Source organism: Mesoplodon mirus (assembly GCF_964341445.2).
Source record: "Mesoplodon mirus genome assembly, contig: HAP1_SCAFFOLD_1342, whole genome shotgun sequence".
Lineage (NCBI taxonomy): Eukaryota > Metazoa > Chordata > Mammalia > Artiodactyla > Ziphiidae > Mesoplodon > Mesoplodon mirus.
This window is the reverse complement of record NW_028294765.1, coordinates 989-73,077: the sequence shown is the minus strand read 5'-3', so window position 1 is coordinate 73,077 and position 72,089 is coordinate 989. Positions and strand designations below refer to the sequence as shown.

The following is a 72,089-nucleotide window of genomic DNA, read 5'->3' as shown; positions in this document are numbered from 1 at the left end:
GGCCTGACAGAAGAGGCGTCCAGGCCAGCTACTTACTCAGGCACTACGTTCAACTGACAATTACAAAAAACACAGAAAAGCAAGAAAAAGACATTAAAACCATGAGGTATCATTTTGACTATCAAGTCACTGGAAAAAAGGAGAATTTACAGAAATATTTACAGAATTTACAGAAATAGGCTAATGGAGTATAAATTATTGTGAGTGTGTATTTCACCGGGGAGGGGAGAAGATGGGAGTGGCAACACACAGCAAATTTTAAACTGGGTACAGCTTTTGAACAAATAAGTTTTCCTTTCCAAATTTATCCTAAGGAAATGCCTAGGCAACTATGCCATCAACTACGCATATGGATGCTCTTGGCATTATTGTATATAATAACAGAAAACAACAAATCAGTATGCCCATTAAAAGGAAACTGGGTTAATTATATACCCATACAATGTAACACTATGCAACCATTAAAAAGGATGCTATACACACCTTAAAGATTACTTATAATTACACAGAAAAGGTATTTTTACAATGTAAAGATTTAGCAGACCTACCTTGACCAAGTGATTACATTTAGTATCACCAAAAATGGGACAAACTGACACCCTGGGCCTCTTGAGGAGATGCAGGGGGAAGTACACAATAGCCTCTATGTAGAATTCTTACTAAAATAATGTTTAAATCTTTGGTCCCCGAACTCTAATGCTCACTGAATCACCTATTTGTTTTTTAAAAATACCTGTAATTGGTCCCCATCCCCAAACACCATGATTTAATTGATACTGGGGTATGACCAGGGCATTCAGATTTTTAAAAGCTCCCCAAGGGGATTCTAATATGTAGCAAAGTTTGGGAACACTGATCTAAATAATAAGAAAACAGCCAAATCCAGATGTGAGACATTCTACAGGAAACTGGACTGGACTCTTCAAAACATATCAGTATCACAGCAAGAAACAAAGGCAGAGAATTATTCTAGATCAGGGTTTCTTAACCCTGGCACTACTGCCATTTTAAGCCAGGTAATTCTTTGGTGTAAGGGCTGTCCTGTGCACTGTAGGACGTCTAGCAGCACCCAGGCCTTGACCCGCTTGAACCACTAGACCACTAGAGTAACCCTCCAACTGTACCAACCAAAAATGTCTCCAGATATTTCCAAATGTCCCTTGGGGAGCAAAACTGCTCCTGCTTGAGAACTGCTAAAATAGACTAAAGAAACATGTCACGCAAATGCAACGTAGGATTCTTAACTAAATCCTGGATTGGAGCGGGGAGTGGGTGGTGAGAAGCAGCTGTAATAGTCATTTTGGGAACAACTAGGAAAATTTGCATACAGACTAAATATTAGATGGTATTACTGCAGTAATGTCAAGTGGTATGTTAATGGTGTTGTGGTTAGATAAAAGAATGTTGTTTTTAAGCTCTACAGGCTGAAAGATTTAGGAGTTAAGTGTCACGAAGCCTCCCATAATTTACTCTCAAATGGTTCAGGAAGAAAAAATAAGAGATGTGAGTGGAAAGAGAGAAGGAGAGACAGAGAATGTGGGTGCATGAGAATGTGGCAAAATGCTAACAGCTGGTGAAGCCTAAGTGGAAGGAGTTAGAGATGTTCACTGGGATAGTCTTACAATGTCTTTTGAAATGAAATCTTCCCAAATAAAAAGTTGGAGCGGGGGCAGGATATAGTAGAACTATATATATATTAACTTAAAAATACATCCATAACATACAAGTATATACCAAAATGCTAACTTATTTAAGCTTTTTTTCAATAAGCACATAAAACATTCAAGATAAAGAAAAATCCAAATGTGTACACTGTGATCCCAATGTTGGTGTCCTTTTTAAAATGCCTGTGTCTGTGTGTGTGTGCACGTGCACATGTTTTTTACATCAAAGAGACAGGAAAGAAATACACCAAAATGGGTATTTATATCAGTAAGATGATAGGTGATCCCATTTTTTTAACCTAGATTTTCTAGGTTCTCTACAATAATTGTGTAATACTCTTATAATGAGAGTATTTTTAAAGCAAAATAAAACAACAAAACCAATTCCAATAGGTATTATATTTAAAACCCAAGAAAATCTCTCTTAGGACCAATTCGTGCACAGTAGAGACTAGGCATCTCCTGGAAATAAGAGCACGTGACCAGAACCTCTTCAGAGGGGCAGTTAGTAACAATTCCCATGGTCTTCTGCACCTCTTCCCCTGCCTTCCTCCTCTCCTGTATGTGCTTTGGGTCTTCGGTGACCCCTACAAATATGGCGTAACACTGTGACAGGACCCAAAACTAAGGACATTCCCGATGTCTATGTTACCTGACAACTGTTAAAGATAAATGAGGCAACCACAACTGACTTGCAAGGCTGGCTCCTGCATACAGTCTATAAAGACGAGGTCTGTTACTTCTATAACTGGGGTTCTCCCTGGGGCAGGGAGCACTCAGAAACACCCCACTAGCGTTTCCCACCTCCAGAAATCCTACCTCCAGAGTTTCTGATTGCCCCCTGCTTAAGAATCCTTCCTGTGCTAACCCACTGATAATGCTCAGAGAAAGAACTGTGAACTGTCCTCCCCTCAGGAGGGCCATCATGACCAAATGCCCATCCCATCCTAAGATTCTACTGGTTTCATCTCCCCAAAGAAAACAAATCCTCAGGATGAAAGTTTTTTGCTAGCTCACAAATGAACTGCAATATGTCTAACACGGCCTACTTCCATAGAGAATATAAATACAGAATTTTAAAGCTGGATACTAAAGTGTAAAATACATGTACTTTTCCCAAGGTCAAATGAAAAAATCAAATCACAAAGACACTGCAGATCAAAATACCCATCATCACCTTGGTGACCTCTCAAGCAAAAAAATCTATAGCTGGGAACCTTGAGATAATTGGCAGTTGCAGGTTATCTCCATTCAACTTAAACACCCACTAACCTGGTCCAGGGTACAAAGCTAATGGCACGTGTTCGGTTTGTCTTTATAGTGACTTTGGGGACAAAACAGTTTGGTCAATAAATGAACAGTGTAAGACAGAAGACTGTCCTGCCTACTTAAGAGAAAGGGCTCCTTTGACATCATGCCCTCTCCTTGAAAAGCTGCTACTTGAGAGCAGTCCTCATCCCAGCTTAGCTCACTCTTGCTACAGACAATCACGCTGGGAAGTTTTCCAATCCATCCACTTCATTTAAAGGACTTGCTTTGATGTATCAAGCTTTTGGAAAACTAAGGGCTCTTTAGACCTGCTGAGTGCAAACTCCCCCAAAATACCATTTCCAACATGAATGAAAACAACAACTCACTGGAACAAAGCAAATAATGATGCCAGCAAGAAGCAAACCCTGAAGCCCTTAAATAGTCACCTCTAAGCCCCTCACCTTTTGCTTCTCCTAAGCTTCAAGGAGCCCCTTAGTCCTGGTTCTCCTTGGTGCAGAAGTGTGTGTGCACTGCCTCAGGACAAATGAGAGCTTTCTGAACACTGACCCTGTACTCAACTTCCATCTCCACAGACCACACAGTCCCCAGGTGTTTCATCTGTGCTTCTACGACAGGTTCCTCCCTTTCCTGTATTCAGTTGAGAGCTGCTCAACTCTATAATATCCTTCTTGAGGGGTATACCCACAGCTACAGGAGGTACCCTAAGTATGGACCCACTCCAGATCTGTATACAGGTTATGCTGTAGTCACTCATTCGTTTCTACCACCTTTTCCAACAATGCCCATTTTGAAAGAAAACCAACCAACCAATCAAGAAAAGTCTGTCCAGCCCCCCAGACTCTGGCTTGTCTGCAGGAGGTGAAGCAAGGGAGGACCTTATAACACAGCAAAGCCCACCATGCACTTGGAAGCAGACCCTCCAGAGAGGACACTTGAAACCTGGCCCTACTTTACCTTTTGTAGAAATGGAAGTGCTCTGTGAGGAGCAGGAACTGCTTCTCTCCTTGAAGGAAGAAGTGTCTGGCCCTGGAGACACCAGACTTCTGGGTGTACTCGCAGATATGAGTGAAGTTCAGTTCCTCCTCCTTGAAGTAATTTCGGAGACGCACAAAGTCAAAGTAGGAGGGGACATAGATAAGCGTGTGAGACGTGACTGCATCACGATACTGAGGCAAAATCTTGTTGACGAAAAAGTTAAACCTGATTTGGAAAGGCAAAGGGCAGAGAGTCAGTGGTCTAGAGGTGAGCCATAGTGTCACTGCCAACTGCATGACCCTGGGCAAGTCACAATCTCCTTCTACCTCCCCTAAGAGGCCAATTTGGCCTACCTCATTGCAAAGAGATTATATAGGGATAAAACTTGTTAAGCGCATCAAAAAGTAAGTGCCAACACTATTCATCATAAAGGATAGATGTGATGCTGGTATATCCCAGAGAATTATTCTAGGAAGTACGTAACTGTATCATTCATTCATTCATTCAGTTGTCAATCAGTCAGTCAACAAATAATTACTGAACACCTACCATGTGTTAAGCACCATTCTGCTACCATGGGTCCCCTGACTAAACACAATGAGAAGACGGGGAAATTACATAGAGAATTAGAAAAACAGTTCTTGCCCTGAAGGGCTTAGAATTAAGTTGTTGACATGAGGCATTAAAAAATTAATGTAATTTAAAAATGCCACAGTCTAGGGGAAAGTACCCTTGATTTACTAACCCTGACACTATTGGAACTAGGACAACACACCATTTCTCTGGCCTTCAGTGTCCTCCTCTGTCAATGGCATGATTGGATTCAATTATCTCATTTCATTTCGTAAATGGTAACTAAGAAAGCCAACGTGGAATACAATTCTAAATTTGAATGCCCAAGTAAAATCCCTCTCTGTGACCCCCAGGGATCCAATGGGACAGGGGAGGGTACCTGGCATCAATCACTGAAGCTAGGTTTTCAGGTTCCATCCTCTGGAAGACATGTGGGAGCTGCACCAGGACATGACTGATGCAGCCTGTCATCGGGACGTTCCTCACAGCCACCTGCCAGGAGTCAGTGAGAACATTAGGAAGTGAGCTATCCCCATTGTTGACCAAATGCTGTCCTCTCCTTCTGCCTCATGACCCAAACAATACACAATACTTCATGAAAATTCAGAGAAAGAAGGAGAGAACCCACCTGGCCTTGCACATTGACGCAGTACTTGTTGAACACAGAGTTGATCTGGGCATCCTGCAGGGCCCCAAACAGCAGCGTCTGACGATAGTACTTGGACCAATTATTGAGGTTCCACATGCGCACTCGAGAAAAGTCCACCCCATGTGAGTCCAAGGGCAGTAGGTTCATGTGGTTCATCAAATGCTTTGAGCAGAAGTAATACTCCATTAATACTTATTGAACACTTACCTGTTGGGCGTTGCTAACCTTTCTATAAGCCCATCATCTTATTTAACCCCATGAAGTAGATATTATCATCTCCCAAATTACAACAAGAAAACAGGCTCAGATGGGTGAGTGACTTGCCCATAGTCAAGCGAACAAGAAGAAAAGCTCAAACTGGCCACCTTGTGGATCTCTCAAAAAGGATCAAGATGCTACCTATACAGAATATTTCTTTTAAAGGAAATTCTGAAATGCCACTCTGGTCACTCTATAAGCAACTCAGTTCCAGACTTGGACAAGAAGGGAAATGACACGGAAAACAGAGCTGCTGTCCTTCCATGACTTGGCTCCCAAAACGTTAGAAAATTCCCGGAGTGACTACATGTGCCTTTTGCTCAAAATAAAGATGACTCAACCATCGACATGCCTGTTCTATTTTAATCATATTTTTACCTTGTAATGTATATTGAAGGGTCACAAGTACTATAAGTTTATTCCCTACTTTATAAATAAGTACTCCCCTTTATCTGTCCCAAACTTACTCCAAGTCCTGGGGTTGTAGAAAAGGTAAATTCTCACATGCCTTATAAAAATAAACCTATAGTTCTGTGATGAGGATTGTTCCAAAGCACAATCCTAAACCCCAAAACATTGCAGAGTATGTTGAGAGGGAGAAAAAAAATTATAGTACAAATTACAGTAGGGGGACAAAAACATCTTACGTTTCTCTGTAAAACATCACAAATTAAGAAATCATGAGCAATGTTTTCCCATCTCCACTGAAGACCAAACAAAAGAGAACGAGCATAAATAGGAGGAACTATTTTAGATAAAAACATTCCTGGTGAGGAGGGATTTCAATCAATCAACCAACCAACCAACCAACCAACCAACCAACCAACCACACTAAACTGGTCTATTACTAGAAGCAACTTTTAAGGGGAAAAAATCTTTTCTGGAGATTTGAAAATGTTGACAAGAATTTTTATCTTTCTGGATACTTTACTGACCAACTTGTGGGTAGAAGAGGGGACAACATTTCCCGTTTTCAAATTGGAAAATGTGGAATATTTCCATTTCCAAGCTGAGTTTTAATCTGGACTTTAATAACCATTTCAGACTCAAACCACTGAGCTTCTTGTCTCTAAATGTTAATGACCAGCATTACCAAGACATGCTCCCAGTTCTGCATCAGGTAAATGTCAGCTTGATCAATGATGAGAAGCTTAATACAAGACAGAAAGTCAAAATCTCTCTTCTTCTCTCCTTCTCCACCAATGATGGTCCTCAAGCCCAGAGGGGAGGCAATGAGGATGTCTGACGAATAGAAGGGGGCATAAAGTCGGATGCTTCTCTGCAGTATTGCCACCCCTATACACAAAACAGCCAAGCACACATCAGTTCATGAGTCACCACCAAGCCATTAGCTTCCACCCTCTCCAACTGCAGCCTCCCCTTGTACCTTCCACATCTTCCCCTTTGCATGTAATTGTGCTCCAACTGCTTTAATTATTAAAATCATCATCGTCATCCCTCCTTTGCATCTACGGTCCCTTCTAGCTCCCACCCTCTTCTTTTCCTTCACTGGCAAACCTTCCAAAAAATTATCTCTACTTTAAAATCTCCCACTCACTTCTTAATGTACTGCAATCTGCCTCTGAGTCTCAGGACACCACTGAAATGACTCTTGCCAAGGTCACCAACAGCTCTCAGTTACCAATTCAATGGCACTTTAGTGTTTCTTGTCACGAATGCATAAGCACACCCTCCTTGAAATGTTCTTTTCCTTACTGGTGGTTTCTGTCACTTTAACACTTACTTCTATTACTGACCTGGTCCTTATCTATTTTTCCATATTCAAAGAGCTCTTCAACAAATCCCTGGATTCACCCACAAGTTCTCTTTCACTCTACATAAAGCTTTGGATAAATATATTCACTAATTATGGCTTTAACATTATCATCACAAAAATTTATATTTCCTGCCCACATCTCTTTCCTAAGCAACAAGTAGCAGTCTTTAAAGAGCCCAGATCATATGTGAAGGAGATTCACTTGCTAATCTTAAAGCATCTACCAGAGGGGCAGAAGTTGGCTGGGACTCTCTCTGGGGACAGAATGCTGGCAGATGCCATTTTTACAAATTCCCTCTACCTTGATGGCACTGGTGGGTGCCACTTTTTTGCACTCTCACTCTTAAGTTGCTAACAGTGGTGGTGGGTGAGTACCCCCTACCCCACGGCCCTGCACTGCCTGTGTGCAGCACTGACAAACATGGACAACGAGCAGCCACGCCTACCCCATCTCATGCCACTCGCGGGACACGACCTGAGGCAACAATCACATGTAGCCCACACAGGGGACACTCCTTGAGCACCAGGCTCAGGCAGATGGGGGTGGGACTGCATTTCTAGACTCCATGGGAGTGAAACAAACAGAGAGAGTTTATAAGATGACCAAGAACTAGGAAAAAGTTAAAAATACAGTTCATCTCCCACACAGGGCCACTCCTTCAAGACGGGGCAGTAACTGTTTTGCATAATACACAGAAACAAAGACGGAGAGTCAAGCAAAATGAGGAAGCAGAGGAACATGTTCCAAATGAAGGAACAAGATAAAACCCCAGAAAAAATATTTAATGAAACAGATGCAAGTGATTTATCCAATAAAGAATTCAAAGTCATAGTCCTAAAGATGCTCACCAAACTTGGGAGATGAATGAACGAACACAGTGAGAAACTCAAGAAAGAGACAGAATATAAGAAAGTTCTAAACAGAGCTCACACAGCTGAAGATTATAATAATTGAACTGAAAAATACACTAGAGGGAATCAACAGCAGACTAGATGGTAGAAAAGAACAGATCAGTGACCTGGCAGACAAGGTAGCAGAAATCACCCCAACAGAACAGCAAAGAGAAAAAATATTTTTAAAATATGAGGACAGTTTAAGGGAACTGTGGGACAACATCAAGTGTACTATCATCGGTGTTAAGGGGTCGCAGAAGAAGAGAGAGAAAGGGGCACTAACACCCACATTATAGGGGTCCCAGAAGGAGGACAGAGAAAGAAAGGGGCAGAAAACTTATCTGAAGAAATAATGGCTAAAAATGTCCCTAACCTGGTGAAGGAAACAGACATTCAGGTCCAGCAAGAACCAAGAGTCCCAAACAAAATGAGCCCAAGGAGATTCATACCAAGACACATTATAATTAATATGTTAAAAGTCAAAGGTAAAGAGGGAATCTTAAGCAGCAAGAGAAAAACAACTAATTACAGACAAGGGAATCCCCATAAGAATATCAGCTGATTTTTCATCAGAAACTTTGTGGTCCAGAAGGAGATGGCATGATATGTTCAAATATGCTGAAAGGAAAAAACTTCCAACAAAGAAGGAAGGAAATAATAGAAGTCAGATGAGAAATACTGAATAAATGAAATGGAGACAAAAAAAAAAGATCAATGAAACTAAGAGCTGGTTCTGTGAAAAGATAAACAAAATTAACAAACCTTTAGTCAGACTCAATAAGAAAAAAAGAGAAGGGGCCCAAATCAGAAATGAAAGAGAAGCTATAACTGACACTACAGAAATACAAAGTATCGTAAGAGACTACTACGAACAATTATACACCAACAAGTCAGATAACCTAGAAGAAATACATAAATTCCTAGAAACACACAATCTTCTAAAACTGAATCATGAAGAAAAAATGTGAATAGATCAATTACTAGTAATGTGATTGAATCAGTAATCAAAAAGCTCCCCAAAAACAAAAGACCAGGACCAGAGAGCTTCATGGTAAATTCTATGAAATACTTAAAGAAGATTTAATACCTATCCTTCTCAAACATATTTCAAAAAACTGAAGAGGCGGAAACACTTCCAAACTCATTTTATGAGGCCAGCATAACCCTGATACTGAAACACCACAAAAAAAGAAATGTACAGGCTACTATGCCTGATAAACACAGATGCAAAAATCCTTGACAAATTATTAGCAAACTGAATCCAACAATACATTAAAAGGACCATACACTATAATCAAGTAGAATTTATTCCAGGGATGCAAGGATGGGTTGACAAAGTGGGTATAGAGGGAACGTATCTCAACATAACAAAGGCATATACGATAAACCCACAGCTAACATCATATTCAGTGGTGAAAAGCTGAAAGCATTTCCTCTAAAATCAGGAACAAGACAAGGATGCACACTTCTGCCACTTTTATTCAACATAGTATTGGAAATCCTAGCCACAGCAACTAGGCAAGAAAAAGAAATAAAAGATACCCAAATTGGAAAGGAGGAAGTAAAACTGACTATTTGCAGATGACATGATACTTTATGGAGAAAACCCTAAAGACTCCACCAAAAAACTGTCAGAACTAATAAATAAATTTAGTAATGTTGCAGGATACAAAATTAACAAAAATCTGTTGTGTTTATATACATTAATAATGAACTATTAGAAAGAGAAATTAAGAAAACAATCCATTTACAATAGCATCAAAAAGAATAAACTACCTAGAAAAAAATCTAACCAAGAAGGTAAAAAACTTGTACTTGGAAAACTACAAGGTATTGATGAAAGAAATTAAAGATGACAGAAACATGAAAAACTACACCATGCTCATAGATGGGAAGACTTAGTACTGTTAAAATGTCCATACTGGACACCAAGGGGGGAAAGTGGGGGTGGGGGTGGGGGTGTGATGAATTGGGAGATTGGGACTGACATGTATATACTAATATGTATTAAATGGATAACTAATAAGAACCTGCTGTATAAAGAAATAAATAAAATTCAAAAACAAAGTCCATACTACCCAAAGAAATCTACAGATTTAATGCAATCCTTATCAAAGTACCCATGACATTTTTCATAAAACTAGAGTAATCCTAAAATTTGTACAGAGTTGCAAAGGATCCTGAATAGCCAAACTGATTATGAGAAAGAAGAACAAAGCTGAAGGTATAACACTCCCTGATTTTAAACTACACTACAAGTCTACAGTAATCAAAATTGTACGGTAATAGCACAAAAACAGACACAGATCAACAGAACAGAGAGCCCAGAAATAAATCCATATTTATATGGTCACAATCTATGACAAAGGAGACAAGAATATACAATGCAGAAAAGACAGTCTCATCAACAAATGGTGATGGGAAAACTAGACAGCTACATGCAAAAGAATGAAACTGGACCACTAGCTTACACCATCTACAAAAATCAACTCAAAATGGATTAAAGACTTGAACATAAGACCTGAAAACCACAGAACTCCCAGAAGAAAACATAGGCAGTAACTTCCCTGACAACAGTCTTAGCAATATTTTTTTGGATCTGACTCCACAGGCAAGGGCAATGAAACCAAAAATAAACAAATGGGACTACATCAAACTAAAAAGCTTGTGCACAGCGATGGAAACCATCAATGAAACAAAAAGGCAATCTACTGAATGGGAGAGGATATTTGCAAATCTAGTAAGGGGTTAAGATCCAAGATATATAAAGAACTCATGTAACTCATTATCAAAAAACCCCAAACGGGGCTTCCCTGGTGGCACAGTGGTTGAGAGTCCGCCTGCCGATGCAGGGGATATGGGTTCGTGCCCTGGTCCGGAAAGATCCCACGTGCCACGGAGCGGCTAGGCCCGTGAGCCATGGCCGCTGAGCCTGCGCGTCCGGAGCCTGCGCTCCGCAATGGGAGAGGCCAAAACAGTGAGAGGCCCGCGTACTGCAAAAAAAAAAAAAAAAAACGCAAAAAAAAACCCCCAAACAATCCAATTAAAAAATAGCAGAGGGGGCTTCCCTGGTGGCGCAGTGGTTGAGAATCCACCTGCCGATGCAGGAGACACGGGGTCGTGCCCCGGTCCGGGGGGATCCCACATGCCGTGGAGTGGCTGGGCACATGAGCCATGGCCGCTGAGCCTGCGCGTCCGGAGCCTGTGCTCCGCAACGGGAGAGGCCACAACAGTGAGAGGCCCACGTACAGCAAAAAAAAAAAAAAAAAAAAAAAAAAAAAAGCAGAGGACCTGAATAAACATTTTTCCAAAGAAGTCGTACTGATAGCCAACAGTCAAATGTAGAGATGCTCAACATCACTCATCAGGAAAATGCAAATCAAAATCACAATGAGAAATCAAAACTACAATGAGGTACCATCTCACACTGGTCAGAATGGCCATCATTAAAATGTCTACAAATAACAAATGCTGGAGAGGGTGTGGAGAGAAGGGAACCCTCCTACGCTGTTGGTGGGAATGTAAGTTGGTGCAGTCACTATGGAAAACAGTATGGAGTTTCCTTGGAAAACTAAAAATATAATTACCATATGATCCAGCAATCCCACTCCTGGGCATATATCTGGACAAAACTATAATTCAAAAAGATACATGCACCCCTATGTTCACAGCAGCACTATTCACAATAGCCAAGACATGGAAACAACCTAAATGTCCATTGACAGATGAATGGATAAAGATGTGATACATATATACAATGGAATACTACTCAGTCATAAACATGAACAAAATAATGCCATTTGGCAGCAACATGGATGCAACTACAGATTATCATACTAAGAGGAGTCTGTCAAAGAGAAAGACAAATACCATATGATATCACGTATATATGAAATCTAAAATATGGCACAAATGAACCTATCTACAAAACAGAAACAGACTCACAGACCTGTGGTTGCCAAGGTCAGGGGTGGGGAAAGGGATGGACTGAGAGTCTGGGGTTAGTTGATGCAAACTATTACCTTTAGAATGGGTAAACAACAAGGTCCTACTGTATAGCACAGGGAACTATATCCAATCTCCTGGGATATGCCATAATGCAAAAGAATATAAAAAAGGATGTATATATGTGTATAACTGAGTCACTGCCGTACAGCAGAAATGAGCACAACATTGTAAATCAACTATACCTACTCCAATTAAAAAAAAAAAAAGAAGAATGTATCAGGTGGCTAGTAAGTGCTGTGATCAAAATGAAATAATATAAAATGATAGGCTGTGATTTTGGAGTTATAAATTCTTACAGCCACCATGTATTATAAGTTGCTATTAACCAAAGCACAGAGAGAAAAAAAACCACAATGAGATATCACCTCAAACCTGTCAGAATAGGTCTTATCCAAAAGACAAGAAATAACAAATGCTGGCAAAGATGTGGAGAAAAGGGAACCCTTGTGCATTGTTAGTGGAAATGTAAATTGGTGTGGCCACTATGGAAAACAGTATGGATGTTCTTCAAAAATTAAAAATAGAATCACCATACAATTGAGCAACTCAACTTCTGGGTGTTTATCCAAAGAAAAAAACCCACTAATTCAAAAAGATATATGCACTCCTACGTTCAATGCAACATTTATAATAGCCAAAATATGGAATATGGAAGCAGCCTAAGTGTCCACAGATGACAAATGGATAAAGATGCGGTGTGTACACACACACACACACACACACACACACACACACACACACACAATGGAATATTACTCAGCCATAGATGAATGAAATCTTGCCATCTGCGACAACAAGGATAGACCTTGAGGGTATCACAGTAAGTGAAATAAGTCAGACAAAGACAAATATCAACAGCATGTGACTTCACTTATATGTGGAATCTCAAAAACAAAAAACCAGACAGATAGATACAGAGAACAGACTGGTGGTTGCCAGCAGGGAGGGCGGGGTTGGAGGGTGGGCAAAATGGATGGGGGAGATCAGGAGGTATAAAACTTCCAGTTATAAAGTGAACAGGTCACAGGGATCCAATGTATGCCATGGGGAATATAGTCAATAATATTGCATTAACTTTGTATGGTGACAAACGGTAACTTTACTTATTGTTGTGATAAGTTTGTAAGGTATATAGACATTGAATCACTATGTTGTACACCTGAAACTAATATGTCAATTATATATCAATTAAACAAAAGACTGATTTATCAGCTCCTTGTTGGCCGCCTGCATATGTTTAAAACTAACTGTAAGCTCTAATCCCCTTGCACTGCACACTCCGGCCATGCTAAAGCCTCTGAATCCTAAGTCTTGCCGGTTTATTCACCCTGATGCCTCCACACTTGCCATTTCCTGTCTGAAACTTTTTCTTCCACTCTCATCGCTCTACTTTGTACCTGGCTAAATCTGACTCAGGTTTCAACATAGTATGGATGGTACCTCCAACAGAAGGCCTTCCCTAACAGTCCTGAGCCCATTTTGAGTAAGGATATTTGCTTTAAATACTTTAACTAGAACACCCACTATCCTCTAACCGTAACACATCTCATCCCATACTGTCTGATTTGTCTTAAGGCTGGACTTGCTTAACAGTAACTTTTAATTCCATATCTCCAGCTTAACAGTGCCTGGCACATAGTAGATGCTTAATAAGTGGTAAATGGGCATACGTGACTAATAAATATTTTCCAGGAACTTTTTCAATGAACAAGCAACCAAGTACATGGGAGCTGAATGACAAACAAGCAAAAATGTGCAAAGCTGGGTGGGAGTCAGTAAGTCCAGAGTGGAGATAATTCAGGTGTGGGCACTCCACATGGCAGGCAGGAGGGAAGTCCATTACGTACAGATGCTCTAGTTTATTCATCTTCCCCAGACTGACCCACCCAGCCCCATCAGCTCCAACTCCCCCAAGAAGCCCTGTAGCATTGACTGTGAGCTACCAGCTATAGGCATGCTGAGACATTTGTTATAAACATGCAGGTGCCTTTCATACATGCCTTCACAGACACTCCATCCCATTAGCCAAGTATGTACCCCATTAGCCAAGGCAAGACTCTCCCCTGGCAGACGAGTGGTCTCAAATGTGTCCTGGTTCTGCTAGGAGGCTGAGACAGTGACCCTCTGAAAGAATGCCTAATTCCAGGCTTCTAGCTTCCAGCTATGTGCACCTCACACCTCAGGTCCCTCAGGGTCTCAGTTTTGACAAGGAGGAATTACCAGTCCTGAAGTGGTCATCGATGTTGCCGACAAATACAGCTTCATAATCCTCAGGCCTCTTCAGGTTGGGTGGTCTCTCCTTGGGATCTGAGCCATACTCTCCATTAAACCTCTTTTTGTTGCTTACAATTATTTTCTTCTTGCTGTCGCCCTCAAGAAGACAGATGAAGAGCTGTACCACCCGCAAAGCAGCTTCCCGGAATGGCACCACTATCGGCACCTGTGGAGGGAGTGATGGGCAGCCTTGGAGGGGCAAGGGGAAGGAAGGACAGCTCGAGGTGAGCCTGCTGGGGACCTAAGGAGCCCTCCGTTCCACAGCCCCTGGCCAAGGACCACATCCGTGTCACCCCCTTTACATAGGACCTGGCTCAGTACTGAAGGCTGAGCATCTTTCCGAACCACAGCACCATGTCCTATGGACTTCAATCTCATGGCTCCTTGGGGTGGGGGTGGGGTTAATTCTTAAGCAGAATGTAGAAATTTTATTTATTTATTTTTTTTTTTGCGGTACGCGGGCCTCTCACTGTTGTGGCCTCTCCCGCTGCGGAGCACAGGCTCCGGACGCGCAGGCTCAGCGGCCATGGCTCACGGGCCCAGCCGCTCCGCGGCATGTGGGATCTTCCTGGACTGGGGCACGAACCCGTGTCCCCTGCATCGGCAGGCGGACTCTCAACCACTGCGCCACCAGGGAAGCCCAGAAATACTCTTTGAGGTAAGTCAATGCCGTTAACAGAGGTGTCCATTAGCAAAAACCCAAGGGCATAAACACACAAAGCTCTTTGAGGACAAGAAATGTTACTCATTTCTGTCTCCCACAGAACTTAGTTCAGTATTTTGATCCGTAAGACCCAAGGAATATGCTGAACAAATGAATTAGATGTATTAAGTAGAGAATAAAGTTAGTAAGGAAAGGACTAAAGCATCATTACTTTTCTAGTACATTTCCTAGTACATTTTTCAGAAATGATGATAAAGGATTTCTGAAATAAGATGATATTTCAATGGGAAATATAGGATTCAGTTTTCCAAACATTTCCAAAAGTGCTCAATTTTAACTGTTGAGGAAAAAAAAACAGAAGATGCTTAACAAATGATTACCTTCTAACTACCCTTGTGTAAACAATACAATCAATGGATATAACCCCAGTCAGATCAGACAATTCACCAAATTCTGAATGTGACTCATGGGTAATCTACCTCATATTCTATTTTGCAATTCTAAATGGAAACAGATAATCTTATTATCCTGATGTTCAAGATTCTGAGATAGTTTCTCAGAAAGGCAACCAGCACAGCCAGAGGGGTGTAGTGATTCAGTTTGGTACAGTGCAGGGATGATGGATCAGTTTTGAAGAGGGCCAAGTTACTGTCCCGGCTGTCACACTAAGTAAGTGTCTAGGCTTTGGTTTCCCCAACTATCAAACAAGAGGGTTGGACTAAGAAATCTCTAAGAGCCATATCAGTATCAAAATCCTAAAATCCTATTAAGCCCAATGAGAAGAATCTAAGAAGATGAGGCTTCTTCAATATAGACACAGAGGCTAAAGGGTAAGGGGGTATGGGTGGCACAGTATCTAGCTCCAGCACATCATGAAAAACGTAGACAGAATTCAACGACGTAAGCTCCCAATCCACTGGAGCTTAGGCTTATGAGCCACATAAATGTAATCATCACTTTAAGCAGTAATAAGGATACAATGCAAAAACAGGGATTTTGTTTTCCAAGGTCTACATATTTATGTGGCTTAGTGAAGGGAATCCTTGGTTCTAGTCCTGTCTCTGCTACTTTTTCTCTGGTTCTCTTTAGCAAGGTCCTCTACGAATCTGGGTCTCTGTCCACAGGTGTAATATGTAGGGATTGAATAAAAGGCTCCTTAAGGTCCCATCCAGCTCTGACAATCACAAAGAAGAGATTTATAGTGGAGTGTTACTTATGTAGGATCAGGGTTTATCTTTAAGGAGAGAATTATCATGGAGGTACCTCCTACTCCACTTTCCAGTTAGATCTGCTGTTAGAGACAGTCCACTGAGCTGTCTGCAGCACTGCCGTGACATTACCTGGCCCATCTAATATGCTCATTCTTGGACTCATTCATTATTCCAATCATTAAACCATCTGAGAACCTGCTAAGTGCCAGGACCCATATGTTAGAGCCTTACAGCCTCCTTGAGGGCAAAGTTCTGCTGCTGCCACTCACCTTGGGCCTCGTTAGCCCTTGGTCCCTGAAGTCATCATCATCACCCAACCCAAGTTTCTGGCTTCGGCATCTGCTGTTGTTGGCAAGCACCTGGGCATTGGCTTTGAGAACGTGATTTATCACATGCAGGCAGTGCACGTGGCGGATCTCTTCCCCTTTCTTCAGGGCAGTCCTTTCTGGGTAGAACAGGTCCCGGTAAGAATTCATAATTAAGAAGAGCTCTTTCTGGAGGGGTGTGAAGGGGCTACTTGAATTTGGGGGACAAGAGGGGAACTGGCTGTTGGTCTTGATCCAGGTGGATTCCAGAGGCTTCTGGAGATGAAGTGACTTTAAGTCAATGTCCTTTGGGGGTTTAAAGGTTTCCAACTGTTGAAACCTGGATGAAAAGACAAGCTGGCCCAGGATGGGCCACTGTGGGAGAAATGATCAAGAACTAAGTTAGAAATGAATTATAGTACCTTACATTCATATAATGCTTTATAATTTACCAAGGCCTTTCACAACTTACAGATCCTCTCACTTTATCCTCACAACAACCTTACAAGCTAAACACTATAATGCTCTTCTTGCAGTTTAGGAAATGCTGAGGTTCAGAGGTTATAGGATTCAGACAAACAGAGGAGAACAGAGCTAAGGGTTAGAGCCCAAGGTTTCTGACTTTAGAAACCTTGTGAGCTCTTCACTAGATCAGTGGGTCACAAACTGTCCTGTGGACCACACTGTAGGAAGTCAAAATTTACTCTAGACAAAAGAAAAGGGGGCCCAACGGTCAAATAACTTCGGTAACCACCACAAAACCTAATCCCCCTCAGGGAGAGTCACAAGCAGATCGGACACTAAAGGTTCTGCTGAGTCCTGTAACAAGGACTCCGTTCCACTTCGTTTGACCCAGAGTTTTCCAAATTTATTTGGACGTGGAACAAGGTTTTTGTTGTTGTTTTGGATTTTTTTTTTTTTTTGGAGACATATATTAGAATTGAAAAGAATAGTATTTTGTGGAATACCAGTTTGGGAATTTTTGCACTGTAACAAAACTGCTGATCTTAGCAATAAAGAAAGGATGACCTCTGCAATAAAAAAGAATTAACTATTGATATATGCCAACAACTGGGATGAACCTCCAAGGAATTATGCTGCGTGAGAAAAAGCCAACCTGTATGATTTTATTTATATAACGCTTTTGAAATAACAAAATTATAGAAATGGAGAACAGATTAGCGGTTACCAAGGGTTAGGAATGGGGGAAGGGAGGTGGGTGTGGTTATAAAATGGCACCAGGGAAGAGGAGGGATCTTGATGGTGCTGGAAATGCTCTGTATGTTGACTGTGGTGGTGGCCAGGGCAACCTACACGTGATAAAACAGTATAGAACTAAATAACACAAAGGAGCAGGAGCAAAAGTGAGGAAATCTGAATAAGACAGGTAGGTTGTATCAGTGGAAATTTCCTACTTGTGATATTGTACTACAGTTTTGTAAGATGCTACCATTGGGGGAAACCGGGCAAAGGGCACATGGGATACCCTTGTATGATTTCTTACAACTGCATCTATAATTATTACCTCAATAAAAATTTCAATGAAACAAGGATGACCAATTCTTATGAATAGCATCAGTGGTGAAAAAAAAAATCACCGAAAAAAGAAGCAAAAACTGCTCCATACTGAATAATTTAGGTGTGAACTTATCTCAGATATTTCAAACAAATGAACAGCAGTAGCTACTGTCTGACTGAACACTTTGTACATGTCTTCCAGTAAACTAAATTACTTTATTTTGATGCAGGCATTACTGTCCCCCTCTAACAGATGAGAACAGTGAAGATTAAAAAGGTAGATTAACTTGCCTTAGGTCATGAGATAGCCCCTTGCAGACGTTGGTCTAAACCCTGGTGTACCTGTCTCCAAAGCATTCTTATCTTATTGGTCCCCACCTTCCAGCTTCCCAGTGCCTTTTCTAGCTATGCCTGTGCCTTACTGGGCTCTTCCAGTCTTCCTCTATCTTGCTCCCTCTCAAGCCATCTGCCACGGGTGTGTATCATACATTCAGGGAGACCACTAAAACCCAAGACCACTGCTTGCTTTTAGCTGGTGGGTAGTTTTGGGATTTGTGGCAACAGCCTGGATTTCTTTTTCTTTCAGTTCTTTGTTTACATGTTGTGCAAATGGATCTAATTCAGAAATAAAGAATATTAGAACACTTAGGGCAAATGACAGGGATTTTCCAGTCTTCCCCTGTGAATGACATCCTGTTTTCATGATGTTAACTCATCTTTTTCCCCATCAACTTTCCCCATCATTTATCCCAGTCCAGAGCTTAAAAGTTTCTGACAGGTTCATCTCCCTAAAGCATTTCTTTAATCACATTATTCCCCACCTCAAAAACCTTTGAAGAAACTTCTTGGACTGAAATTCAACATACACCTCTAACCTACCTCTCTAATGTAATTTTTGAATTACATGGCTCTCAAATTCTTCTGCCACTGTGGCTTTCCTTCCTTTAACTGAAAATTCTATCCTCTTGTTCACCGCATTTCTATATATCCAAATAGTATCCGTTGAATGTTACCCCCTGACTCACAATAAATAACTATTTCCCAAGAGCCTACTGTGTCAGGCACAGTTCTGGCTCCAAAGAAGCCATCTCTGGTCCCCTATAGACAGTCATCACTTTCTCTCAAGCGCCCCACCCTGCCCTCAGTTATCCACACCAACACATATATGTGCATGTCCTACCTCACCTAACTAGACTGCAAGATCCCTGAGGGCAGGTACCACGTCTGATTTAACCTGCACTGGAAGACAAATGTAAATGCTCAACACTCAACTGAGGTGAACAAATGATCAAAATGGCAGGGTCAGTGCTCTGCACTGGCCACCCAACCTTCTCTTCCAGCCCCACTCACGTAAGAAGCAAAGTTAAATGACCCATTCAGGGACCCAGGTAGTAAAACTTCAAATGCAGTGCACCTTATATTAAGACCTAAGATAAAGGTGAACAATAGGAAATAAGAATTCTAGGTGATAATATATCAGTACAGACCAAACAACCAGAGAAACTTTAGGATAGTCAAGCCTCCTAATGTTTCCTCCAGGGTTTTTTTTGTTTTTTTTTTAACTTTTTTTGAGTTCAGAACGCGGTTTTTGCCCAAATTCTACCTGCTACTTCTTCCTCTTGTCTAGAATAGCTAACAGAACCAAATGAGGATTAAAATTTCAACTTCAGTGGCACCGCTGGTTGAAGAATGGCACTGGGACCAAAAAAGGCAGTCAGGACGCAGAATGAGACCAACCTGACGTGCCCACCCAGGCACAGGCTAAGACACAGGACCTGAGAGACAGCAGAGCCCTGCCTCAGCCTACCACAGGCTTGTCTAAGTAACAGTCATGGGGACAGAGGCATGGCCCATTGTTCTGTATCTTGACTTTGGCGATGACAATATAAATATACACATTTGTCAAAACTTATCGAATTGTATACTTAAAATGGGTACACCTTGTTGAATGTAATTCATACCTCAATAAAGTTGATTTTAAAGTTAAATTAAACAGTCGCCTATGGGGACTTCCCCAGTGGCACAGTGGTTCAGAATCCGCCTGCCGGGCTTCCCTGGTGGCGCAGTGGTTACGAGTCCACCTGCCAGTGCAGGGGACATGGGTTCGAGCCCTAGTACGGGAAGATCCCACATGCCACGGAACAATTAAGCCCGTGCGCCACAACTGCTAAGCCTGCACTCTAGAGCCCACACACCACAACTACTGAAGTCCATGCACCTAGAGCCCGTGCTCCGCAACAAGAGAAGCCCCCACAATGAGAAGCCCATGCACTGCAATGAAGAGTAGCCACTGCTGGACGCAAATGGAGGATGCCCGCATACAGCAACGAACACTCAACGCAGCTATAAATAAATGAGTGAATGAATTAAATAAATAAATAAATAAATAAAAGGAAAGCAGTGCACTGAGCCGTGACTGTGCCTTCAAATACAAGATTCTGGAAAGAGTCCAGAAATTGGTAAATTACTCTTAGAACTGTAGAGAGGAACAACAGCTTTCCCCTGTGAATTGTAATAGTTGGCAAAACATGCTAGTGTTTCCTTCTTTCCTTATCCTTTCTGAATAAATTGAAAGTGTATGAATATATGAATAAAATGTGACACAGTTCATGGGCATCATTCAAATCATTCCCTGCCAATTATGGGAGTCTGTTGAACACTGAACAACAAATGTTTCTTGACTGACTAAACTATTGTCTGATTTGATGAAGGAAGAGAGGAAGAAAGAAGGAAAGGAAGGAAGGATTGATTTTATGGCAACTGAGTAGATCTTAGCAGAAATCCTGACTCTGATTTTAGAAGCCTCAAACACTGATATTCTATTTCCCCAAATCCCCCTTCACTGGCTCTATTGTTTTCCCACCTCCTTTCCTTTCTTTCTTGTTTTTAAATTAATTTTTATTGGAGTAGAGTTGCTTCACAATGTTGTGTTAGTTTCTGCTGTACAGCCCCCCTCCTTTCATTTCTATGTATGCAGCAGCCATGAGCAGCTCTGCTAATAATGTTTGTAAAAGAGTGAACTAGATCAGAAAAAGCCTGGTAGCTACCTGGTACCCCTAGGGATTTAGTCATCCAGGATCCTGGACAGCAAGATCTGGTGGGTCTTTGTTTGATTTTGAAAGACCCAGAAGAAACTGCTACTGCTAGCAACTCAACGTTTTACAGATGTCACTGTGCTGGGGAGGGACAGGTGGTGAGTGGGCTGCCTCATCTCTGATTCCTAGGTCTGAATGAGATAAGAGAGGGAAAACAGTCCCAGAGAACGGCATCAGAAGTTTCCCAGGGGGGTTAAAATCAAGTGGAGCCACACACAGGCCATCTGAGCCGTCCCCACATCCTGGATAGGGGATGGGGGTGGTGTAAGGGGCTGACGAAGAGCTGTTTCTACTCTTCTACTCTTAGTCTACCTTAATCCATCTTTCTTGCAAGACATTTTGTCTATTTCCAAGTTCAGAGATTTGAACTTGAACCTGAGTGTGGCCACTTCCCGCGTCATCTATTGTCCTCCATGAGCCTCAAGCGTACAATACGAATACTAATAACTAACACATACATATACATTTAGCAAACATGTATGAACACCTACTGTGTGCCAGGCTCTGTGGCAAGCACTGAGAACACAGTGGAAATAAGACAAAGTCCCTGTCCTCCTGGAGCTTACTTATACTCCAGGCAGAAGCCCCCAGAGGGCAGCTCCTATGGGGGGTTTTATATACAATTAAAATTTTATACGTAATCAAAAATTTTTAAAAACTTGTTGCAAACATATAAAAATTGGAAGATTTTATATAAAAATCCAGATTTCCCAGTGGCAAAACTGGGCTTGTCTTTCTGTACAGCAACCATCAGCCAGAACTCTGGCTGCTTCCTTTACAAGGAATGCATGCTTTCCAAGTAGACACAGTCCTCAGCATTCCCGGACACTCTTACCTTGTTAAAGCTTAAACAATATTTTTGTTTACTTGTTTGTTTACCTAAAACCCTTCAATGTTCCCTCACTGTAAATAGGAGAAAGTCTAGCTCTTTGATATGACATTCCATTCAAGGCCTTCCAGATCTGTTTCCTGCCTAATGCATCCCTATAAATGCTACACACCAGTAAACTGCAGTTTCTTGACCCTCCCATGTGGTACCTCTGAACCTGTGCAGTGCTATTTTCTTTGCCTAAAATGTCCTTTGTTTCTGTTTTTCTATCCAGATAATTAATATTGACATTTAAGGGTCATCCTAAACACCTCCCTCTCCCTTTGTGCAGGCTTCCTGTGAGGAAATGCCCAGAGGGTCACGTGGTCTGGAGACCCATAAAGATGCAAATGGTCCACTTGAGACCAAAAGGGAATCAAGTGTTCTTTATCTTATGGTTGGGCCCAGGGACCTTCCAATTGGTGGCAACTTGTAAAAAGCCTCAGCTTTCCCAATAAGTGGGGACAAAATATAAACATTAAATGAAATAATGTCTGTAAGTGAAATTAGACAATACTTTTTAAAAAATTGAATGGAATTATTGATGCTGGATAAGTAGCAGCTATTATTCCAGTTGTTATTATTATTCGAAGTGGAGGCCACTTCATCAAGGATGATAGGTCAGCCGCTGCCAAGTGTGTTCGGGGAAGAAGAGTCTGTTAGGGCTACAGGGTAGCAGAATAGTAAGAGATGTGATTGGACAAACAGAAGAGGGCCAGCAAGGGGCCTTCCAACTCATCTCCCTGCTTGGCCATTTTCTCCTTTCTCTTTATTTTAAACACAGCAGCCAGAGTGATCCTGCAAGACAAGTCACCCCACATCACTTTTCTGCTCAAAACCCCTAGTGGCCCCCTATCTCTATCAGAGTAAAAGCTGCAGCTATTAGATCTCAGATCTCACATCCCAACCGTCTCCCCTCTCTCCTCACTCTGCCAGACACTGGGCCTCATTCTGACCTCCCTGCTCATCCTTTAAAGTGTGCTCTTACCTCAGGGCCTTTGCACTTGCCAGCCTCTCCTTCTGGACCCATATTCCCTCTGCTATCCCCAGGGTTCCCTCCTTCATTTTCTTAGATCTTTACTTGGATGTCTTCTTCTTGCTGGTTAGTCTATCTAAAATTTTACTTCTCCCTCGCCCCCTCCACTTCCTGACCTGTTGCCTTATTGCTCTTAGAACTTATCACCAACTAACATGCTTTACTTATCATACTTGTTTATCTTGGTTATTGTCTATCTCCCCCACTAGAATATAAGCACTATAAGAGCAGAAGTTTTTATCTGTTGCTCACCGCTGTATCCCCAGCACCTACAACAGAGCCTGACCCATCGTAGACATGCAATAAACATTTGTTGGATGAGTGAATCAAGTTTCTTGATTCAATAAACATTGGGAAACCACAGAATGTTTTTGACCAGAAGAGTAAACCGATCAGAGCTCACAAAGGGGCTTAGGATAGATTAGGGTAGGGGATAGGATGGGGCCACAATAGTAGAAGGATACACATGGGAAGGTTTAAACAGAGGGCTTCAGTAGGAATGAAAGAAAACAGTAGGAGGCAGTAAGTTTCATGAGGGCAGGGATTTTGTCTGGCATATAAGAGGCGCTGAATAAATATTTACTGAAGGATGAATGAAGGAATGATGCTTGTGTCTCATGTGGGATGGGCCCAGGGCTCTGGTTTGGGTCTGTCTGAGAAAAGATATAAATCCTTTCTGATCTTGACCCGGATGCGCTCGTGGTCAGGGGTTACACGAGATCAACACTGAACTCTTATATCTGTATGTACATCTTCCCTTTCTTCCTGGATTGGGCTAACCCTCCACGGCATTTAGTCACCTTGTAGGCCTCAGTTCAACTCAGACAAATTGGGATTCAGACTTTGGGAATTGAGGAGGGGGGTCGAGCTGTAGGTGTCTAGGAGCAGCATCCAGATCGAATGACCTGTTTGAATGCTATGCAACCAAAGTTTTAAGTGATGTGGAGAAATTAGTGTGGAAGGCAGCCCATAGTGTGGAAAATCAGTGTGCCAGTCCAGAGCCACTCAAGAGAGAGGAAATCCCTGTGGACACCATCTTTACCTTTTCTGCAGAACGACAGGTAATGGAATAGGAGGCTAATCTAGGTTGAGGTTGTGTATGTCGACACTGTTAAGAGAAAGTCCCCACAGTGGAGGGGTGGAGGGATGGAAGGTAGTTGGTCAAAGAACCTCTCATTCATGCCCTCCCTTGTCTACCCTTTAGTTAGCTACCTCTCCTCAAAGGAATTACTCACTAGGCTCTGATATCCACACTTGGACCTTGCCCCTAATACAATCAACAGAAATGAGGTGCTTCACATTCTCCCTACCCCAAGAATAAATAATACAGTAACTCATTTCTGAACTCTTCAGGTTTTAATTAAACCAATGCCTGGTGACCAGAACTGTGCCAGATCCTTGCCTAAATATGGGAGGTGCAGCAGTTGAGAAAACATACATTTGCTGCTTTACTTATTTGTTGCTTTACTTATTTCATTTAATCCTTCTGTCAGTCCTGAGAAATAGGCAGTATCCTCATGCATGAGTTGAGTAAACTGAGGCCCAGCCAGCTCACACAGCTAGGAATTGAAAGGGGAAATCTGAGACAACTTTTGACTAATTCCAAAGCACAGGTGGTTTTTCTGAGGACGTCAGTGCTGCCTCTATAAGTTACTTGTAGAACTAGGAATTGTTAGAACTAGAAGGTGATTGTGGGATTTGTTCAGCTCCTTCAGATAAAGGGGCTCAGGCTCAGACAGAGACGGTGACAAGCTCTGCTGTCACCAAGTACCAAAGAAAGATCTGACACCCAGGTCTCTCCTGAGTCCCAGGTGCTCTTGCTTCTTTCTTTAAAAAAAATACTTATAATAATATTTTTCTTAAATTTTATATATATCTGCTTTAAAAATTAAATAGTACTGAAAGCTTTCTAATCAAAATATCAGCCCTCCCCACTCCTTATTTTTGTTAACATAATACTTCACCTCCTAATATTTCCTGTTGAAATCTTTCATCCATCTTATCTCCCCGCCTGTGCTTTTGTCCTCTCTTACCCTTGTGGGTTAAAATCTTTTTTTTTTATTCCTTCATTGTCATTTTACTGGAATGGCCTGGGGAGGGAGACACGATAAAACACATTTGGTCAATCAGTCTTACTGAACAGAAGTCCAGTTTTTTGTCTCACTGACACCCAATGATCCTGTATCCCCAGATAACTCATTTTTCTGAAGTCAACACATTCTCCATTGCTTGTGGAGATCACCCTGCCCCTAGCCCTGTGCCAGGAGCTCCTGACTTACAGGAGTTCCTGTCTGGCCTGCGCCTTGCTGCCCTCAAGGACTTGACTGAGGCCTGGAGAGAATGATTTACAGGAGGAAACAAAAAGCCGATAATAGCAGTGAGAAGCCCTCCCATCCACACAGCACTTGTCCAATTTCAGAGAGCTTTCATATCCACGATCTCATATCATAGCCATAGATAATCAAAGGATAGGTAGTTTGGTGCTGACCAAAGTCAAAATCAGGACACTGCTCTGTCCCAACAGGGAAACATATTTGAAATCAGGACTATGAACCTTCACGCTCATGGTACTTGTAACTTCTTGTTTGGCTCTTTTATCTGCAGGTCCAGTGACAACTTTCTTTGCCAGGGGAGATGGAAGTGGGCTGTTAGATTGGTGCTGAAGGGAAGAAGTTTGGAGGGAGGGCCCCAGGTGGGCAGCGTACTTCCAAGGGAGTTACTGAGCCTTCTTTTTCCTCCTCCTCCTCTTATACAGGTCCAAGTTTGGAATAAAGAAAGCTGCTTCTCTGAGAACACTTACCAGTGCTCAGCTTGGTCCAAGGATAAGAAGAGAGTCAGAAACAAGTAATTCTGAACACGTTAGTGGAGAATTCTCCTAAAGTCCCAAGCCAAAGTCTGTTTCATTGTCTGGGTTGGAAAGTGAGATAGATTCATTTATGGATTTCTGCCAGCACTCTCAGGAAGAGGCTGGATGGCTTTGGGGTGTATACAGACATGTATGCATACATGTGGTGGAGGAGACTGTCTGATTTGAGGCATCTAGGAGGAGACAGATGTGTGGGTGCACACACACCTTCCCCAGAATCTTCCCAAATCAGTAGCTGAGGTGTCGGAGCTTTCATAATTAGAGAGTCATACCTTTGGATTATTTATGGCTCCCTGTCAACATATCTTGAATACATGTGCCCTTGTTACCACTTAGATTATCACATAAATTTCAAAGCTCAAACTTCCCCAGCATCTGATCTGTATCCTCAAATTGTGCTCCTTCCCCACCTTCCCATTCCTGCTCTGTTGAGAATCTCAGATAGACGACTGTTTACTTTCTGTGGTTTGTATTAGGACATAGTTTGTCTTTTCAAATACATCACTATATGTCAAATAAGCTCTTTCCAATCATGTACACCATAATATTTGCAAGGGATTAAAACACATCAATTTGTGTAATTCCATGAGTTCATAATGATACTAAAAATTTTAAAAAAGTTGATTGGTCAACATTAGAAGATCCAGTGAATTGACTCCTTGTGTTGAAAATTAGTAAATGAAGGGAGAGAATCAAGCATTTCTTCTGCTTTTCCTATACAAACAGTACCACTGGGTAAGCAAAATTTAGGGGAAGGAAAAGCTTGCTTTCATAGAAATAGTCCAGCAAGTAAGTGAAGAAGAAATGATAGAATTAGAATATCACCTCATGATAGAATTAGAATGTGACCTCTAATGAATTAACGAATTTAGACATTGACTACCAATGACTGGTAACATCACAAAATGAAAGGCAACCAGACGGTATACGCCTCCTGATGGAAGTATAAAATATCAGCTATCATGAAATCTGATCAAAGTTCTAAATCCCACAATGTATTCGCGAGAAACACAGAGAATAGCAGAACATGTTCAACTAACAGTGTAAAAAAAAAAAGACATTTATGAGACAATCAGAAATCTGAATACTGACTGGTTACATGATGATATTAAATAATTGTTATCATCTTTTTTTTAGGTGAAATAGTGCCATTGTAGCTATGGTAAAGAAAGAACCCTTATCTTTTAGATATTTAGAAATAAATATTTACAGATAAAATAATACAATGTCTGGGATTTGCTTCAAAAATAATACAGGGGCGGGAGTTAGGGGTAGTGGGTGGGCATATAAATGAAACAAGATGGCCTTGCATTGAAGCCAAGGGATGGGAACATGGGAGTGCATTATACTCTTTTGTCTACTTTTGTATATACTTGAAATTTTCCAAAGAAAAAGTTTTTAATAAAGAAAAACTAACACTTTTCTGAATATTCTGACCATCTTGTCTTAAGGGACAGCCACCGCCCTCCCACCCCTTGAGATCGTTATCCTAGGGAGTCTCCCCGAATTGAAATACCCAAGTAACATTAATTCATCAGCCTCTCTTTACAAACTAGTATAAAAGATTATTTCCTGGATTGTTTTTACCCCTGAAAATACTGAGTCCCTGAGGGCAAAGGGCAAAGAAAACCCTGCAGGATGGAAAAGGAAGGGCTGAGCATGGGAAGAAGAAAGGGAAGAACAAATTTTGCCTTTATTACAATTTTCCCAGGGCCTTCACTAGTTGGCACACGCATCTTCTTTGTGTGGGTTTTACTAAGAGAACTTTCACTGGAGGCATGAAAAATATGTTTAAATTGCGAAGTCTCAGGTTAAAATTTCACAAAGCATCCCCTTTTATGTTGTCAAAGGCTAATATAAATATTTTCAGAAGCGGGCTCAGTGAGCCAATGATGAGACCACTTGGGTGGAGCTAGGGCACAGTTGTGTCTGAACCTGGGAACAGTCTAGACCTGTCCATAGGACTACAATGACATGGAAAGCAGGAGAGAGTAAAGAGTCACATCAAGTGCTCATGAGTATAGCTTTTTATAGCAGATCTCTGGAAGAACACCAAGAAACTGGTTGCCTCTGGGGAGGGAAGCTGGGGCACTTGGAATAGGGTGGGAGGAGAAAAAACATTGTATGACTTTATTGTCATAGCCAGGTTATACTGTGGTTAGTGCCTTAGTATGTATGATGAGATTTGCAAGCAGCCTTTTGTTTACGTAAGTGACTGTACTTTTTATGTTGAAATGAGACAGAAGACAGATGTGTGTTTGTTTCTGGGTTCCTTGGCTGGGCCATCAGCTGGCACTACCTGCTGTTTGCGTATTTTCTTGATCCTCCCTCCCCCTTGCCTCCCTCCCCTACCCTAAGCTCCCAGAATCTAATTAGGAGTAGATGGTCCCCAGAAGGAGAAAACTAGGATTTGAATAGTTGTAGTGTGACTTGTATAGGTGTGACATGGTATTGGACAAAGGTCCAATTCTCTCACAGACGCTCGTCTAATAGCAGAGGCAGTGAACACTATCTTTGATGGCTCCTATTTTACCTTAAATATTCAGGTGAATTCTGTGGTTTATGATTGACATTGTAAGTTACTATTAGAAACAAAGTGTCTCTGTGTTTATGCTGTGGTTTTTGTTTTGTTTTGTTTTTTCGGTACGCGGGCCTCTCACTGTTGTGGCCTCTCCCGTTGCGGAGCCTTGCGGAGCCTTGCGGAGCCTTGCGGAGCCCAGGCTCCGGATGCACAGGCTCAGCGGCCATGGCTCACGGGCTTAGCCGCTCCGCGGCATGTGGGATCTTCCCAGACCTGGGGCACGAACCCGTGTCCCCTGCATCGGCAGGCGGACTCTCAACCACTGCGCCACCAGGGAAGCCCTATCCTGTGGTTTTTAAGTATCCCTGCACACTCTGCCTGTCTCTAGAGTATTAAGTCCAGTTGCGCTGTTTTTTCCCTCTTTGTTTATTGAGGTTATTATTTACTTGCATTAAAATGTACCAATTTTAAAGGTACAGTTTGATTAATTTCGGTAATTGTATACAAGGTGTAACCACCACCACGACCCAGATATAGAAAAGTTACTTACCCTTTAAAAGTTTTCCATCCCAATTTGCCCCAATTCAGTTTTGAGACACTTTATTGAGTTTTACTGCTTTCTCTAACATCGACTCTCCGGGTGATTTAGGAAAGTCACTTTACCTCTCTGGATGTGTTTTTGCTTTTCTAACATGAAAAATGCCAGAACAGATTTGTTACCAAGGGCCCTTGCAATCCTTTCAGAAAATGAGGGGGTAGGGTAAAGGGCGGGAATCTCAGCCTTGCGTCCTCATTCTTCACATGGCACACGCATGTGGCAGATCCTAGTGGGAAAAGCCTGTGGTCGCATCAGAGAGAATTAGGTTTCCATCTCCTCTCTTGCTAGTGTGTATGTAACCTTTTGTAAGCATCAGCTTTCTCATCTCCAATATCAGGCTTATTAACAAGGCCTATTTGTTTACTGTTGTTGTGAGGATGAACTGAGATGCACCGGCAGCCTTAAATGTTAGTTGGTATTTGTATTATGGCATAATATAAAGGCACTGCATTCAACCATCTCAGTCACTACACGTTTATGCAGGCTGATTCTCACAGCCAAAACAGACGCACAAAGTACACCCACCCATTTACCCACCTGGGGAAGCCCGAAGCCTCCCTGCCTGCCTGTCTTCCTTACGGGGCTCAGAGAAAAGCTGCGCATGCGTGCACGTGCTTCCAAAGAGCCTCGCTAGGGGGCGGAATGGGAAACAGGAAGTTCTAATGCCTGTCGTACAAGCGCGACGTAAAGCGGGTCTGCTTTATGGCACCCTGCTTCCGCCGTAAAGCGCCGTTGGCAAGCCCGCGTGAGTGGGTTGACGAGACTACTTCCAGGTGCAAGACGCGTTTCTTGGAGGTTGGCTGACTTGCCGTCTTCCCCATGGGCAAACGCGGGAGCGGGAGCCGGAGCCGGAGCCGGAGCCGGAGCCGGAGCCGGAGCCGGAGCCAGCTGCTCAGCTCCCTAACTAAAAAGCAGAAGCATCTAAGGGATTTCGGCGAGGAGCATCCCTTCTGTGACACGTATGGAGAGGCAAGTCTGGGACCGGCGCTGCCGGCGTCCTTTCCCGGTGGGAGCCCGCGTGTCCCCGCGTTTGGTCCGCCGGTGCCCCGGGGGTAGTGACAGGGCAGCTCCCGCCGCGTCCCACGCTGCCCCGGCGCCGGCCTAGCTCGCCCGGGGATCCTGACGGCTTCCCGCCTGAGATGGGGTTCTTCACCGGTCTTCCTACCCTTTGTTGAGCCTGTAGTTTTATGCTAGACGGCACGCCTCCCGTGTGGCGATTGGGCGGAGATTTTATAAGCTTGTTTTCGTTTTATATGTTTTTAAAGAATTGCTTGGGGGCTTCCCTGGTGGCGCAGTGGTTAAGAATCCGCCTGGCAACGGAGGGGACAGGGGTTCGAGCCCTGGTCCAGGAAGATCCCACATGCCGCGGTGCAAGTAAGCCCGTGCGCCACAACTATTGAGCCTGCACTCTAGAGCCCGCGAGCCACAGCAGCTGAGCCAGGGTGGTGCAACTACTGATGCCCGCGAGCCTAGAGCCCCTGCTTTGCAACAAGAGAAGCCACCGCTCGCCGCAACTAGAGAAAGCCCGGGCGCAGCAACGAAGAGCCATAGCAGGCAAAAATAAATAAATTAAATAAGTTAAAAAAAAATAGAATTGCTTGGGACCCTCGACATCACCTATGTATTCAATGACCATGAGGAAACTAATGTTTGGGTAGTTGTGGGTTCCTCTATAAGTGTCCAGACTCTCAGTTATGATCTTAGTGCTCATCCCACCCCTTTGGGCTGCTTTATCAACAGTTAGAGGGATAATCTACTTAAGAAATTTGCTAGAAAAGGTGAACCCCGAGGGCTTGTATTTGCCAAAATTTCCCATCTTTTGGATGAGAGCCTGTTACTGTGTGACTGTAGTATTTGTCATGTGGTCTTGTTAGACCTTTTCATTCGTCTATTATTATCTATTTGGCATATCCTTACAAAACCTGTCCAAATGCATATGGAGTTTTTAACTTGACAATAGATATAATGTATTTATAACGGTATAGTCTGCCATGTTCATTTAAAGTTGTATCATTAGGCTTTTCCTAATTGCTACATACTAGTAGTTAAAGTTTAACATTGCCTGTTTCTTCTCAGGGTTTCCAGAAAGGAAGCAAAACCACAGACTTGTCAACTGGTAATGCTTTATACCTTCTTTATGATAGTAGATTCTGGACGGTTACTTTTAAGATTATATATGGTAATAATGTTTGGCTACAGTTCCACTCTTTCTGATTTTAGATGTAAGCTATATTTTAGTAATATTGCTTAGTTTTAAGTGCAGATGTCTGTTAAGATGCCATTGTGATAACTAATATAGTATAGAGTATGAAACTGTCCTGAGAGAGTAGCCTGTTAGAACCTGTTAAGGAGGCTTACCAGAGGGCTCTTGGTGAATCCTAAGAGGGAATGTCATGTTTGCTTAACATAAAATAGAGTGCAAAATCATCAAAGGTCTTATTTCATTACCACGGACTCAGAAATAAAGTACACTTTTTTGTTGTAAGTTTTCCTGTTGCTCCTTTAAAGGTGCCAAGTGGCTGACACATAGGTTAGATCGCCTTATAACCTAAAGCTCCATGTGTTTAGTTTGCTGTCTTCCCACGTGGAACATTAGCAGTTCAAAGAAGAGGAAGAGCTTCTAGAATCATAGCTAGATTAGCTGTTTTAAACAAATTTGGTGCTAGGTTTGGTTGAATAGATAGGATTGCATATTTGCAGAAAAGCTAGTTTTTATTTAGAAAAGTCTGAACTTGGTTCCACTGTGGGCCTGATGATAGTCGTGGGGTAGCAACAAGAACAATATAATTTTTGTTTTTAAAATCCCCATTTTCCTTTTAGTCAGAGGGTTTAGATACTTCCAAGTTCTGAAAGTGAAGCATAGAGTGAACCAGAACAAGTTTCTGGTTACAACAGACTACTTGCCACGTTAAAGGATGTTTCCAAGGAAGATGAGGAGGAGGAAGAGGAAGAAGACAGTGTTACAGATGAGACAGAAATGAATCTTGAAGACGGCGATAGTGACATCGTTGTGGAGGAAGAGACGGCAGTAGAGTCTACTGACACGCGGAAGAGTAAGTGTCTTTGATGTGGGTTTATCATCTTTGCAGGGACCACAGACAGATTGCCCCAGGGGCAGGGTGCCTTGTACCATAGAGCTGGGTGAAAGCACATGGATTCAAAGCAGAGATTCTTAACATTGTTGGGCTCTGTGATATCTTCAAGAATCTGATGAAAACACAGGACCCTCTGGCCATAAAAATGCAGAAATGACGTTTTTGCTTATGATTTCCAGGATTTCATCAATCCTACTTCAAATTCCCCTGATTGAGAGGAAAGGGAACATAATTCTGTTTTTGTAATGGTCTCAATTTATGAAAGAGATGATTGTTCCTGCCTTAGAGGAACCAAGTTTAGTGGAAGATAGACATAAAATATACAAAACTTTTCAAGCATCAAATCTGAATGGAACCGATAAATATAAGGTGTTAAAGAGGTGCAAAGTGGTCACATGCTGCCAGGGTACATGAGGGGAGGCTTCAGAGAAGAGCTGGGATTGAAAGCTGAAAGGAACTCTGTCTCACTCGGACATCTAGGTGACTATTCTTTTAAAAATTATTATTAATTTATTTATTTTTGGCTGCATTGTGTCTTTGTTGCGGTGCGCCAGCTTCTCACTGTGGTGGCTTCTCTTGTTGTGGCGCACGAGCTTAGTTGCTCTGCGGCATGTGGGATCTTCCCAGACTAGGGCTTGAAACCACGTCCCCTGCATTAGCAGGCGAATTCTTAACCACTGTGCCACCAGGGAAGTCCCCATAGGTGACTTTTTAATTTAACTTTAAAATCAACTTTATTGAAGTATGAATTACATTCAACAAGGTGTACCCATTTTAAGTATGTAATTTGATGAGTTTTGACAGATGTGTCTGTCTATATTGTCATCGCCAAAGTCAAGATACAGAACACTTCCAATACCTGCAAAAAGTTCCTTCTTGTCCTTTTACAGTCAGTTTCCCAGGCCTGGCATCAGGCAACCACTGACATGCTTTCTTTCACTATGTATTAGTGTTTTCTCTTCTAGAAATTCATATGAATGGAAGCACACAATAAGTACCCTTTTGCATGTGGCTTCTTTGGCTCCTCATGTTGTTGTGACTCATCCGTGTAGTTCATATTAGTAATTCATTTCTTTTTATTACTGGAATAGTAGTCCATTGTCTGAATATATCTGGGGAACTTTTTATATTCTGTTATCTTAATGCCTATTTGCCTTACTGTATTTTTGTCTCTAAGGTGTCACACACCATTCTTAGTATTTTCATTCATCACTTGTACTCGGATAAAAAAATCGTTGCCTCAGACTTAGGGACTTTTTAAATTTTGTTGGTTTTCCATTTTTCTTTCATGTTTTAGGTTTTTAAAAATGAAAAGTTTGGTTTTTTAAATTATAAAAGTAATATATATTTACTGTAAAAATTTAAGAGGGTAATATAGTTAACGTATATCTCCTCCACCCTGGGATGAACACCTTTAACATTTTATAGAACCTTCCAGGCTACTTTTTTATGGATATATGAGTGAATATATATTTGTGTGTATGTGCATAATGGCCTCATACATTTCTGTAAGTTACTTTTTTCTTTAATGATATAACGTGTGTAACTGTGGGTTCACATTAGCTTAATCACATAGTATTCCATTGTAAATAATATGTGGTAATTTAATTAGTACCCCTTCGATAGAAATGACGAAATCATTTTTTCTAGTTATTTGTTATATCAACGCTGATTTGAACATCTTTACATGTACTAGGTCAGCAGTCAAGCTCAGTTTTGAAACTTATGTCTTCTACCTGAATTTGCTTAAAAGTAAATGATAGCCTAAGGAATTAGATTTCATTTGTCAACAGAAGTGTAATTATGAGTAGTAAATAATTTCACAAAATGTTTTATCAAAACTGCAGATGCGGCCTTACCTGCTGACCCTAAGGGAAAAGATGGGCACGGGCCACCTGGCACAGCAGAGGAATCCCCAAAGGAGTTTACAGATGCAAAACATGAGTCACTCTTCAGCCTAGAAACCAACTTTCTCGAAGAGGAAAGAGGAGGCAACTGTTCTCTGAAAGCATCACAAGGTCAGAGCACAGCTCATGTTGTTTGAATTCAGCTGGTGCTTAGTATGGGTGGTTGTGGTCTAATACCTGTTAAATCTCTTGTTATTGGAATGAGCAGTAATAGAAACAGATAGTTTAGCAGCTAGATGTAGAGCTGGAAAGAAATGCTTCTCCGAGATCTTTTGTGTTTTTCAGGGTTAGGCAGTGTTGCGAGTGGGCGCGGCTGTTCATGAGGACAAACAGTTGAACAATGATAGCACGGAAGGCCAGTTCCTCAAAGCTCACGATCCACAGCTGGGGTCAGGGGAAGACTTCTGATTTTTTTCCCCAAGCAGGGAAGGGAGAGAAAGAGGAGAAAAGTACTTTGCATTTTTCTCTCTATCCTTCACTTGCTCTTCCTTACTGGAGCAGTAATTTTACAGATTTGTGAGACCCGGCAGTGGCTAATCTGATTGGTCCTTATTACCAGGAAGCACCGCAGAAGCCAGAAAGCTCCACCCTGTCTCCCCAGTCTCTCTCTTTATTTTTGGCTGCATTGGGTCTTTGTGGCAGTGCGTGGGCTTCTCACGGTGGTGGCTTCTCTTGTTGTGGAGAGCAGGCTCTAGGCACGCGGGCTTCAGCAGTTGTGACATGCAGGCTCAGCAGTTGTGACACATGGGCTCAGTAGTTGTGGCTCGCTGGCTCTAGAGCTCAGGCTCTGTAGTTGTGGCGCATGGGCTTAGTTGCTCCGCGGCATTGGCAGGCGGATTCTTTTTTTTTTTTTTTTTTGCGGTACGTGGGCCTCCCACTGTTGTGGCCTCTCCCGTTGCAGAGCACAGGCTCTGGACACGCAGGCTCAGTGGCCATGGCTCACAGGCCCAGCCGCTCTGCGGCATGTGGGATCTTCCTGGACTGGGGCATGAACCCATGTCCCCTGCATCGGCAGGCGGACTCTCAACCACTGCGCCACCAGGGAAGCCCGGCAGGCGGATTCTGAACCACTGTGCCACTGGGGAAGTCCCCATAGGCGACTGTTTAATTTAACTTTAAAATCAACTTTATTGAGGTATGAATTACATTCAACAAGGTGTACCCATTTTAAGTATACAATTCGATAAGTTTTGACAAATGTGTATATTTATATTGTCATCGCCAAAGTCAAGATACAGAACACTGGGCCATGCCTCTGTCCCCATGACTGTTACTTAGACAAGCCTGTGGTAGGCTGAGGCAGGGCTCTGCTGTCTCTCAGGTCCTGTGTCTTAGCCTGTGCCTGGGTGGGCACGTCAGGTTGGTCTCATTCTGCGTCCTGACTGCCTTTTTTGGTCCCAGTGCCATTCTTCAACCAGCGGTGCCACTGAAGTTGAAATTTTAATCCTCATTTGGTTCTGTTAGCTATTCTAGACAAGAGGAAGAAGTAGCAGGTAGAATTTGGGCAAAAACCGCGTTCTGAACTCAAAAAAAGTTAAAAAAAAAACAAAAAAAACCCTGGAGGAAACATTAGGAGGCTTGACTATCCTAAAGTTTCTCTGGTTGTTTGGTCTGTACTGATATATTATCACCTAGAATTCTTATTTCCTATTGTTCACCTTTATCTTAGGTCTTAATATAAGGTGCACTGCATTTGAAGTTTTACTACCTGGGTCCCTGAATGGGTCATTTAACTTTGCTTCTTACGTGAGTGGGGCTGGAAGAGAAGGTTGGGTGGCCAGTGCAGAGCACTGACCCTGCCATTTTGATCATTTGTTCACCTCAGTTGAGTGTTGAGCATTTACATTTGTCTTCCAGTGCAGGTTAAATCAGACGTGGTACCTGCCCTCAGGGATCTTGCAGTCTAGTTAGGTGAGGTAGGACATGCACATATATGTGTTGGTGTGGATAACTGAGGGCAGGGTGGGGCGCTTGAGAGAAAGTGATGACTGTCTATAGGGGACCAGAGATGGCTTCTTTGGAGCCAGAACTGTGCCTGACACAGTAGGCTCTTGGGAAATAGTTATTTATTGTGAGTCAGGGGGTAACATTCAACGGATACTATTTGGATATATAGAAATGCGGTGAACAAGAGGATAGAATTTTCAGTTAAAGGAAGGAAAGCCACAGTGGCAGAAGAATTTGAGAGCCATGTAATTCAAAAATTACATTAGAGAGGTAGGTTAGAGGTGTATGTTGAATTTCAGTCCAAGAAGTTTCTTCAAAGGTTTTTGAGGTGGGGAATAATGTGATTAAAGAAATGCTTTAGGGAGATGAACCTGTCAGAAACTTTTAAGCTCTGGACTGGGATAAATGATGGGGAAAGTTGATGGGGAAAAAGATGAGTTAACATCATGAAAACAGGATGTCATTCACAGGGGAAGACTGGAAAATCCCTGTCATTTGCCCTAAGTGTTCTAATATTCTTTATTTCTGAATTAGATCCATTTGCACAACATGTAAACAAAGAACTGAAAGAAAAAGAAATCCAGGCTGTTGCCACAAATCCCAAAACTACCCACCAGCTAAAAGCAAGCAGTGGTCTTGGGTTTTAGTGGTCTCCCTGAATGTATGATACACACCCGTGGCAGATGGCTTGAGAGGGAGCAAGATAGAGGAAGACTGGAAGAGCCCAGTAAGGCACAGGCATAGCTAGAAAAGGCACTGGGAAGCTGGAAGGTGGGGACCAATAAGATAAGAATGCTTTGGAGACAGGTACACCAGGGTTTAGACCAACGTCTGCAAGGGGCTATCTCATGACCTAAGGCAAGTTAATCTACCTTTTTAATCTTCACTGTTCTCATCTGTTAGAGGGGGACAGTAATGCCTGCATCAAAATAAAGTAATTTAGTTTACTGGAAGACATGTACAAAGTGTTCAGTCAGACAGTAGCTACTGCTGTTCATTTGTTTGAAATATCTGAGATAAGTTCACACCTAAATTATTCAGTATGGAGCAGTTTTTGCTTCTTTTTTCGGTGATTTTTTTTTTCACCACTGATGCTATTCATAAGAATTGGTCATCCTTGTTTCATTGAAATTTTTATTGAGGTAATAATTATAGATGCAGTTGTAAGAAATCATACAAGGGTATCCCATGTGCCCTTTGCCCGGTTTCCCCCAATGGTAGCATCTTACAAAACTGTAGTACAATATCACAAGTAGGAAATTTCCACTGATACAACCTACCTGTCTTATTCAGATTTCCTCACTTTTGCTCCTGCTCCTTTGTGTTATTTAGTTCTATACTGTTTTATCACGTGTAGGTTGCCCTGGCCACCACCACAGTCAACATACAGAGCATTTCCAGCACCATCAAGATCCCTCCTCTTCCCTGGTGCCATTTTATAACCACACCCACCTCCCTTCCCCCATTCCTAACCCTTGGTAACCGCTAATCTGTTCTCCATTTCTATAATTTTGTTATTTCAAAAGCGTTATATAAATAAAATCATACAGGTTGGCTTTTTCTCACGCAGCATAATTCCTTGGAGGTTCATCCCAGTTGTTGGCATATATCAATAGTTAATTCTTTTTTATTGCAGAGGTCATCCTTTCTTTATTGCTAAGATCAGCAGTTTTGTTACAGTGCAAAAATTCCCAAACTGGTATTCCACAAAATACTATTCTTTTCAATTCTAATATATGTCTCCAAAAAAAAAAAAATCCAAAACAACAACAAAAACCTTGTTCCACGTCCAAGTAAATTTGGAAAACTCTGGGTCAAACGAAGTGGAACGGAGTCCTTGTTACAGGACTCAGCAGAACCTTTAGTGTCCGATCTGCTTGTGACTCTCCCTGAGGGGGATTAGGTTTTGTGGTGGTTACCGAAGTTATTTGACCGTTGGGCCCCCTTTTCTTTTGTCTAGAGTAAATTTTGACTTCCTACAGTGTGGTCCACAGGACAGTTTGTGACCCACTGATCTAGTGAAGAGCTCACAAGGTTTCTGAAGTCAGAAACCTTGGGCTCTAACCCTTAGCTCTGTTCTCCTCTGTTTGTCTGAATCCTATAACCTCTGAACCTCAGCATTTCCTAAACTGCAAGAAGAGCATTATAGTGTTTAGCTTGTAAGGTTGTTGTGAGGATAAAGTGAGAGGATCTGTAAGTTGTGAAAGGCCTTGGTAAATTATAAAGCATTATATGAATGTAAGGTACTATAATTCATTTCTAACTTAGTTCTTGATCATTTCTCCCACAGTGGCCCATCCTGGGCCAGCTTGTCTTTTCATCCAGGTTTCAACAGTTGGAAACCTTTAAACCCCCAAAGGACATTGACTTAAAGTCACTTCATCTCCAGAAGCCTCTGGAATCCACCTGGATCAAGACCAACAGCCAGTTCCCCTCTTGTCCCCCAAATTCAAGTAGCCCCTTCACACCCCTCCAGAAAGAGCTCTTCTTAATTATGAATTCTTACCGGGACCTGTTCTACCCAGAAAGGACTGCCCTGAAGAAAGGGGAAGAGATCCGCCACGTGTACTGCCTGCATGTGATAAATCACGTTCTCAAAGCCAATGCCCAGGTGCTTGCCAACAACAGCAGATGCCGAAGCCAGAAACTTGGGTTGGGTGATGATGATGACTTCAGGGACCAAGGGCTAACGAGGCCCAAGGTGAGTGGCAGCAGCAGAACTTTGCCCTCAAGGAGGCTGTAAGGCTCTAACATATGGGTCCTGGCACTTAGCAGGTTCTCAGATGGTTTAATGATTGGAATAATGAATGAGTCCAAGAATGAGCATATTAGATGGGCCAGGTAATGTCACGGCAGTGCTGCAGACAGCTCAGTGGACTGTCTCTAACAGCAGATCTAATTGGAAAGTGGAGTAGGAGGTACCTCCATGATAATTCTCTCCTTAAAGATAAACCCTGATCCTACATAAGTAACACTCCACTATAAATCTCTTCTTTGTGATTGTCAGAGCTGGATGGGACCTTAAGGAGCCTTTTATTCAATCCCTACATATTACACCTGTGGACAGAGACCCAGATTCGTAGAGGACCTTGCTAAAGAGAACCAGAGAAAAAGTAGCAGAGACAGGACTAGAACCAAGGATTCCCTTCACTAAGCCACATAAATATGTAGACCTTGGAAAACAAAATCCCTGTTTTTGCATTGTATCCTTATTACTGCTTAAAGTGATGATTACATTTATGTGGCTCATAAGCCTAAGCTCCAGTGGATTGGGAGCTTACGTCGTTGAATTCTGTCTACGTTTTTCATGATGTGCTGGAGCTAGATACTGTGCCACCCATACCCCCTTACCCTTTAGCCTCTGTGTCTATATTGAAGAAGCCTCATCTTCTTAGATTCTTCTCATTGGGCTTAATAGGATTTTAGGATTTTGATACTGATATGGCTCTTAGAGATTTCTTAGTCCAACCCTCTTGTTTGATAGTTGGGGAAACCAAAGCCTAGACACTTACTTAGTGTGACAGCCGGGACAGTAACTTGGCCCTCTTCAAAACTGATCCATCATCCCTGCACTGTACCAAACTGAATCACTACACCCCTCTGGCTGTGCTGGTTGCCTTTCTGAGAAACTATCTCAGAATCTTGAACATCAGGATAATAAGATTATCTGTTTCCATTTAGAATTGCAAAATAGAATATGAGGTAGATTACCCATGAGTCACATTCAGAATTTGGTGAATTGTCTGATCTGACTGGGGTTATATCCATTGATTGTATTGTTTACACAAGGGTAGTTAGAAGGTAATCATTTGTTAAGCATCTTCTGTTTTTTTTTCCTCAACAGTTAAAATTGAGCACTTTTGGAAATGTTTGGAAAACTGAATCCTATATTTCCCATTGAAATATCATCTTATTTCAGAAATCCTTTATCATCATTTCTGAAAAATGTACTAGGAAATGTACTAGAAAAGTAATGATGCTTTAGTCCTTTCCTTACTAACTTTATTCTCTACTTAATACATCTAATTCATTTGTTCAGCATATTCCTTGGGTCTTACGGATCAAAATACTGAACTAAGTTCTGTGGGAGACAGAAATGAGTAACATTTCTTGTCCTCAAAGAGCTTTGTGTGTTTATGCCCTTGGGTTTTTGCTAATGGACACCTCTGTTAACGGCATTGACTTACCTCAAAGAGTATTTCTGGGCTTCCCTGGTGGCGCAGTGGTTGAGAGTCCGCCTGCCGATGCAGGGGACACGGGTTCGTGCCCCAGTCCAGGAAGATCCCACATGCCGCGGAGCGGCTGGGCCCGTGAGCCATGGCCGCTGAGCCTGCGCGTCCGGAGCCTGTGCTCCGCAGCGGGAGAGGCCACAACAGTGAGAGGCCCGCGTACCGCAAAAAAAAAAATAAATAAATAAAATTTCTACATTCTGCTTAAGAATTAACCCCACCCCCACCCCAAGGAGCCATGAGATTGAAGTCCATAGGACATGGTGCTGTGGTTCGGAAAGATGCTCAGCCTTCAGTACTGAGCCAGGTCCTATGTAAAGGGGGTGACACGGATGTGGTCCTTGGCCAGGGGCTGTGGAACGGAGGGCTCCTTAGGTCCCCAGCAGGCTCACCTCGAGCTGTCCTTCCTTCCCCTTGCCCCTCCAAGGCTGCCCATCACTCCCTCCACAGGTGCCGATAGTGGTGCCATTCCGGGAAGCTGCTTTGCGGGTGGTACAGCTCTTCATCTGTCTTCTTGAGGGCGACAGCAAGAAGAAAATAATTGTAAGCAACAAAAAGAGGTTTAATGGAGAGTATGGCTCAGATCCCAAGGAGAGACCACCCAACCTGAAGAGGCCTGAGGATTATGAAGCTGTATTTGTCGGCAACATCGATGACCACTTCAGGACTGGTAATTCCTCCTTGTCAAAACTGAGACCCTGAGGGACCTGAGGTGTGAGGTGCACATAGCTGGAAGCTAGAAGCCTGGAATTAGGCATTCTTTCAGAGGGTCACTGTCTCAGCCTCCTAGCAGAACCAGGACACATTTGAGACCACTCGTCTGCCAGGGGAGAGTCTTGCCTTGGCTAATGGGGTACATACTTGGCTAATGGGATGGAGTGTCTGTGAAGGCATGTATGAAAGGCACCTGCATGTTTATAACAAATGTCTCAGCATGCCTATAGCTGGTAGCTCACAGTCAATGCTACAGGGCTTCTTGGGGGAGTTGGAGCTGATGGGGCTGGGTGGGTCAGTCTGGGGAAGATGAATAAACTAGAGCATCTGTACGTAATGGACTTCCCTCCTGCCTGCCATGTGGAGTGCCCACACCTGAATTATCTCCACTCTGGACTTACTGACTCCCACCCAGCTTTGCACATTTTTGCTTGTTTGTCATTCAGCTCCCATGTACTTGGTTGCTTGTTCATTGAAAAAGTTCCTGGAAAATATTTATTAGTCACGTATGCCCATTTACCACTTATTAAGCATCTACTATGTGCCAGGCACTGTTAAGCTGGAGATATGGAATTAAAAGTTACTGTTAAGCAAGTCCAGCCTTAAGACAAATCAGACAGTATGGGATGAGATGTGTTACGGTTAGAGGATAGTGGGTGTTCTAGTTAAAGTATTTAAAGCAAATATCCTTACTCAAAATGGGCTCAGGACTGTTAGGGAAGGCCTTCTGTTGGAGGTACCATCCATACTATGTTGAAACCTGAGTCAGATTTAGCCAGGTACAAAGTAGAGCGATGAGAGTGGAAGAAAAAGTTTCAGACAGGAAATGGCAAGTGTGGAGGCATCAGGGTGAATAAACCGGCAAGACTTAGGATTCAGAGGCTTTAGCATGGCCGGAGTGTGCAGTGCAAGGGGATTAGAGCTTACAGTTAGTTTTAAACATATGCAGGCGGCCAACAAGGAGCTGATAAATCAGTCTTTTGTTTAATTGATATATAATTGACATATTAGTTTCAGGTGTACAACATAGTGATTCAATGTCTATATACCTTACAAACTTATCACAACAATAAGTAAAGTTACCGTTTGTCACCATACAAAGTTAATGCAATATTATTGACTATATTCCCCATGGCATACATTGGATCCCTGTGACCTGTTCACTTTATAACTGGAAGTTTTATACCTCCTGATCTCCCCCATCCATTTTGCCCACCCTCCAACCCCGCCCTCCCTGCTGGCAACCACCAGTCTGTTCTCTGTATCTATCTGTCTGGTTTTTTGTTTTTGAGATTCCACATATAAGTGAAGTCACATGCTGTTGATATTTGTCTTTGTCTGACTTATTTCACTTACTGTGATACCCTCAAGGTCTATCCTTGTTGTCGCAGATGGCAAGATTTCATTCATCTATGGCTGAGTAATATTCCATTGTGTGTGTGTGTGTGTGTGTGTGTGTGTGTGTGTGTGTGTGTACACACCGCATCTTTATCCATTTGTCATCTGTGGACACTTAGGCTGCTTCCATATTCCATATTTTGGCTATTATAAATGTTGCATTGAACGTAGGAGTGCATATATCTTTTTGAATTAGTGGGTTTTTTTCTTTGGATAAACACCCAGAAGTTGAGTTGCTCAATTGTATGGTGATTCTATTTTTAATTTTTGAAGAACATCCATACTGTTTTCCATAGTGGCCACACCAATTTACATTTCCACTAACAATGCACAAGGGTTCCCTTTTCTCCACATCTTTGCCAGCATTTGTTATTTCTTGTCTTTTGGATAAGACCTATTCTGACAGGTTTGAGGTGATATCTCATTGTGGTTTTTTTTCTCTCTGTGCTTTGGTTAATAGCAACTTATAATACATGGTGGCTGTAAGAATTTATAACTCCAAAATCACAGCCTATCATTTTATATTATTTCATTTTGATCACAGCACTTACTAGCCACCTGATACATTCTTCTTTTTTTTTTTTTAATTGGAGTAGGTATAGTTGATTTACAATGTTGTGCTCATTTCTGCTGTACGGCAGTGACTCAGTTATACACATATATACATCCTTTTTTATATTCTTTTGCATTATGGCATATCCCAGGAGATTGGATATAGTTCCCTGTGCTATACAGTAGGACCTTGTTGTTTACCCATTCTAAAGGTAATAGTTTGCATCAACTAACCCCAGACTCTCAGTCCATCCCTTTCCCCACCCCTGACCTTGGCAACCACAGGTCTGTGAGTCTGTTTCTGTTTTGTAGATAGGTTCATTTGTGCCATATTTTAGATTTCATATATACGTGATATCATATGGTATTTGTCTTTCTCTTTGACAGACTCCTCTTAGTATGATAATCTGTAGTTGCATCCATGTTGCTGCCAAATGGCATTATTTTGTTCATGTTTATGACTGAGTAGTATTCCATTGTATATATGTATCACATCTTTATCCATTCATCTGTCAATGGACATTTAGGTTGTTTCCATGTCTTGGCTATTGTGAATAGTGCTGCTGTGAACATAGGGGTGCATGTATCTTTTTGAATTATAGTTTTGTCCAGATATATGCCCAGGAGTGGGATTGCTGGATCATATGGTAATTATATTTTTAGTTTTCCAAGGAAACTCCATACTGTTTTCCATAGTGACTGCACCAACTTACATTCCCACCAACAGCGTAGGAGGGTTCCCTTCTCTCCACACCCTCTCCAGCATTTGTTATTTGTAGACATTTTAATGATGGCCATTCTGACCAGTGTGAGATGGTACCTCATTGTAGTTTTGATTTCTCATTGTGATTTTGATTTGCATTTTCCTGATGAGTGATGTTGAGCATCTCTACATTTGACTGTTGGCTATCAGTACGACTTCTTTGGAAAAATGTTTATTCAGGTCCTCTGCTTTTTTTTTTTTTTTTTTTTTTTTTTTTTTGCTGTACGTGGGCCTCTCACTGTTGTGGCCTCTCCCGTTGCGGAGCACAGGCTCCGGACGCGCAGGCTCAGCGGCCATGGCTCATGTGCCCAGCCACTCCACGGCATGTGGGATCCCCCCGGACCGGGGCACGACCCCGTGTCTCCTGCATCGGCAGGTGGATTCTCAACCACTGCGCCACCAGGGAAGCCCCCTCTGCTATTTTTTAATTGGATTGTTTGGGGGTTTTTTTTTGCGTTTTTTTTTTTTTTTTTTGCAGTACGCGGGCCTCTCACTGTTTTGGCCTCTCCCATTGCGGAGCGCAGGCTCCGGACGCGCAGGCTCAGCGGCCATGGCTCACGGGCCTAGCCGCTCCGTGGCACGTGGGATCTTTCCGGACCAGGGCACGAACCCATATCCCCTGCATCGGCAGGCGGACTCTCAACCACTGTGCCACCAGGGAAGCCCCGTTTGGGGTTTTTTGATAATGAGTTACATGAGTTCTTTATATATCTTGGATCTTAACCCCTTACTAGATTTGCAAATATCCTCTCCCATTCAGTAGATTGCCTTTTTGTTTCATTGATGGTTTCCATCGCTGTGCACAAGCTTTTTAGTTTGATGTAGTCCCATTTGTTTATTTTTGGTTTCATTGCCCTTGCCTGTGGAGTCAGATCCAAAAAAATATTGCTAAGACTGTTGTCAGGGAAGTTACTGCCTATGTTTTCTTCTGGGAGTTCTGTGGTTTTCAGGTCTTATGTTCAAGTCTTTAATCCATTTTGAGTTGATTTTTGTAGATGGTGTAAGCTAGTGGTCCAGTTTCATTCTTTTGCATGTAGCTGTCTAGTTTTCCCATCACCATTTGTTGATGAGACTGTCTTTTCTGCATTGTATATTCTTGTCTCCTTTGTCATAGATTGTGACCATATAAATATGGATTTATTTCTGGGCTCTCTGTTCTGTTGATCTGTGTCTGTTTTTGTGCTATTACCGTACAATTTTGATTACTGTAGACTTGTAGTGTAGTTTAAAATCAGGGAGTGTTATACCTTCAGCTTTGTTCTTCTTTCTCATAATCAGTTTGGCTATTCAGGATCCTTTGCAACTCTGTACAAATTTTAGGATTACTCTAGTTTTATGAAAAATGTCATGGGTACTTTGATAAGGATTGCATTAAATCTGTAGATTTCTTTGGGTAGTATGGACTTTGTTTTTGAATTTTATTTATTTCTTTATACAGCAGGTTCTTATTAGTTATCCATTTAATACATATTAGTATATACATGTCAGTCCCAATCTCCCAATTCATCACACCCCCACCCCCACCCCCACTTTCCCCCCTTGGTGTCCAGTATGGACATTTTAACAGTACTAAGTCTTCCCATCTATGAGCATGGTGTAGTTTTTCATGTTTCTGTCATCTTTAATTTCTTTCATCAATACCTTGTAGTTTTCCAAGTACAAGTTTTTTACCTTCTTGGTTAGATTTTTTTCTAGGTAGTTTATTCTTTTTGATGCTATTGTAAATGGATTGTTTTCTTAATTTCTCTTTCTAATAGTTCATTATTAATGTATATAAACACAACAGATTTTTGTTAATTTTGTATCCTGCAACATTACTAAATTTATTTATTAGTTCTGACAGTTTTTTGGTGGAGTCTTTAGGGTTTTCTCCATAAAGTATCATGTCATCTGCAAATAGTCAGTTTTACTTCCTCCTTTCCAATTTGGGTATCTTTTATTTCTTTTTCTTGCCTAGTTGCTGTGGCTAGGATTTCCAATACTATGTTGAATAAAAGTGGCAGAAGTGTGCATCCTTGTCTTGTTCCTGATTTTAGAGGAAATGCTTTCAGCTTTTCACCACTGAATATGATGTTAGCTGTGGGTTTATCGTATATGCCTTTGTTATGTTGAGATACGTTCCCTCTATACCCACTTTGTCAACCCATCCTTGCATCCCTGGAATAAATTCTACTTGATTATAGTGTATGGTCCTTTTAATGTATTGTTGGATTCAGTTTGCTAATAATTTGTCAAGGATTTTTGCATCTGTGTTTATCAGGCATAGTAGCCTGTACATTTCTTTTTTTGTGGTGTTTCAGTATCAGGGTTATGCTGGCCTCATAAAATGAGTTTGGAAGTGTTTCCGCCTCTTCAGTTTTTTGAAATATGTTTGAGAAGGATAGGTATTAAATCTTCTTTAAGTATTTCATAGAATTTACCATGAAGCTCTCTGGTCCTGGTCTTTTGTTTTTGGGGAGCTTTTTGATTACTGATTCAATCACATTACTAGTAATTGATCTATTCACATTTTTTCTTCATGATTCAGTTTTAGAAGATTGTGTGTTTCTAGGAATTTATGTATTTCTTCTAGGTTATCTGACTTGTTGGTGTATAATTGTTCGTAGTAGTCTCTTACGATACTTTGTATTTCTGTAGTGTCAGTTATAGCTTCTCTTTCATTTCTGATTTGGGCCCCTTCTCTTTTTTTCTTATTGAGTCTGACTAAAGGTTTGTTAATTTTGTTTATCTTTTCACAGAACCAGCTCTTAGTTTCATTGATCTTTTTTTTTTGTCTCCATTTCATTTATTCAGTATTTCTCATCTGACTTCTATTATTTCCTTCCTTCTTTGTTGGAAGTTTTTTCCTTTCAGCATATTTGAACATATCATGCCATCTCCTTCTGGACCACAAAGTTTCTGATGAAAAATCAGCTGATATTCTTATGGGGATTCCCTTGTCTGTAATTAGTTGTTTTTCTCTTGCTGCTTAAGATTCCCTCTTTACCTTTGACTTTTAACATATTAATTATAATGTGTCTTGGTATGAATCTCCTTGGGCTCATTTTGTTTGGGACTCTTGGTTCTTGCTGGACCTGAATGTCTGTTTCCTTCACCAGGTTAGGGACATTTTTAGCCATTATTTCTTCAGATAAGTTTTCTGCCCCTTTCTTTCTCTGTCCTCCTTCTGGGACCCCTATAATGTGGGTGTTAGTGCCCCTTTCTCTCTCTTCTTCTGCGACCCCTTAACACCGATGATAGTACACTTGATGTTGTCCCACAGTTCCCTTAAACTGTCCTCATATTTTAAAAATATTTTTTCTCTTTGCTGTTCTGTTGGGGTGATTTCTGCTACCTTGTCTGCCAGGTCACTGATCTGTTCTTTTCTACCATCTAGTCTGCTGTTGATTCCCTCTAGTGTATTTTTCAGTTCAATTATTATAATCTTCAGCTGTGTGAGCTCTGTTTAGAACTTTCTTATATTCTGTCTCTTTCTTGAGTTTCTCACTGTGTTCGTTCATTCATCTCCCAAGTTTGGTGAGCATCTTTAGGACTATGACTTTGAATTCTTTATTGGATAAATCACTTGCATCTGTTTCATTAAATATTTTTTCTGGGGTTTTATCTTGTTCCTTCATTTGGAACATGTTCCTCTGCTTCCTCATTTTGCTTGACTCTCCGTCTTTGTTTCTGTGTATTATGCAAAACAGTTACTGCCCCGTCTTGAAGGAGTGGCCCTGTGTGGGAGATGAACTGTATTTTTAACTTTTTCCTAGTTCTTGGTCATCTTATAAACTCTCTCTGTTTGTTTCACTCCCATGGAGTCTAGAAATGCAGTCCCACCCCCATCTGCCTGAGCCTGGTGCTCAAGGAGTGTCCCCTGTGTGGGCTACATGTGATTGTTGCCTCAGGTCGTGTCCCGCGAGTGGCATGAGATGGGGTAGGCGTGGCTGCTCGTTGTCCATGTTTGTCAGTGCTGCACACAGGCAGTGCAGGGCCGTGGGGTAGGGGGTACTCACCCACCACCACTGTTAGCAACTTAAGAGTGAGAGTGCAAAAAAGTGGCACCCACCAGTGCCATCAAGGTAGAGGGAATTTGTAAAAATGGCATCTGCCAGCATTCTGTCCCCAGAGAGAGTCCCAGCCAACTTCTGCCCCTCTGGTAGATGCTTTAAGATTAGCAAGTGAATCTCCTTCACATATGATCTGGGCTCTTTAAAGACTGCTACTTGTTGCTTAGGAAAGAGATGTGGGCAGGAAATATAAATTTTTGTGATGATAATGTTAAAGCCATAATTAGTGAATATATTTATCCAAAGCTTTATGTAGAGTGAAAGAGAACTTGTGGGTGAATCCAGGGATTTGTTGAAGAGCTCTTTGAATATGGAAAAATAGATAAGGACCAGGTCAGTAATAGAAGTAAGTGTTAAAGTGACAGAAACCACCAGTAAGGAAAAGAACATTTCAAGGAGGGTGTGCTTATGCATTCGTGACAAGAAACACTAAAGTGCCATTGAATTGGTAACTGAGAGCTGTTGGTGACCTTGGCAAGAGTCATTTCAGTGGTGTCCTGAGACTCAGAGGCAGATTGCAGTACATTAAGAAGTGAGTGGGAGATTTTAAAGTAGAGATAATTTTTTGGAAGGTTTGCCAGTGAAGGAAAAGAAGAGGGTGGGAGCTAGAAGGGACCGTAGATGCAAAGGAGGGATGACGATGATGATTTTAATAATTAAAGCAGTTGGAGCACAATTACATGCAAAGGGGAAGATGTGGAAGGTACAAGGGGAGGCTGCAGTTGGAGAGGGTGGAAGCTAATGGCTTGGTGGTGACTCATGAACTGATGTGTGCTTGGCTGTTTTGTGTATAGGGGTGGCAATACTGCAGAGAAGCATCCGACTTTATGCCCCCTTCTATTCGTCAGACATCCTCATTGCCTCCCCTCTGGGCTTGAGGACCATCATTGGTGGAGAAGGAGAGAAGAAGAGAGATTTTGACTTTCTGTCTTGTATTAAGCTTCTCATCATTGATCAAGCTGACATTTACCTGATGCAGAACTGGGAGCATGTCTTGGTAATGCTGGTCATTAACATTTAGAGACAAGAAGCTCAGTGGTTTGAGTCTGAAATGGTTATTAAAGTCCAGATTAAAACTCAGCTTGGAAATGGAAATATTCCACATTTTCCAATTTGAAAACGGGAAATGTTGTCCCCTCTTCTACCCACAAGTTGGTCAGTAAAGTATCCAGAAAGATAAAAATTCTTGTCAACATTTTCAAATCTCCAGAAAAGATTTTTTCCCCTTAAAAGTTGCTTCTAGTAATAGACCAGTTTAGTGTGGTTGGTTGGTTGGTTGGTTGGTTGGTTGGTTGGTTGATTGATTGAAATCCCTCCTCACCAGGAATGTTTTTATCTAAAATAGTTCCTCCTATTTATGCTCGTTCTCTTTTGTTTGGTCTTCAGTGGAGATGGGAAAACATTGCTCATGATTTCTTAATTTGTGATGTTTTACAGAGAAACGTAAGATGTTTTTGTCCCCCTACTGTAATTTGTACTATAATTTTTTTTCTCCCTCTCAACATACTCTGCAATGTTTTGGGGTTTAGGATTGTGCTTTGGAACAATCCTCATCACAGAACTATAGGTTTATTTTTATAAGGCATGTGAGAATTTACCTTTTCTACAACCCCAGGACTTGGAGTAAGTTTGGGACAGATAAAGGGGAGTACTTATTTATAAAGTAGGGAATAAACTTATAGTACTTGTGACCCTTCAATATACATTACAAGGTAAAAATATGATTAAAATAGAACAGGCATGTCGATGGTTGAGTCATCTTTATTTTGAGCAAAAGGCACATGTAGTCACTCCGGGAATTTTCTAACGTTTTGGGAGCCAAGTCATGGAAGGACAGCAGCTCTGTTTTCCGTGTCATTTCCCTTCTTGTCCAAGTCTGGAACTGAGTTGCTTATAGAGTGACCAGAGTGGCATGTCAGAATTTCCTTTAAAAGAAATATTCTGTATAGGTAGCATCTTGATCCTTTTTGAGAGATCCACAAGGTGGCCAGTTTGAGCTTTTCTTCTTGTTCGCTTGACTATGGGCAAGTCACTCACCCATCTGAGCCTGTTTTCTTGTTGTAATTTGGGAGATGATAGTATCTACTTCATGGGGTTAAATAAGATGATGGGCTTATAGAAAGGTTAGCAACGCCCAACAGGTAAGTGTTCAATAAGTATTAATGGAGTATTACTTCTGCTCAAAGCATTTGATGAACCACATGAACCTACTGCCCTTGGACTCACATGGGGTGGACTTTTCTCGAGTGCGCATGTGGAACCTCAATAATTGGTCCAAGTACTATCGTCAGACGCTGCTGTTTGGGGCCCTGCAGGATGCCCAGATCAACTCTGTGTTCAACAAGTACTGCGTCAATGTGCAAGGCCAGGTGGGTTCTCTCCTTCTTTCTCTGAATTTTCATGAAGTATTGTGTATTGTTTGGGTCATGAGGCAGAAGGAGAGGACAGCATTTGGTCAACAATGGGGATAGCTCACTTCCTAATGTTCTCACTGACTCCTGGCAGGTGGCTGTGAGGAACGTCCCGATGACAGGCTGCATCAGTCATGTCCTGGTGCAGCTCCCACATGTCTTCCAGAGGATGGAACCTGAAAACCTAGCTTCAGTGATTGATGCCAGGTACCCTCCCCTGTCCCATTGGATCCCTGGGGGTCACAGAGAGGGATTTTACTTGGGCATTCAAATTTAGAATTGTATTCCACGTTGGCTTTCTTAGTTACCATTTACGAAATGAAATGAGATAATTGAATCCAATCATGCCATTGACAGAGGAGGACACTGAAGGCCAGAGAAATGGTGTGTTGTCCTAGTTCCAATAGTGTCAGGGTTAGTAAATCAAGGGTACTTTCCCCTAGACTGTGGCATTTTTAAATTACATTAATTTTTTAATGCCTCATGTCAACAACTTAATTCTAAGCCCTTCAGGGCAAGAACTGTTTTTCTAATTCTCTATGTAATTTCCCCGTCTTCTCATTGTGTTTAGTCAGGGGACCCATGGTAGCAGAATGGTGCTTAACACATGGTAGGTGTTCAGTAATTATTTGTTGACTGACTGATTGACAACTGAATGAATGAATGAATGATACAGTTACGTACTTCCTAGAATAATTCTCTGGGATATACCAGCATCACATCTATCCTTTATGATGAATAGTGTTGGCACTTACTTTTTGATGCGCTTAACAAGTTTTATCCCTATATAATCTCTTTGCAATGAGGTAGGCCAAATTGGCCTCTTAGGGGAGGTAGAAGGAGATTGTGACTTGCCCAGGGTCATGCAGTTGGCAGTGACACTATGGCTCACCTCTAGACCACTGACTCTCTGCCCTTTGCCTTTCCAAATCAGGTTTAACTTTTTCGTCAACAAGATTTTGCCTCAGTATCGTGATGCAGTCACGTCTCACACGCTTATCTATGTCCCCTCCTACTTTGACTTTGTGCGTCTCCGAAATTACTTCAAGGAGGAGGAACTGAACTTCACTCATATCTGCGAGTACACCCAGAAGTCTGGTGTCTCCAGGGCCAGACACTTCTTCCTTCAAGGAGAGAAGCAGTTCCTGCTCCTCACAGAGCACTTCCATTTCTACAAAAGGTAAAGTAGGGCCAGGTTTCAAGTGTCCTCTCTGGAGGGTCTGCTTCCAAGTGCATGGTGGGCTTTGCTGTGTTATAAGGTCCTCCCTTGCTTCACCTCCTGCAGACAAGCCAGAGTCTGGGGGGCTGGACAGACTTTTCTTGATTGGTTGGTTGGTTTTCTTTCAAAATGGGCATTGTTGGAAAAGGTGGTAGAAACGAATGAGTGACTACAGCATAACCTGTATACAGATCTGGAGTGGGTCCATACTTAGGGTACCTCCTGTAGCTGTGGGTATACCCCTCAAGAAGGATATTACAGAGTTGAGCAGCTCTCAACTGAATACAGGAAAGGGAGGAACCTGTCGTAGAAGCACAGATGAAACACCTGGGGACTGTGTGGTCTGTGGAGATGGAAGTTGAGTACAGGGTCAGTGTTCAGAAAGCTCTCATTTGTCCTGAGGCAGTGCACACACACTTCTGCACCAAGGAGAACCAGGACTAAGGGGCTCCTTGAAGCTTAGGAGAAGCAAAAGGTGAGGGGCTTAGAGGTGACTATTTAAGGGCTTCAGGGTTTGCTTCTTGCTGGCATCATTATTTGCTTTGTTCCAGTGAGTTGTTGTTTTCATTCATGTTGGAAATGGTATTTTGGGGGAGTTTGCACTCAGCAGGTCTAAAGAGCCCTTAGTTTTCCAAAAGCTTGATACATCAAAGCAAGTCCTTTAAATGAAGTGGATGGATTGGAAAACTTCCCAGCGTGATTGTCTGTAGCAAGAGTGAGCTAAGCTGGGATGAGGACTGCTCTCAAGTAGCAGCTTTTCAAGGAGAGGGCATGATGTCAAAGGAGCCCTTTCTCTTAAGTAGGCAGGACAGTCTTCTGTCTTACACTGTTCATTTATTGACCAAACTGTTTTGTCCCCAAAGTCACTATAAAGACAAACCGAACACGTGCCATTAGCTTTGTACCCTGGACCAGGTTAGTGGGTGTTTAAGTTGAATGGAGATAACCTGCAACTGCCAATTATCTCAAGGTTCCCAGCTATAGATTTTTTTGCTTGAGAGGTCACCAAGGTGATGATGGGTATTTTGATCTGCAGTGTCTTTGTGATTTGATTTTTTCATTTGACCTTGGGAAAAGTACATGTATTTTACACTTTAGTATCCAGCTTTAAAATTCTGTATTTATATTCTCTATGGAAGTAGGCCATGTTAGACATATTGCAGTTCATTTGTGAGCTAGCAAAAAACTTTCATCCTGAGGATTTGTTTTCTTTGGGGAGATGAAACCAGTAGAATCTTAGGATGGGATGGGCATTTGGTCATGATGGCCCTCCTGAGGGGAGGACAGTTCACAGTTCTTTCTCTGAGCATTATCAGTGGGTTAGCACAGGAAGGATTCTTAAGCAGGGGGCAATCAGAAACTCTGGAGGTAGGATTTCTGGAGGTGGGAAACGCTAGTGGGGTGTTTCTGAGTGCTCCCTGCCCCAGGGAGAACCCCAGTTATAGAAGTAACAGACCTCGTCTTTATAGACTGTATGCAGGAGCCAGCCTTGCAAGTCAGTTGTGGTTGCCTCATTTATCTTTAACAGTTGTCAGGTAACATAGACATCGGGAATGTCCTTAGTTTTGGGTCCTGTCACAGTGTTACGCCATATTTGTAGGGGTCACCGAAGACCCAAAGCACATACAGGAGAGGAGGAAGGCAGGGGAAGAGGTGCAGAAGACCATGGGAATTGTTACTAACTGCCCCTCTGAAGAGGTTCTGGTCACGTGCTCTTATTTCCAGGAGATGCCTAGTCTCTACTGTGCACGAATTGGTCCTAAGAGAGATTTTCTTGGGTTTTAAATATAATACCTATTGGAATTGGTTTTGTTGTTTTATTTTGCTTTAAAAATACTCTCATTATAAGAGTATTACACAATTATTGTAGAGAACCTAGAAAATCTAGGTTAAAAAAATGGGATCACCTATCATCTTACTGATATAAATACCCATTTTGGTGTATTTCTTTCCTGTCTCTTTGATGTAAAAAACATGTGCACGTGCACACACACACAGACACAGGCATTTTAAAAAGGACACCAACATTGGGATCACAGTGTACACATTTGGATTTTTCTTTCTTTTATCTTGAATGTTTTATGTGCTTATTGAAAAAAAGCTTAAATAAGTTAGCATTTTGGTATATACTTGTATGTTATGGATGTATTTTTAAGTTAATATATATATAGTTCTACTATATCCTGCCCCCGCTCCAACTTTTTATTTGGGAAGATTTCATTTCAAAAGACATTGTAAGACTATCCCAGTGAACATCTCTAACTCCTTCCACTTAGGCTTCACCAGCTGTTAGCATTTTGCCACATTCTCATGCACCCACATTCTCTGTCTCTCCTTCTCTCTTTCCACTCACATCTCTTATTTTTTCTTCCTGAACCATTTGAGAGTAAATTATGGGAGGCTTCGTGACACTTAACTCCTAAATCTTTCAGCCTGTAGAGCTTAAAAACAACATTCTTTTATCTAACCACAACACCATTAACATACCACTTGACATTACTGCAGTAATACCATCTAATATTTAGTCTGTATGCAAATTTTCCTAGTTGTTCCCAAAATGACTATTACAGCTGCTTCTCACCACCCACTCCCCGCTCCAATCCAGGATTTAGTTAAGAATCCTACGTTGCATTTGCGTGACATGTTTCTTTAGTCTATTTTAGCAGTTCTCAAGCAGGAGCAGTTTTGCTCCCCAAGGGACATTTGGAAATATCTGGAGACATTTTTGGTTGGTACAGTTGGAGGGTTACTCTAGTGGTCTAGTGGTTCAAGCGGGTCAAGGCCTGGGTGCTGCTAGACGTCCTACAGTGCACAGGACAGCCCTTACACCAAAGAATTACCTGGCTTAAAATGGCAGTAGTGCCAGGGTTAAGAAACCCTGATCTAGAATAATTCTCTGCCTTTGTTTCTTGCTGTGATACTGATATGTTTTGAAGAGTCCAGTCCAGTTTCCTGTAGAATGTCTCACATCTGGATTTGGCTGTTTTCTTATTATTTAGATCAGTGTTCCCAAACTTTGCTACATATTAGAATCCCCTTGGGGAGCTTTTAAAAATCTGAATGCCCTGGTCATACCCCAGTATCAATTAAATCATGGTGTTTGGGGATGGGGACCAATTACAGGTATTTTTAAAAAACAAATAGGTGATTCAGTGAGCATTAGAGTTCGGGGACCAAAGATTTAAACATTATTTTAGTAAGAATTCTACATAGAGGCTATTGTGTACTTCCCCCTGCATCTCCTCAAGAGGCCCAGGGTGTCAGTTTGTCCCATTTTTGGTGATACTAAATGTAATCACTTGGTCAAGGTAGGTCTGCTAAATCTTTACATTGTAAAAATACCTTTTCTGTGTAATTATAAGTAATCTTTAAGGTGTGTATAGCATCCTTTTTAATGGTTGCATAGTGTTACATTGTATGGGTATATAATTAACCCAGTTTCCTTTTAATGGGCATACTGATTTGTTGTTTTCTGTTATTATATACAATAATGCCAAGAGCATCCATATGCGTAGTTGATGGCATAGTTGCCTAGGCATTTCCTTAGGATAAATTTGGAAAGGAAAACTTATTTGTTCAAAAGCTGTACCCAGTTTAAAATTTGCTGTGTGTTGCCACTCCCATCTTCTCCCCTCCCCGGTGAAATACACACTCACAATAATTTATACTCCATTAGCCTATTTCTGTAAATTCTGTAAATATTTCTGTAAATTCTCCTTTTTTCCAGTGACTTGATAGTCAAAATGATACCTCATGGTTTTAATGTCTTTTTCTTGCTTTTCTGTGTTTTTTGTAATTGTCAGTTGAACGTAGTGCCTGAGTAAGTAGCTGGCCTGGACGCCTCTTCTGTCAGGCCACTAGCGTGGCAGTTGTGAATCTAGTTAGGATTTGGTTGTTACCGTCGTTGCCTTCTATTTACCACAAACTGCCAGTTCCTCCAGCAGACAGTGGCCCACTGTGGGGCCCAGTGCTGGAGGGCCTTGTCTCAGTGTCCTGCTCCCCTCTCAGCTTTCACCATGCCCTGCACCCCTGTGCCGAGGGAGAGCCTCTCCCACGCTCCGGCCCCTCCCCCAGCAGCAGGCTGCTCCTGCTCGCTCCTCCCCTAAGGCTTGAAGTGGGGCAGTTGTTCTCCTCCTGGTCCAGCTCAGATGCAGGCAGGTTCTGTCCATCCTGGGCTTTGGAGCTGGCGCTTTCTCAGGGCTCCTGCACCACCCTCCATGGTGGCCAGCCTCTGCCTTGTTCTACGAGGGGTCTTGGTGGGGAAGAGTTCCCTGCATCTCTGCAGTGGTGGCAAACATCTGCTTACATCAGTGCAGGATCTTGGGCTGAACAGGCTTCATGCCCTTTCCCCAGTCTTCATGCCCTTTCCCCTTTCCCCAGACTGCTCTTTTGACTGGATGTAAGTCCTGTGGTGGGGAGGGATGGGGTGAGGGGTTAATGCTCCTCCCTTAGGGCACACAGTTTTGCTGCTTCTGACTCCACCCTGGCAGTTGACCTTTGCCCCCTCACTGGCTTCAGGCTTTAGCTTCATATACAACATGGCTCTGGGAAGAGAGTGAGTTTTCATGTCTGCACCACCATCGGGGTCTCTCAGGTCTTCTGCCTTGCGTCCAGCCTTTCCAGGGCTCCCAGTGGAGACCTTTGGAAAAGCCATCATGACTGTGAAGTAAAGGAGTGTCCGGGAATCCCAGGGATTCTGAACTGTCATGCAAGCCCATAATTGCCCTTTAAGAACTTGTTAAAAGTGTAGCTTTTTTCTTCCTACCCACTTTCTTAGCAGCTGCCCTCTTCCCCACTGTGCTCTGCCAAAGGTGAAGTGGTTCATATGTCCTGTCTTTCTTCAGACCATCTTGTCACTCTTTGGAATTCAGTCAGTGATGGGCTGAAGCTGGCTCATACCAGCTCTTAAGGTATGGTTGCACATCTCTTCCCAGTTCCAAGTTCAGCAACATGACACTGGTAGCTTGAAATGGAGTATTTACACCACAGAAATTGGCAAATGCTTCAAATCAGCACCTATCCTCCCCCACTGAGAATCAGTTGTTACACACACACCAGGGCACCGTTGAATCCGTTCACTTGGTTGCCCTGTGACATCAGCTGTCTAGGCTCAGGAAAAGGAACACTGTTGTAGATTATCTTTTTCTTGTTAGCACGGGAGCAGTATTCTCTTGAGTTTTCTACATACTAAGCAGAAATGGAACTCTGTGTTTGTTTTGATAACTACTGAGGCAGAACTGTGTTTTTTCAACATCATTAGCCATTAAAATTCCTTTATGGAAAGAGGATGTGGAAAGCTGATCCAAGTAATGGGCTGCAGTTATATTTTGGGAGAGGAGGGTCTCCAGAGAGATCAGGATGAGCCAAGGGATAAAAAGACAAGGAAAACTTACCGTCCATGAATAAAATAAAATTCCCGAGGGAGTCTGACATCAGCCCTGTATGAGAGTCTTAACAGGAAAAATCAGAAACTTGTCAACGTATAAAATCTTTGGTCATGGAGCCCAAGAGGGAATGATTGATCTCAACCCGAACCGTAAGGCGCGTCCCTAGGGTCTGCACCCCCCCACACACCATGCAGCCCTGTGCAGCAGGGAAAGAAGCGAGGAAGCTGTTGAAATTAATTGCCTTCCCATAATGCCTAATGGGTCCTCGGGCAGGATTTTGTAAATGGGTGAACTTGGGACATCTGCCATGGAGTTAACATGTCTACAGAATGACAAGAAAAGACTAATGGGAGTGCATTTACAGTTTATGCTGTTTATTTTATGTACTGGGTCTGGTCTGACCTCATCTCCATTACAGAACACTGTTTTGCCTGATTATAATTAGGATAATGTTAAATTGGAAATGCCTGCTTTTCAAATTTTCTGCGACAGATTTCTAATCCTTGTCTACTATTCTTCCCCACCCTACCTCAGTCTGCTCAGATTAGGCTCAAGAAGTGCAAATTCATTTTATCATTATCTTAAGCCAAACATTAGGAATTCAAATACACTGTCACAAAAAATGAGCCCCTCCAGCTCAAATTTGAGTAACTTTTGGTCTGTGTGTTATTTGTGCCATGGTCTTTCTCCTTGCATGAAACAGCGAGAGTGACTATGTCCCTGTAAAACTCTTCGGTGGCTTTTCCATAAAATTTCTCATGTAGACATAGCCTCTCTTTCTCCTTCTAACAGATACACAATAAAAGGCATCAGGAACCTAATTTTCTATGAACTGCCAACATATCCCCACTTCTACAGTGAAGTCTGTAACATGCTGCAAGCCGCCACCAGAGGAGAGGAAGCTGCCTGGACCTGCACTGTCCCCTACTCCAAGTACGATGCCCAGAGGCTGTCTGCTGTGGTCGGGGTGGAGCGGGCTGCACAGATGCTGCAGTCCAAGAAGAACGTCCACCTTTTCATTACTGGAGAGAGATGAGAATTGGTTGGACAGGAAATGGTGTTTGGTGTGATATGTCATGCTTGATTCTGTGTCTCTTGGACCTGATTCTGATCACTTACACAAAGAAGGGCTGCAACAAGGAAGGAGCACCAGGCAGGTTCTTAGCAGATACTTCTTTCTTTTCAGACCATATATACCTGAAAAGTTCCGTGTAAACCAGATTTTGGTAAAACCCATCTTTCAGAGGTCAGGGGAGAGCTCATGGAACTCTGAGAAGTTGATAGAAGGAATCTTCTACTTGTGAATTTTTTTGTACGCCATAAATTCTTTTGTTGTGATTTCACCTCTAATTTATTACACTTGGTAAACTCTTTCAGATTTGCCTGTTTCTATTGGACACCTTCTTAAAGTGAGGCATGCATTTCTTTGCTTGTGAGAACTGGTTATGAGAAATTGGAATACTTCTTGCTGTTGAATATCATCTTAGTTTTGGATCGCAAAGGTTTTGCAAAACTGTTATTTTTCCCCAGCCAAACTTTTTTAAACCTTAAATATTCTATTTTAATTCAACCTAGAAGAGCACATTCGTTCACTGATCTTTTTTTAACTCCTAAATGTTTTAATGAAAATATATACTTAAAAATCACATTATATAAAATAACATGAATTTCTACCTTATTTCAAGAAATAATTTTATGAAATTCTTGATGTCACAAATTCATCGTCAACATCACTGTCTTCATTGCTATAGTCATTTTTTAAGTCATATAACATAAAAAGGAAAAGAAGTTACACTTTTAAAAACATTTTTAGGGAGTTCCCTGGCGGTCCAGTGGTTTGGGCTCGGCGCTTTCACTGCCGAGGCCCAGTTTCAGTTCCTGGTCAGGGAACAAAGATCCTGCAAGCTGCACAGCGTGGCCCAAAAAAAAAAAAAAAAAAAAAAAAAAAATTGAACTATTCCTCAGACAGAAAAATTACCAATTCAGAACCTGAATCATCTGAAAATAAATTGCCAAGTTGCTGGGCCTGTCACTCCTAAAAATCACTCCTGAATTTAGTATGTATTTCATGTAAACAAGGACATTTTTCTATGTAACCTCAAAACAACCGTCAAATCAGGAAATTGCCACTAATCCTTGGGCCCCATTCAGATTTTGCCAAATGTCCCAATAATAACCTTTATAGCAAAAGGATGCAGTTCAGAGTTACATACTGCTTTGAGTTGTCATATCTCTGTAGTGGCCTTTATTCTGAATGGTACCTCAGCTGTTTCTTGGCTTTCTTGACCTTTTTTTTAATTTTTAAATTAAAAAAAAATTTTAAACATCTTTATTGGAGTATAATTGCTTTACAATGGTGTGTTTCTGCTTTATAACAAAGTGAATCAGCTATACATATACCCCCGTATCTCCTCCCTCTTGCGTCTCCCTCCCACCTTCCCTATCCCACCCGTCTAGGTGGTCACAAAGCACCGAGCTCATCTCCCTGTGCTATGCGGCTGCTTCCCACTAGCTATCTATTTTACACTTGGTAGTGTATTATAAATCCATGGCACTCTCTCACTTCGTCCCAGCTTATCCTTCCCCCTCCCCGTGTCCTCAAGTCCATTCTCTACGCCTCCGTCTACCTAGCCTGCCCCTAGGTTCTTCAGAACCTTTTTTTTTTCCGATTCCATATATATGCATTAGCATACGGTATTTGTTTTTCTCTGACTTACTCCACTCATGTATGACAGTCTCTATGTCCATCCACCTCACTACAAATAATTCAATTTCATTTCTTTTCATGGCTGAGTAATGGACGTTGACACTTTAGAAGATTACAGGCCAGTTACTTTGGATGGTGTTTCCTGTCAGATTAGGTTAGGTTAGGTTTAGTTTATGCATCTTTGGCAGGAGCAGCATAGAAGCAATGCTGCGTCTTCCTCGCTGCATCTCTTCAAGCGGTGCATGATTTCCACCTGTCCCATCATTATGACACTAACTGACCACTTGTTTAAGGTGGTGCTTGCCAGACTTTTCCACTATAGAATCACTCATTCCCCCTTTATTAATTTATATTAATATTACAAGTATGGATTCTTCAGTTTTTATTCAGTGGGTTGTAATTGGTTATTATCGTTATTCCTTTAGATGCTTAAATGGTCTCAGATGTGGCCAGCAGGAACACCTTCAAGCTGGCTCCTGTGTCGTCTTGACACATCCCCCTTTAACTTGGGCATTTCTTTATTTTCTGACACTATAAGACATTCCAAGTTTGTCTTGTACTTTCCCTATTCCAGCCCTGCTTGCTTTAGTGGAAAATTACCTTAAAGCGAAGATTTGAGTGCTAAGTGTACCCAGTACTGTTGTGGAGCCACTGGTCCCAGGCCATCTCAGTGGTCAGAGTTTGGGAATATCTGCATGTGTGTATATGTATACACATACCTATGTGCCCATGACATCTAAATTTATTTCTGTATCCATATATTGAAAACCATGAATTTACACCTTACCTCCAATTTCAGACTAACAACACAGGGTTCCTTTTGTTTTCTCCCTTTCCAAACTTGTAACTCCCTTGTCAGATAGACATGTGGCTCCCATTAGGCTCAGTGGAACAACCCATATTGGTACAGATTTTCTTCCTCTTGGACATGCTTAAAATTGCTCATCAAAAAAAAAAAAAGTGAAATCACTTTTGGGGTACTTTTCCTGCTAGATAGTTAAATAGGCATTTTTATTTGTCTCTCAACATGGAGAGTAGAACTATTCATTCCATATATAGATGGGTTCCTAAAGTTTTGCAAATTTATAGGCTTAAGCCAGCCAAACTCATGGTACAAAGAACATTTTCTTAAATATATATTTTTAAAATGGAGTATAGTTGATGTACAATGTTGCATTAGTTTCAGGTGTACAGCAAAGCAAATCAGTTATACATGTATCCACTCTACAAAGAATTGTCTTATCCATAGAGTGCCCTGTGGTTATTGGCATATTTGTGCTGTGTTTACCATAGAGCCTGTGTATTATGAGAAAAAAAACGAGTTATTTGCCTAGTTCAGAGATATGAGGAAGAAGGGACTCTGATTACCCCCATCTTCTATTTCCATATTCTTTTCCCTGTGAATTGTAGCTAATTCATGGCTTTCATTATCACTATTCACAAGACTCTCAAATCTCCATCTTCTCTGGACCTCCACTCACATGTGAGCCTGGATTTCAAGTCTATGTATAGCCCCAGAAATACATGTTTTTTTTAAGCATCCCTACTGATTTTAATGCTAGCTTGTAGCCAGCTAACTGCTTCTCGCCTACAGAGAACACTGAGGGTTTCAAGTGCGAACCAAGCAGTATTGCTTCTGTTCCTGGCTCAGCACCTGGGAAAGAAGGTAAGCCTCAGCAGTGGCGCTGGCTCCTGAGTTGATTGCAAAGAGTTGACTTTTTGGAGTGGTTTCATCAAAAGCATGCCTTAACGTCAGGTCTCTCACACAAAATAAGGGAGAGAAGAGGGTCTACTGGACCACGGATAACAACACCTGAGCTGGAATTATACACAATCTTGATATTTCTTAGCAAGGCTCATCTTCAGCAAGCAAGTACCTATATAGTGCTGGTAGAAAACAGACAAAGGAATGGTCCCAATCCTGGGAAGAGGTAGAATTTTAAGGGAGGAAGAGGAACTTAACCAGAAAGTAAGAGTTTTAAACTTTTTTTTTCTTCCCATAGTAATAACAACTTAGCACTTTTCTCTTTGAGGGGAAAAAAGCTTTGAGTCATGAATGCTCTCTGCAGCTGGCTGCACCATATGCAGTATTCAAAAGACAAGAACTAGCTAATCATAGAGAACCAGCGGCAGCTTAACAGCCCTCTGCTGGCTTCCAAAGGGCTTATAATTGAGTGCAGATGGTCCCGGCAGGATGGGTATGAATCCCTGCTGACTCCTCACATCCCAGAGGGCCAAGGGGGGCTCATGAAGCCTCCCAGCCCTGATTGTGCCCTCGTGGGAGCCACTGAGGAAGGAGGGGAGGCAGGTGGTGTGAGAGCCTGCTGGCTGCCTCCTGCCCAGCCTTCCCTTGGCTGTGTGGACAGATCTTCAGGCTGCAGAGTGTAGCTTTGATGAGTCTAGGGTCTCAAGATTATAGAAGTCCTGGGGTAAGGGAGCAGGGTTGGGGGTTCTTTATACTCATTGGAAGAGCCTCATCGTGTAACCTGCAGGTGGCTGCAGGGCGCCAGAGCCTCGCGGAGGAGGGGTGTGGTGGGCACTGCACAGACTGCTGCTTTCAGGGAGCATCCTCCTGGGGGTGGGGCCCTCACAGCCGGCCCGGCCTCTCCTTCCCATCTCTTTCCCAGCTTCTCTCTTTAAAGGAGTCATGGTAGTCATCCTTGCACCATTCACAAAAAGCTTTTCTGGCTTTTCTAGCTAAACAATTCTAAACAAATTTCAGTCTCATTCAAAAAAAAAGAACTTTTCTAGCTAAGTAGAATTCTAAACAAATTTCAGTCTGCTTTTAATACCAGAGTCAGTGAATTGGGAGTAGATACACAGATAATCCAAAATTCATGTAGTCTTTGGAGGGAGAAAGAGAGAATGAACCTACCACGTCTAGCTGACAGCACAAAGTGCATTTCTTTCTAAAGACTTGTATTTCTTCCTCTTATACCATATGCTCTAGCCAGAGCTGCAATAAAATTCTATGTATTTTATGTCCTGTTTCTGAGCTGAACACGCGTTCCTATCCCCTCATCGATTGCCTTGTTTCTGTGAGGACCCTCCTTTCTTCAGATGTGGGAAGGAGTTCTCTCTGCATTGCTTGCATCTCAGTATAATTCCTGGATTTGCCTTTCACCTCTGGCCACGTTGCCATCATTCCTGTGGGAGGGAGGTGAGAGCATGAGAAAGAACAGAGGTCTGGACCTCAATCAAACGGGCTGGCTGTCTCCATAGTTAAGAGTCCTATGCGCCAAAGGAGTCAGGGCTGAGATTGGATTGCTACAAGGCTTGCTCGCCCTGCACAGAGAAATCTGAACCTGGTGGGCAGCTCCACCTAGGTGTCACCCTCACTGCTGGGCGGAACACCTGCACTTGCTTGTCCTCCTGGCTCCCACAGTGGGCGGGGCATGGCACAGTCCGGGCCAAGTTGTCATGGTCTTCAGGCTTGGGCCTCTGCAGCTGGCTGGGACTGGTGGGAGCTGTAGCCTCAGCTGACAAGGGCAAAGAAGGCAGTCTTTGCTGCTTGGCTGATTTGGAAGCTGTGCCGAATTCCTGCCCATCTGTTCTCCCAACTGAGCCAAGGCCAAAGCTGTCTAGCTCTTGCCAACCCAGGGAATGACATGGAGCCCTGTGTCCTGCAGCCCTCATTCTCACTGCACCCTGCAGCCCCTCTCATCTGTCAGTTTGACTCCCCACAGAGATGGCCCTGGGCTCACAGCTGCTGTTTGCCCACAGATGTTCATGGATTTCTGCCTTTTGTGTTCATCATTTTTCAAAACCAGCCCTGAGCTGGGTGCTGACACCAACATTACCACCAACCCACTGTGGCTCTGTGCAGGTCCTCCTGGCCACCTCTCAGCTTTCTCATCTTTAGAAAGCGGGGTACAATCTCCACTATCCTGACAGAGGGACATGAGAGAAAGTAGAAGAGACTGCTGTTGTTTGCCCTGTACTCGCCTCCTACTTCCCTAGTAAGAGGACCCTGGATTTTATTGGGTGACAAAGTGCCCAGTCCCCCTTGCGGTAGGGTGTGGCCAGGGAAAAGAGCACTAACCTTGGGGCAGACTCTTAGGAGAGCTCTTTGAAACTGGTAGGAACACCACTTTTTCCTCTTGCTCTTCCCTTTTTCCTGCCTGCAACACAGAAGTGATGGTGGAGCCAAAGGGCAGAAGGAGCCTGGCTCTCAGGTCATATCCTGAAGCTGCATCCCAGCTCTGCATGGTCTCTCTTCACACTTTTCTGTGAAAACCTAAATCCCTCATTTGTTTCAGCCACTGAGGCCAGGCAGTACTGTTGGCCTCAGGCTGTATTGCCAAGTCCTCACGGCTACAGAGGACAAAAATGGGATCACAAGTCCTGAAGTCCAAAGGCTCTGCCTATTCTTTCTTCTTTCTTCTTGTCTCTGCAGGAACCAGCATAGAGATTGTGCTTCAAGGTTGACGCCTGGCCATTTGGTGACAGTGCGGAGTGAGCGCTAAGACGTGTCTGGCTTTGTGCCATCACTTCCGTCATCTCCAATCCAACTGGATCTGTAAGAATGAGGGAGGACATATGTCTCCTCATAGGGTTTATGGAAACTGATGGTGGCAGAAAAATAACTGGCAAGAAAACAGACTTCAATTCTCTGAAAGTCGGCGACCACCTGCTTTTCATTTCTTCAGGTGTATTTCAAAGCAAAACTAGGAAATGGGTCCAGATCCCCAGTTTGGTAGCAACTTAGAGGTCTTGTGGTCCAATCTGCTGCTTGACCCCTGAGTCGCCTATAGGTTGTCTCTGAGAGGGAGATCAGCTCAGTGCGTCGTGACCACCTAGAGGGGTGGGAGGGAGAAGCAAGAGGGAGGGGATATGGGGATATATGTATATGTATAGCTAATTCACTTTGTCATACAGCAGAAACTAACACAACATTGTAAAGCAATTGTACTCCAATAAAGATGTTAAAAATAAAAACAGGACTATCATACAGAGTGAAGTAAGTCAGAAAGAGAAAAACAAATATATATTAACATATGTGGAATCTAGAAAAATGGTATAGATGATCTTATGTGCAAAGCAGAAATAGAGACACGGATGTAGAGAACAAATGTATGGTTCCAAGGGAGAAGGGGCGGTGGTGGGATGAATTGGGAGATTGGGATTGACATATATACACTATTTTTTTAATACTTTTTTTAACATCTTTATTGGAGTATAATTGCTTTACAATGGTGTGTTAGTTTCTGCTGTATAACAAAGTGAATCAGCTGTATGTATACATATATCCCCATAGCCCCTCCCTCTTGCATCTCCCTCCCACCCTCCCTATCCCACCCCTCTAGGTGGTCTCGAAGCACCGAGCTGATGTCCCTGTGCTATGCGGCTGCTTCCCACTAGCTATCTGTTTTACACTTGGTAGTGTATATATGTCCATGCCACTCTCTCACTTCATCCCAGCTTACCCTTCCCCCTCCCCATGTCCTCAAGTCCATTCTCTATGCCTGTGTCTTTATTCCTGTCCTGCCCCTAGGTTCTTCAGAACCATTTAAAAAAATTTTTTTTTTCTAGATTCCATATATATGTGTTAGCATACGGTATTTGTTTTTCTCCTTCTGACTTACTTCACTCTGTATGAGTCTCTAGGTCCATCCACCTCACTACAAATAACTCAGTTTCGTTTCTTTTTATGGCTGAGTAATATTCCATTGGACATATATACACTATTAATACTATGTATAAAATAGATAACTAATGAGAACATACTGTATAGCACAAGGAACTCTACTCATTGCTGTGTGGTGACCTAAATGGGAAGAAAATCCAAAAAAGGAGATATATGTACATGTATAGCCGATTCACTTTGCTGTACAGCAGATACTAACACAACATTGTAAAGCAACTATATGCCAATAAAAATTCATTAAAAGAAATAACAGGATCTGAACCCAGGTAGTATGATTCCCCCAAACCCACACTGTTTTTCACTAGTTGATGCTTCTCTAAAACAAAAACAAAAAAGCACTCAATAGATTGTAGCTATTATTATTACTACCCCTTTAAAAGGAGAGATCTGAAATTGTTGAACTCTTAAAAAGACAGAGGATTATAATGCTTTCTTGGTGGTGGTAGCGTTGTTATAAACAAACACTAAGTTGTTTTGTATGCCACCCTTCTGGATTGTATGACATTCTAAAGGGCGGTCTAGGCTTCTGAGAAGCTTAATGCCTCATATAGCAGATGATTATTGAAGGCATATTTTTAACTTGTTTGCTGCTCTGTTTATCCTTGGTCCATCGAGCTTTACCCAGGGAAATTAAGTTCTTAATATCAGGCCAAATAAAAATTAAGAAGATACCTTTTCTTGAAACATGCACCTACACGGAAAAGCAGCATAACAGTGTTTAAAATCATGGACACTGAAGCAAGGCTTCAGGCCTGGGTTCAAATCTTTGCTTTGCTACTTTCTAGTGATTTTTATGAAATTCCTTAAACTCTCTGTGTCTCAGTAGCCACATCTGTAAAATGGGCTTATGGTAATAGTAATACCTGTCTCTAGAGTTGTTATAATAATTAAGTTACTTAAGCCATGCAGGGTACTTAGAACTGCTTGGCACATAGTCACTGCTCAGTCAGTCTGAACTAGTATTACATACAGACCTTCCGTCCCACAGCACAAAGCTAAATAAAAGAAAACAAAGGAAAGTCGTGGGGCATCAACTTCTGTTTTGGGTTATTCTTGTCTATAAGCCTTATTCTTTTTAAGTGAGTGAAAAAGAAATTTTGAGAGAGAGGGCTTCAGAAAATAGCTGTGGGGATTTTACTCAGCAAATTCCAGGGCTTAAGGACAAGGAAGTGTGACATTTTAATGAGTTATAAACACCAGGTGGTGCTGTAAACAAGTTCAGTAACAGGCTCTTCACCTCCCCTCTGGCTGCCTCTGGGCTGCCACTGCCCTGTGCCCTCTTGAGCTGAAGAGACCCAGAAACCCAAGCCTCTTTTTTTTCTTCTTCTTCTTTTTGAAACAATTCCAACACATAGGAAATGTGAAAATTCAAAGACAGTTACAAAAACTTGTGGTATAATTTAATTGTTTATAAGTTAACCCCTTTTAAAAATGAGTCCACAAATAACATGTTTATTTCAGGAAACAGTTTGTATAGAGCAGTGTACATTATGTTTTAAGAAATGGAAAATCACTACTAGGTGCAATCCATAATTAAACTCACAGATAACTGTTAAAAATTAACATTTTAAACACCCCAAATTATAATAACTTGATGAATAACTTCCTTTGGGAATCCAACCAAATTTGTACGTATGAGGCCCAAGTCAAATGGTCCCCTGCTTCCCCTTCACCAAGCTCTGGCTACACCTTTTGTGCAGAGAAAAGACTGGGCACATGACTTGGAATTCTGGTTGCTTGTCTGAACCTTCATTATAGGGGGGGTCAGAGTTTTCCTCATAGAGAAAACTGCTGGGTACTTTCCTAGCCTCTTATCCACCCACCTCTTCCAGGCCTGGCTTGTCACTCACTACCTTCTTGAGACTATCCATTTCCATACCTGCCCCAGAGCAGATGCCCTCCTAACACTTCCTCCCTCTTTGGTCCTCCTCTTGGGAATAGTATTTCCCAGACCAAAAGATAGCAGGAGGCCATGGGGAAAGAGAAGTAAGTTAATATTTATTGAACACCTACTATGGGCCAGGAACTGTCCTGGGTGCTTCATCTGCATCATCTCATAACAACCGTAAACCTAGTATCTGTCACCATTTTTTTCATGTGGGGGAAACATGCTTGGAGAAATTAGATATGTAAGGCTTCCAAAGTTAAACAGCTAGTTAGTGGCCAATGCTGCATGTGTTTTCTGTCATCCCCATGAGACTGAGAAGGAGGTCAGGACGAGCGGCTCAGATGGAGATGAATCTGCAGGGGATTCTTTCAGTCTGTGGCCACGTCTGGTCCATTTTATTAAGCCCAGCAACTCTTAAGCATGAACTCTTCTCTCTGACTCCCTTCCCACGGCTTTACTTAGTTCAGGCCTTTGTTAGCCTCTTCCTGTGGTACAGTCCAGACTTTGGAACCTGCTAGCTTAGGCTTCAATGCCAGCTTTACCTTTTACTGGGTGTGTGACCTTTGTCAAGTTGCTTGCCTTTGTCTTACCTCAGTTTCCTTATTTGTAAGACGGAGATAATGACATCTTTCTTAGGAAGGAGAATTGTGAGGTTGAAATGAAACCACATATGTACTTATAGATCTCATCAAATCCCGTTCTCTCCCTTTTGCTTGGACTGCCTACTGATTCATCCATGCTACAAATATGTACTGTGCACCCACCATGTGCCAGGCATTCTTTTGGGCACATAGGACAGACCTGCTTCCTGCACTTGGAGAATTAGAGTGCATGGGGGAGACAGGAAATAAACAACGAGAAGCTAGATAAAAATATAATTTCAGATGGTGCTAAATGCTGGAAGAAAATAGAGCAAGGTCAATGGATAGAGATCTTTGGCTATCTTGTTTCCTCTGCACAGAATGCCCTGTCGCCACTGTGGAACTCTTACCTTTCAAGACCCCCTTCAAATGATCCCCCGCCCCCGTCTACGGCCATACCACCCTGAACGCGCCCGATCTCGTCTGATCTCGGAAGCTAAGCAGGGTCGGGCCTGGTTAGTACTTGGATGGGAGACCGCCTGGGAATACCGGGTGCCATAGGCATTTTGCCTCCCGCTGCGGCTCCGCCTTCTCCTTTAGTCGCCCGTGGCGGTGGCCGCCAGCTCCGCACCCCCGACGGGCACCGCTGCAGGCCCCACCTCCTCCGGCCCCTCCCACCACAGCGCGCCAGAGGGGGCGCTCTATGCGGCCAGAAGGCGGCCCTGCAAGGTGGCCGCACCCCAGACGCTCCCGGGGTGGCTGGCCCGGACCCAGACTCCGCCGCGGGCCCGGGTGCTGTCCGTGCGGCCCGCGAACCCCTCGACCTGCACCTGGCCGCCCCCTCCGGCGCCCTGCCCCGGCGCCGCCACCTGCCCGCGGGTGTGGCTCTCCACAGCTCCCTCCGGATAAAGGCCCCCCTCCGCCGTTTCGCAATGGCCGGGGGCGGGAGCGGGAGCAGGGGCCGGGGCCGCTTCCCCGGGCCTGCCGGCCACCAGGGCGGGTGGTAGGTGTAGACGGTTGCAGGTGTAGACGGTTGCAGGTGTAGACGGTTCGACAGAACCACTTTCTAGGCTCTTGTAGCCAAGTCATGGCCACCAGTCAGACTGCATCCTGGCCATCCTGCAGGGCACAGAGCTCAGTAAAGGTAGGTATCCACCCCTTCTACAGCAATGTCAGTGGGCTCTCCGGCTTTGGCGAGTTAAGGACCCGGCTTCCATACCCTGCCCCACATGAATGTATAGCCCCGCCTGTTCCCTACAGATAAATACACACAAGATAAATGCAGCCCTCATGCCCTCTCCCCATCCTGTCCCGGCAGAAGGTGGTGGCAGAAATGAACCGCCTGGGCATGATGGTGGACTTGGCCCATGTCTCGGATGCTGTGACACGGCGAGCCCTACAAGTGTCACAGGCACCGGTCATCTTCTCCCACTCAGCTGCCCGGGGTATGTGCAAGAACACTCGCAATGTTCCTGATGATATCCTGCAGCTTCTGGTGAGAGACTGCCCTGGCCCTCAAACCTAAAGCAAGAGATTCAAACCAGGAGCCCTTGAACCTGAGCCTCTTCTCCCTCCATTTCCTCAAACGCCAGGTTAAATATCTTCTGCCCCCAAAACCCACGGTCCACAGCCCCTGAACTCTTCAGCCCTAGGTGGTAAGATACTCCTCCAAACCCGGAAACCCAGGGCCAACACACCACCCAGACCAGGGCTGCGGCTCCTCCATTCACACAAACCCAGAGAGGAGACGACTCTGACCTCAAAGCCAGGGCTGAACACCTTCCTCACAGGGGCCGAGAGAGTGAGCAGGCAGCTGGCTGTGCTGGGGGCCAAGCTGACTGTCCACGGGTCCGCCCCTGCAGAAGAAGAACGGTGGCAACGTGATGGTGCCCTTGTCCGAGCGGGTGCTGCAGTGCAACCCGTTAGCCAACGTGTCTACTGTGGCAGGCGAGCCTCACCCTGGGCTCTCTGAAAACTCGGATTTGGAGCTGAAGCTGGGTCCAAATTTAGGGAGGACTTCAGAAGAGCCCCAGTGGTTTGACCCACCTATTGGCAATAGGTACAGCACCCAAAAACCCAAGAATGGACAGTACACAGCACCTTGGTGCCATGTGGAACTGGAGCCACAGAATCAAAACTGCGATACTGATGGGTATCAGGGAGGCTGTCAGACACTGCTTTAGGTCAAACACATAAAGAAAATATCCACTATCAGAACCGTTGTTTGACTGACTTTTTTTCACATCTTTCTGACAAAATTCGTCAAGTTGTGAGTACCTCAAGCGTCATTACACTTCTGTTCAAGATGTAATCTCTGGCTCACAATCATTGTTTAGCTTCTGTATATTGCAGTGTACATGAAGGTCTGTATTAGTCTGGTTGGGCTGTTATAGTGAAATACTATAGACTGAATGACTTAAACAGCAGAAATTTATTTTCTCACAGTTCTGGAGGGTGGAAGTCCAAGATTAAGGTATTGAATACCATAAGAATTGGTTTCTGGTGAGAACAATCTTCCTGGCTTGCTGATGGCTGTCTTCTTGCAGTGTCCTCACACGGCCTTTCCTCTACGAGCAGAGGGAGAGAGATCTCTGGAATCTATTCCCCTTCTTATAAGGACACCTTCTTATCAGTCCCTGTCAGATTATTTCCTCACCCTTATGACTTCAGTTAACTTCAGTCACCTCCCTAAAGGACCTATCTCCTATCTTCTACAGTCAAATTAGGAGGGGCTTCAACATATAATTTTGGGGGGGACACAATTCAGTCCATAACAACAACTTAAGATAGCTTTCTCTGATTTTCAGTCTTTCACTAATACCTCCCTCTTTGTCTACGAATTATTCAAGTTTCCTTAAAATTTTTTTTGATTTTCTTACATTATCCCTTCCCTTTAAATGCTGTCTTCACTTCTTAATTGGCATTTCTTGCAAATGAAGGCACCTTTCCTCACAATGTATTGATTACTCTCCCCACTGTAACACAGCGTCTTCTCCCATGACTTTCCTGAAATGGTTCCATTTCTGTTCATAAAAGTTTAGTCATCCAATCAGATGGTTTATTTTCAGTTCCCATAGCATTTTGCCTTTGGGAAACAACTGACTCCATTAAATGGTGCTTCTTTTCAAACTACCTTCCTTTATGTTTTATAGCAATCTTATGATTTCTGTTGGCATACCACCTAGCTTCTTTCTGATCATTCTTTTTATTTTTATTTTTCAGTTGTTTCTCTCCTCACTCCTTAGCGTTAGATACTACAGACAGTTGGCCTTCTTCTCATCTCTTATATACTCTCTCTCTTACTCCAGCAGCTTTGCTTACCATTTAATATATTATCTGCCAGGCGCCTTCCATCTGTTACCAACATCTCTCCCTCTGTCTTTGTCATTTCAGCCTTCGCTATGCTCTCTGAGCTCTCACAGGCAGATCTATTGAACACAGGAATCTCAGTGGAAAATACGAGTACGTTATTTCTCTACTGAGTAAAGCCCTTACAGATCACATGGTCCTGATCCATCTTGCAGCCACGTCATCTGGACTATTTGACCTCCCATGTCACAATAGCAGAGGACCAGACAAGAGGGACACTGGCTCCTAATGACCTCAGCTCAGAAGTGATACACTTGATTCTGCTTCTTTGCCACTGGCCACAACGAATCAAAGGAAAACAGTTGAACTACAAAGGAGGATGAAAAATGTAGATAAGCACATAGGATATTTGATGAGCACTATCTCGAGGTGACATCACCTCCCATCAAACTTTTATTTCACAGAGAAAACACAGACTATAAAGCAAAAACACCCCAAACTAACTTTTTCTCTTTACGTCCAAGAATAGCTTTTCGACATAGTTTATCAATACCTATTCTCACTTCCTCAGTATCTTCCATTCATTTTCCCACCTCATTGGGATTGTTAAGGTTTTCCTCTTTAGCGATTTTATTTTGGCCCCCTCCCATTAAAAAGCTGCCCCCCTCCCATTAAAAATTACTCTTGCTTGATGCCAAGTAATTCTCTAGTTACCTTTTCTCTCTTCCTAATTTCACAGTGCAGTTTATCAAAAATTGTATTTATTCTCATTGTCTGTATTTTCTTATCTTTATGTACCTCGTGACTCACACAATTTTGCTCTTTTCTTCTTACTTATCTGCACTGGAATTGCATTCACCAACATTTAATTTGTGATTAAATTGAGTGAATGTTGTTTGGTCATTACGTCACCTTTCAGCAATATTTGATTTTGTTGATCAAACTTGTCATCTCAGAAAAATCTTTCACCTTAACAACAGTAGCATCTTAACCTGCTACTTCTTCCTCCTGCCTCTGGACATCCTTATCTCTTTCACTGGGCACTCTCACTTTGCCCTCTGCCAAGAGATGTGTATTTCTCAGAAGCTCTCTTCTGCCCTTGATAGATGGTCTCATCTACTCTTGTGATTCCAGCCACCATATATATCACAGATCTTGACCTAAAACGTACATATCTCTCTCTCCTGAGTCTCTTACAAACTTAACTAATTGCCAACTGAACAACTCTGCCCAAATATAACATGGACACTTAAAATT

At 42.6% G+C, this 72,089-nt stretch overlaps 1 protein-coding gene, 1 long non-coding RNA gene and 1 pseudogene across 3 annotated transcripts in view; 1 reads left to right on the top strand and 2 right to left on the bottom strand.

The window, feature by feature from the left end:
• Positions 1-23,035, bottom strand: part of LOC309797985 (U3 small nucleolar RNA-associated protein 25 homolog) — a gene marked incomplete at its 5' end in the record, with an annotated part of 26,888 nt that extends 3,853 nt beyond the window's left edge. The window contains 7 exons of the mRNA XM_082646343.1: positions 3,891-4,136; positions 4,864-4,976; positions 5,113-5,295; positions 6,485-6,687; positions 14,291-14,510; positions 16,489-16,899; positions 22,994-23,035. Coding sequence (XP_082502469.1) covers positions 3,891-4,136; positions 4,864-4,976; positions 5,113-5,295; positions 6,485-6,687; positions 14,291-14,510; positions 16,489-16,899; positions 22,994-23,035 — 1,418 coding nt within the window. The remainder of the gene's footprint in view (positions 1-3,890; positions 4,137-4,863; positions 4,977-5,112; positions 5,296-6,484; positions 6,688-14,290; positions 14,511-16,488; positions 16,900-22,993) is intronic.
• A 6,693-nt stretch (positions 23,036-29,728) lies between these two features.
• Positions 29,729-59,028, top strand: LOC309797987 (U3 small nucleolar RNA-associated protein 25 homolog; annotated as a pseudogene). The gene is made up of 12 exons: positions 29,729-29,985; positions 31,103-31,142; positions 31,847-32,079; positions 33,969-34,139; positions 36,510-36,598; positions 38,266-38,676; positions 40,655-40,874; positions 48,478-48,680; positions 49,870-50,052; positions 50,189-50,301; positions 51,029-51,274; positions 57,493-59,028. The product of its transcript is annotated as a U3 small nucleolar RNA-associated protein 25 homolog (transcript).
• LOC309797989 lies at positions 59,014-64,636 on the bottom strand. Its single transcript, XR_014292892.1, has 2 exons — positions 63,450-64,636; positions 59,014-62,554 (listed from the first exon to the last, which is right to left on the bottom strand). It is a non-coding gene; the product is annotated as an uncharacterized lncRNA (long non-coding RNA).
• Positions 64,637-72,089: the final 7,453 nt, after the last annotated feature.